Below are 68,471 nucleotides of genomic sequence, written 5' to 3' on the forward strand. Positions count from 1 at the left end.
TTTATTATTTTTGGTGGAGGCGGCTGAAACCCCCCCAGACCCAGGGAAGGTACAATGTGATCTTTGATTCGTGTTTCAGAGATCAAAGAGAGTAGTTTGGGTGTAAATGCAGATAACATTTCAGAGATTCTTTCATGAAAGGAGTCACTAGACCAAGGGCAGAAAGGGAGCTGGTGTGGTATGTGTGTTCGCCTCCAGAGACATTCTCCAGGGACTCCTGGCCTGTAGCCAGGTCCTTGGCCTGCGCACCATTAGGTCCTTGGACCGGGACGGGCTAGGGGGCGGAGGGGGCTGGCACCTCCCTGGAGGGCATGGGGAGGAGGCCTAGGGCAGTGCACCTGAAGAGCTCACAAGCTCATCCTCCACTCGCTTTTCCAGTCTTTGGGGGCTGACTGGGTACCCCACTCCCTGACGGCAACGCTGGGCTTAGCAGCCGGCCTTCCTTATCCTACGTCCAGTCTCGTTTGGAGGCAGGCAGCACAACCCACCCACGACGAGAAGGCCCCGAGCCCGCAGGTGGCGGGTTCGTGCCGCCAGCCCTGCCCTGCCCTCTCCGGGCTCCTGGGCTGGGGTACGTAGAAGCAGGCCCTGAGTCTGGGGCACGCGGCTCTGCGTGGGCAGTGGCACTTTTCGGGGGACGCTGCATCCCTCCACCCAGACATTCCCTGATGCCCTCCAGCCGCTCAGCGGCCTCCCAGTGCCGGGCCGACTCGCGGGCTGCGGCAGCATCGGGGCAAGGCCAGGTGCGCGTCACGGCCTCCCCGGCCAGGCCTTCATTCCTCGGCCCCCGCGCTTCCCCTGCCCGCGGCCGCGGCTCCGCACGCCTGCGCGCACTGTCAGGACCACTCTCCGGCGCAGCGCGGGGCCGGGCGCGCTCCCATCATCCCCCGCGCCCCGCTGCCTAGCTGGCAGGGCCCGGAGGCGCCTGCGCGGCCTCGGCTCCGCGGATCAAGGCGCAGGCGCAGCCCGGCTGGGAGGCCGTCGTGGGCGCGCAGGGAGTCGGCGCAGGGCGTACGGCGCGGCCGCGCGCTCGCAGGGAGCGTGACTGCGCGACACGGTCGCGCTGGGATCGCTTCTCTCCTCCGCGCGGGCTAGCCTGACTGGGGCTGAAGGGTCAGTGGGGCGGCGGGAACCCGGGCGCCGGCGGGGGCCCCGCCCCTCCGTCCCTTCCCAACCCCCCGTCTGCGGAGAGGCGCCCGCAGCTCCGGCCTGCGTCCTCTGCCCTTCCGGCCGCAGCGCCTCGGTTTCTCGGACCGCGCCGGCGGCTGGGGGCACCTGGAGTCGTTTTCGGGCGGTTCGTGCCGTCTCCGGGGGTCGCGTCGCGCCCACCCTCACGGCGGCCGTTCTCTCCACTTTCCAGGTGACACCTGGGACTCTCGCCCTGGGAGGGAGACGCGGCCGCACCGTCTCTGATCTCAGATTCGTGGGCGCCGCTCGCCGATCCTCGCGCAGCCGCAGGTAGGTCGGCCTCTGATGGCGGCAGGGCTTTGTGCGCACATCCCCGGGGTTTCCTGCATGGCGGTTGCGGGAGGGGGCTGCCGTGGTCTTCCTTCCACTTACTGTGACGCTTCGAGCAAGTTACTGCGCTCCCGGGGGCCCCCGGCTCTCCCACGTTCCGGCGGCTGCCTTTGACTTTGCGGAGGCAAACGCGCGTGCGCCACGATGTCCGCTCCTCGTGGAGAGCGCTGTCCAGCTCTGGAGAAGGGCCCAAATCCCCAGGGCCAGGCAGAATGGGGGGAGAGGCGAAGAGGGGTCAGCTGAGGGGCGGCGTGGGCGGGCCAAAGTTCTCAAAAGTGGTGAGAGACCCAGTTCAGGCCCAAGCAGGGCTGGCTGGGTGACGCAGGACAGCGGTCTCCCCGGGGCTGCAGGGGGCACACGGGCATTCTGATGGGCGGCGAGGAGACAGCTAGGGTCCTTGCTAGGGGTGGGAGGTTGGGACTGGGAGGAAGCAGGGGCTTCTGGGCACAGGATAGAGTCTCTCCGGGCAGCCTGGCACTTGACATCAGATTGGTGGTAGGAACTGGAGTGGAGTTCATAGTTATTGGTTTTTCAGAGCTGGGTGAGAGATTGGACTGGAGTCAGGAGTGCACTGCGTTCACGCACTGCCTCTTGGGCCACTGTGTCCAGCAGGTCCCAGAGAACTCTTTTCTTGCATTAGGATGGGAAGGGCTTTCAGGTGGAGGCCTCCCAGAGTAGGGGATGGGGGACGTACCTGAGAGGTTCCAGAATGCTTGGGTGGTGTGAGTAGGTGCTGGCGTCCTTGGCCTCTAGGGCTGCAGGCTATCCTGGAGGTGCTGGGAGGAAATACCAACAGAGCTGTGCCTTGCTGGAGGAACTCACCCTGATGGGCAGCAGATGACCCCAGGAAACTGCAGGAAGTGTGTGCAGGGGGTGGTGCCCCACGTGTGAGCCTGGGGGAGCACTGGGATGTGTGGAGGGAGCTGGGGAGGTGGCACAAGGAGGCTGAAGCAGAAAGTGTCCCACAGAGGCCACAAGTGGACCTCCCTTTGCAGGGAGACTGAGGAGGTGGCCACCTTTGGGCTGGGCAGTGTGAGAGCCCCAGGAAGGGTTCCTTGCCCTGGAAGGGAACTGTGCCTACTGGTGGGTGTAGCCTCCTTTCCCGCCTCAGGGCTTTCAGGGCTTTTGGGGCTGCTCAGGATTGGTGACTGCTGCTCTGGAGGTCTTGCAGGAGTGACTTTGGGGTTGTGAGAGAAGACACAGAACGTGTTAAATTTTGGGGCTGAGATGCTGGGCTCTTGACAGGGATGAGGATGCAGGGAGGCGGTGTTTGGGTGGGCATGGCAATGGCATGGCCTGCAGGCTGTGCTCTCAGTGGTGAGGTGAGTCTGTGAAGCATCTGGGGCAGGTTGGGGAGCACAGAATAGTGGGGCTCCAGGCTTCTGTTGGGTATGAAGGTAGCTTCTACCATGCTTCTAGAACTGTGATGTGAAAGGATCCTCCGACATGCTTTGCGTACCTAACGGTTGCAGTGCTCGGGGCGGCCAGGAACCCCTCATTGGGCTCTGAAGGGTAGTTTGGAGCCGGCATGGCGATCCGCGGTGGTTAAGCGTGTGGTCTCTGTTGCTGGGTTCGGCTGCCTCCGCCCCTTGCTGGTTGATGTGTGGCTGCAGACAAAGGCCTTCACTCACCGTCTGCCTCAGGGATGATAAGTACTACCCACATCAGGAGGTCAGTGTTTGGCGTGGATGGAACCCTCAGTGAAAGGTCACTGCCATCCTGGCAGGCAGCCAGGCTGTAGAGGGAAGCCTAGGGGGCTCCAGTCTGGCCCCTGCCCCTGTCCTTGTGGGGCTGACGGCGTCCACCGTCACACCCCGCCTTGGAGACATCCCAGGCGGCATCTGCCTTGCCCTCCTTCTCACCTCCCAGGCCCGACTCCTGGGTCCTCCGACTCAGAGCTCCTAGCAGGGCACTGGGGCTTGTCTGCTTGTTGCCTCCTGCTGCCCAGTGGCAATGGTCGAGCCTGGTTCCCGCTCTTCTCCGCCTTGTTTTTGGACAGATCGCCTCGGATGGTGGCCTGCGTCCAGCAGTCCCACAGCTCCTCCCAGCTCTCCTGAGGCCGCAGGTCAGCTCCCCTGACCGTCAGCACTTGCCTGGACCGCCTGGGTTTGCCGCGCCCCTCTGTGGCCCATCTCTGTCCTGCTGCGTCCTCTATGCTGCCTCGGTCCACCCTTGCCCCTGCACCGGCTCTTTCTCCCCTCTTGCTTGTAGTGGGTGTGGCAGCTCCGCTCCACTCCCAGCATGCCTCGTGGCCAACGCCTTCAGCAGGGCCCTCACAATCCCATCCAGGCAGCAGCAAGTTACGCCAACACACACACTTGGCACCAGATGGACTGGGCCTCTCCTGAGGTCACCTATACCCCCCGTAGCAGACCACTGGATTGAGCAGCCCTGCTGTGGCGACCCTGTGTGTATGCGTATGACTATGGAGCAGAAGAGCAGGGTGAACGGTGCTTCTGGCAGTAAGCCCACAGAAAGGGGGCCAATGGCTGTGTGCCTTTCTGGCCCACAGCCCCTCAGGGTGATAACCACTGGGCACCAGGCTTGGACCCAGGCACCTTCAGTGGCTCCCCATGGATGCTGGACTGCTTTTTGGTCCACTTACTACATGTACTTCCACTTTGAGCACTACCAGGACATCCTCGGCCACATCTGTGAGATCATTGGGTGCCAGGTGTGGGTGGCCCCCGACCTTGACAGGCACCTTGGAGCACTGTGTCTGACGATTATGAGCTCTTTTGCCAGGATCTTGAGGAAGTTAGTCAAGACTTGAGCGGTTATGCTGAGTACCATGCACAGTACCCCGCTTCTTTGCCCAGCTTCCAGCCAGCCACCAGTGGCCCTGCAGCTACCTGTGGCAAGACAGTACTTAGCTGGGTTCCTGGGGACCCCGGCACTCAACATGGGGACACCCCAGGCCTGCCCCAGCTGCTCTGGCCATTCCTGCTCTTCCTAGTCCCAGCTGCCTGAGCAGCAGCTGGCCACAGAGAGCATCCCTGGGCCCACGGAGCCCACAGCCTTGTCCACGGCTGCGTGTAGCACTGCTTCTGGTCTGGTGGGGCCTGCCTCCTCCAAGCAAGGAGAAGGGCCCCCAAATCTGTCTCTACTTTCACAGTCTGCTGGACCCCTGCCCAGAAAGATCCAGCTCGTCCAGGGGCATCCAGAGCCCCAGAAGACAAAGGAGGAAGGTTTTGAGACAGAGGGAGACAGGCGGCATCCCTAGGTAGTTTGCAGGGCAGCAGACGCCCTGGAAGCCCCAGGAGAGCCACCATCTCCCACTCCCCACCCCACAGCCCTGGATTCTGAACACAGCCCAGGCAGAGGCGGCAGTGTCTCGGCATGAAGGAGCCTGCCTAGCCAGGGAGCCCCACAGCCCCCTGCCAGGACCGAGTGGCATTGCTGCGTGACTGTGGGCAGAGCATGCCAAGTATTGCCCTGTGCACTTGCCCCATTGCTGGACAGGAGGGGTGCTTGTTTGAGCTCCACCCCATCTGTGCACAAGTAGCCCTCTTGCCCCACTCCCTGCCGCCACAGCAGGACATTGGCCTCTTCCCTGTGCCCCTCATCGTCCAATTGCCCCCGTGGCCAAGGGGCTATCTCCCACTGGCCTTCAGCTGTTTGGGCATCATGCTGTATATCAGTCCCCATCAGGTATTTGTATGTCTCTGTAAGCCCCGAAACCATGCCCCTTCATCACTGGCTGGACTGGACTTGATGTGCCACGTCAGCCCTGTTGGGCTCTGGTACCTGATGGTGTCCCTGCCTTGGCCCCCTTGTCCATCTTGTGCCCTGTGACCTTTGTCCTCTGGTCTGGAATTTAAGGAAGGCTACCAGAAGGAAACAGCCACTTTCATCATTCAGGACTACTGGGATGGTATCTCGAGAGAGAAGGGTCCTTCGCTGGGAGTTGGCCAGCAGCCTGGCCATCTGGGGAGTCGGGATGTAAGCTTAGCTAGTCCCGGCTGTGCTCCAGGCATTTTCCCATTCTGTATGTGTACATTCTAGTCACACCTGGTTTTCTTCAGAAGTTGGCATGAATTCCTGTGTCTCAGTGCCTTTGCCCGCCAGCTTTCTGCTCTTCTTCAGTCCCTGCCTCCCCGCCCACTTGTGCACATTGCTGATTCAGCACCTAAACCCCAGTACTGTAAATGACCCTGAGCCTCCGGGCAGGGCCTCCATTCCTGGTCCGCTTTAGGTCCATGGTACACAGTCGGTGCTCATTCAGTGTGTGTTAGATCCACAGCTGAGCCTGTAGTGTGGTGGCCACCAACAAGCAGAGTCCTTATTCATCGGCTGGAGCACTGCCTGCATCAGGAGCAAAGGCTGGTTCCCAGCCGAGCGCCCCACGCCATTCTGCAGGTGTGGTGGTTCCCAGTGGGGTCTTGAGGGTCTGGTAGAAGGGGTTTGCCCGAATGGGTGGGGACGGGAGGCTTGGGGGTGGAGTGTGACCTTGAGAACTGACTTCCAGGAGCCTCCAGAGGTGAAAGGCAGCCAGAGCAGAGCCACAAGGCCCCAGGGGCCAGAGGATTGGAATGAAGAAGGACCCGTTCTGCACGAGGATGGAGTTCCTAACAGTGCTGACCTCAGAAGTTCCCTCAATCCAGGGTTAACACAGGATGGGCACAGTCACCACTCCGAGGGGCAAGAATTTCAGGCCTCTACAGTTTTACAGTTGTGGAAACAAAACAGAAGAATACTTCCCTAGAAAGTAGGAAGAAAAAATAAGTAGAAATGTGAACTGCAACTAAAACTATTTTAGGAAAAAACAATTAAAAACAAACATCTGGTAAAAATTTTTAAGTAAAATAAATGGGATTGTTTTATCTAGTAACTCACTTAAAAAGGCTCTGGGTTCAGATGGTTTTATGTGTGAGTTGTTTTAAGGTACAGATACCTTGTAAGTAAAACAGCTGCCAATCTTGGAAATAGGTGGGAAGTGATGTAATTAAAGCAAGATGACAAATCGCTGCTATCTTGATTCTGACTGAATGTGGAAAATCCCTGCGTGTTCTGGCCCAGCCCCAGTCACAGTGCTGCTCCTTCATGCTATTGGTCAGGTCCCAGCACTCTTACAGACCCAGGTTGGGCTGCTCCCTGTCCCGACACTCCCCCTCAGCTATGCCTGGCCTGTCTGTGGATCTGGTACTGGTGATTGGAAGGGCACTTATCTCAGATGGCAGGATGGCTCGCAGTAGAACATGTTGCTGCTCTCCAGGACGGATGCCTGGTCACCTTTGACACCCCCACTGTGTTGTCGGCCTTCGCACAGGATGCCTTTCCTGTTTCGGGAGCCCTGTCCCATGGGGGCCTTTCTCCCCCCAGACGGCTCCTGCAGGCTCAGGTTGTGGTCTGGCCTACCTCTCCTGAGAGCAAGCTCTGCCAACACAGGCCCAGAGGGACAGGGGAGAGACCGGATGACCTTAATTTGGGAAATGCATCCTGTTGTGGTTGGCTTCTTGCCATGAAGCAGGGCCTCAGTGGTGATGGCAGGGCTGCTCGTTCCTGGGTGCCCACATGGGTGGAAACGGGGAGGGTGGGAGGGCTCTGGCCTGGCCTTCACACAGGCAGTGGGTATGGTGTTGCGAAGTGACAGCCTTCTCTCCAGCTAGCACTGTGCCCTGCCTTCGAGTAGATGAGGTGACCCAGCTGCTTCCCCCTCTGCTGGGGGAAAGGAGCGGAGGGCCAAGGGGAAGCCCTGCCCCGTGGTGGGACGAGGGCCCTCAGGTCATGCTCCACGGGCAGGCTGAGGTGCTGGGCCTGCCCCCAGGCCGTCGTGTCTGTCCTTCACTTCCCTTGGAAATTCCGGGAGATTTCATTTCCTGAAGACAGGACACAGTGGTCACTATGGGAAGGTTTTTAAAATACTTGTCTCCAAGGAAAATGCCAACACCGGAAGTACCGAGGGTGAGGTCCCATGACATACTGAACATCTTAAAAAGCTGCAGGAACAAAGGTGCTTGGACATCAGGCGGACGGATGAGCAAAGAATAGAGAACTTTGAAATAAAGCCAGATGAGTACAGGAATTTAGTTCATGCTAAAGGCATTGTTTCAAAATAATGGTGGAAAGTAGATTATTCAATTCAGTAAAAGGAGTTGGAACAACTGCTTAGCCATCTGGAAAATAGTAAAACCAGACATGCACCTCACTGTATACCAGTCTATACTCCAGATGGATTAGATTTCAGCATTTAAAAGAAAATCCTAGAAGTGCCACAGGGAAGTAGTGTGAATGTTTTTTTCTGTCCGTGGTCCCAGGACTTTAAAAGTCTCAGCTCTGCAGAATTGCCGAAGGTGTGGAGAACCAGGTTTTTGCACACTGTTGGTGAGGGTATCAAATATGACAGTTCACACACACAGCCTTTCTAGGTGCGCACATGCTGACCACTGGCCGACGTGCAGACGGCTGTTGCTTGTCTGCAGTGGGGGTTTTCAGAGCATAGATGGGCTTGGTTGCCCCTCGCCACCTCCACTTCAGGCTGAGGGTCCTCAGTGTCCCCTGACCTCTGTGGGTGGTTTGTCTGCAATGCTCCGTCCTCATGGCAGTGGGATGGTTGAATGAGATAACTGGGCCCTAGTGACTGCCTAGCGGGCGTCACTGCATTAATAGCAGAACTGCAAGCAGCCCATGGGCCCAGCAGGAAGAAGCGAGGAAACTAAAGCTGCCACCCCATCGAACCGGTCGGGGTGAGCCTGTGTGCCCGCCCAGAGCAGTTGCTCAGGGCCTGGCCGGAGGAACCCTGCTGGGCGCACCTCTCCAGAGCCATGAAGGCAGGGGAGGGCCTGGGGGGCCACGTGCGGTGCGTGCCACTCCCTCCTGTTTCTGCGGCCAGAGGAAGCTGAATTCTGAGGGACGGGAGTGTGTGATGCCCCCGTGGGGTGGGCACTCAGCATGGAGGGGAAGCATCCACTCGGGCCGACACCTGATGGCGCAGCCGTCAAGTGGGAGTGGCAGGCCTGGGTCCATACCCGTGGGACGAGGCCTGTGTGTGTGCTGGGGCTCTGCGGCTCAGACAGCAGACGTGTGTTGCCCCACAGTTTGGAGGCTGGAAGTCCAAGGGCGAGGCGTTGGTGGGTTCCTCATCACCCCATGTCCTCACAGTCATCCCTCTACACCTGTCTGTCCTAATCTCATGAGGACACCAGCCATTGGGTGCTGAGATGGGCCTTGTGTTTTCACAGCGTGACCTGTTCCTTCCTGACTGACTGAGGACCTGTCTCCCCTTTCCTAGGGGGCACGTGACTGCCAGTGTCAGGAGCTGGGTGCCCTGCTCTAGATGGGTGACATGGTCTCTGTTAGGGAGAAATGGTGGGCTTGGGAGGAGCCCCTGGCCTGCAGGTGCCCTGGGCAGCCATTTTTTCCCTCCTGGCCTCGGGGGCACACAGCTAGGGCTATGACCTGGGGTGGGTGGTGCCCCTCCCCTTGGCAGGTGCTTCTGTCTCCCCAATGGTGGAGAGGAGCGATGTGGGCTGCTCCCCACCCGAGCCCAGGCTGACGTGGGAGTGACCAGCGCTCAGCCACTCAGGTGCTGGCATCCAGATGCTGCTGGGTGGGCATGCTTGCTGCCTGTCTCTGGGAGCGCCATGTCTCCATCATGCCCTGTTTCCCTTGGTGTTTCTGCACTGCAGCCCAAGTTCTCTAAAAGTGGGCAGCCTGTGAGGCTGGCCAGGCGCCCAACCCAGTGTGCTGCCATCTGGGGCACAGTGGCCTCCCCCTGAGAGCCTGTGTTCCTCCCCTGAAAATCAGAGCAAATGGCCTTGGGTAGTGGTGGCTGGGAGGGGAACCCAAGCCAGAGCAGTTCTGCCCTGTGATTCCTCCCCACCCAGGGCCCTCCATGGCGTCCCCCGCAGCCTCCTGGTCCCTTCATCGTCCCCCCACCCCTGGTGGGTTGCTGAACTTGAGAGTTCACTGTCGCCATTCTGCCTTGAACGTTACTGGAAGGCAGCAGGCTCTTAGCTGTGATTGCTGTTCTGGCCCTGCCCTTCCCAGGCTTCTGCCAAGTGCTGCCGGCCGCTGTGTCCATACCCGTGGGACGAAGCCTGTGTGTGTTAGCGCAAGTGCGCACTTGTGGCTGTGTGCACCCAGATGCGTGTGTGCCCAGAACCCCCAGCCCTTTGTGAGTATGTGGTGCGTCTGTAGGGGCATTATCTGCATGTCTGTGAATGTGGACCAGACCTGGCAGAAGTGGGCCCCAGAGGCTGGCATTGGCACATGGGACTGGTCACACTTCCTGTGAAACTTAACAAGGTTTTCCGGGTGTCCACCAGGGACAGAAAAGGCCCACAGCCCTTTGCTGGCCAGGCTCCCACCCCTGCCTATTAAGTGCCAGGGGCAGGCAGACAGAAACTGCCCAGACTTGGGCTTCTTTCCTGCTATTTTGCTGGGCTCCTTGGACCTGCTTGTGGGGTGACAGTCATCTCAGCTGCAGCTTGAGATGCCCGTCCATGGAGAGACCCCTGAGCTCAGTGGCCCCTCCCCTGATGTTTCCTCTCGACCACTAGGGCGGCCTGTCCCACAGCCCAGAGGAGCCTGCGACCTGCGCCTCAGTTTCCACAGCTTGGAAGGCCCTGCTGGCTTTAGGCAGACTGGTGGTTCACACCTCACGTGCCCCAGCTGTGAGGTTACCAGACACCGCCTGACTTTTGTGTCCACCAGACTCACTCCTGCCGCCCCCGCCTGGCCCAGCCCTGCCTGGCCCAGCCCTGCCAGCTGCGGAGCATGTGCGGAGTACCCAGCAGGGGCTTAGCTGTGGTGCACCAGGGGCCTTGGGGTGCTGGCGGAAGGACGGTGCTTGCCTCTGCTGGGCACCCATCATACCACTGGGCCTTGACCCCAGCGGAGGATCTGGGTCCTGGGCGCGGCCTCTGCTGCCCCTTCTCCTAAACAGGTGGGGCCTGCCTGGAAGGGGAGCTAACAGACCTGGGGCGGCCGTGCAGGCACTGTGTGGGGCACTCACTGCAGCTGAGGGGCTTCACAGTGGGCCGCCCGGAAGTGCTGGCAGCCAGCCACCAGGTGCAGGGACTCTGCCCCAGGGAGGTGGTCAGTGCCCGTCCCTGCCCAAGGCAGTGAATCCTGCTCAGGGTGCAGATTCCATGGAGAAGCTGGGTGTGTGGCTGAGTGTCTGGGAGCAGAAGGGGTCTGCTTCACAAAGCAAGTGATGGCTTCTCTGGGCTGCAGGGAAGGCTTCAGGCCAAGGGCAGAGGTGGGCGGCCATCGTTCCCCAGGGCCTCGGGGCTGCAGCTCCAGTGCTGAAACCCGGGTCCACAGCCGCCCTGAGTTCTGCTTGGGGGACTCACTGGCTGTCTGGGAGAGGCCCTGCCCGAGGGCTGCCTCGGCTGTGCGAGAGGCTCAGAGGATTCCTGTCAGCCAGGCTCAGGCGGCCCCCGGGCACCCGCCAGACAGCCAGCACGGGGCCTTGTTGAGCTGTCAGTCAAGATGGAGGCCCGCCATGTGGCTCCTGTGACACCACTGGGCCTTTGGAGGTGGCCTTATTGCCCTCCCGACACACACAGTTCCGGCCGTCTGTGGGGAGGTGGGATGGCCATGTGCACTTGCTGCCCTGGGGAGGCAGGTGCAGGACGGCACCCACCTCCCCGCTGGGCTCCGAGGCCTGCAGCATGCGCCCCGTCCTCCCCCCTCCCAGGCAGGCTGGACGCACTGCATCCCTGGAGCTCCTCCCTGGGACCTGCATCTTTGAAGCCACGGATACTGACAGAGGATTCAATGAATCCAAGGTCACCAGCCGGGTGTTGACAGATGCCCGGCCACGATACTATTTCTGATTTAATAACCGAATGGGAGGCTGGCCCTTGGTAATAATTAGGGCTAATTACTGAGGAGGTGTTGACAGACGGGCTGAGAGGAAACAAACTACCTTTATCCCCGAGCTTAGAGTCAGATTACCAGCCCGGTACTATCTGCCCCTCAGAAAGTAGACGCTTCAATCACTCACCGAGGCCTCAAAGGGGAGAGGCCTGGACAATGCACAGGCTTACAGAGGAGCGATGAAGTGCGCCTTTGACTCCGAATCGCCCAGCGGAGCCCCCATGCCAGAAATGGTTTCTTTGTGAAGTTGAGTTCCCCAGGCAGGGCGGGGGCTGCTGTGGGTGCAGACCCAGCCGGCAGCGTGGCCTGTGCGCCCACCCAGTCCTTCCCAGGCTGGGCCCGACGGGGGCAGTGCAGTTTCCCTGGGCCTGCGCGGGTGGCTGTGGGGTTCTCGCCATCCCAGCAGACCTCTTCCCTGCCGTGTCTCATGGGGTTGCCGCCCCTCTGCAGCTGTCAGGGGCGGGTCTGGCCTCTGGGAGGGGCTGTGTTCTTGGCCTTAGGGCAGGAACTACCTAGGGGGCCTGGGTGACCCTCACTGGGCTGTGCCCGCCTTGTCTTGTCCAGGGAGCTGATGCCATTGACGGGGTGCTGACCCCCAGGGGCCCCAGTGACTGGGAGGTGATGACCTTTAGAGGGTGCCCCACATTGTAGGCTGTTTTCTGATGTGCTGTGTGTGCACCTGTTGACTCCCCTGGAGCTCCCTGCATTTCTGAGATAATGGGGGCAGCGCCAGACCTCCATTTCCTGGTGTGAAGCAGCAGCCCAGGGAGTTTCCTGGCCTAGACGGCCCAGGCCACTGTCTGTGATGTGGCGTGAGGGGCCAGTTCTGGATTACAAGCCTCGCTGTGGTCTGTCCTGATCAGGAAGGTGGGAGGGTGGTGAGGCCTTGCTCAGGACAGGCCTGTGCAGAGAGGTCCTCCCGGTTCCCGGTATAGAGGGAGAGCGCCGCTGCTCCTGGCAGCCTGGAGGGCCAGCCAAGTCAGACTCTTCCCTCTGCAAGGGCTGAGTTAACTTCAGAGGGAGCAGGTCGGTCGGGCTGGTGGAGAGCGGTGGCCTTCCTGTCCCTGGCCTGCTGGATGTAGCCATGGTGAGGAGGAGGACAATGATAAAAGTCATCAGCTCACTGTAATGGGGTAGTGGGGGGGCTTGGGAACGGGGGGAGTCTAGTAACCACAGTGTTGCTCATGTAATTGTATATTAATGGTACCAAAAATATAAAATAAAATAAGTCATCAGCTCATTTGCTTAACTGAATAGTGACTGTCTTGTGTTGGGGGATCTTGATGCATTTAAATCCATATTATGGCAAAAATAGGACGGTGAGTTATTTCAAGTGGGAGAAGCACTTGATAATTGGCATTGAATCTACTTCAAGTCAACTTATGTAGAATCAGAAATTGGCTCTAAGCCAGAGGAACATAAGCAGGGAACTGGGTTTTCATAACATGTTAGTGGTAAATCAAATGCCATTAATTGTAGCTTGAGAGAAATAGCACAAAAATACGGTGCAGTACACTTTATTTGAAAAATGGCCCCCCAGGAAATGGGGCCGGTGCCCCCACTGGTCTGCAGGAGTGTACCCGCGCTGGTTCCCGTTGCTGTGCCCGGCTCGTGTGGAGTCCTCAGGGCAGGGGGCTCGTGCTCATATGGCGTCACTGACGAGAGTCCAAACCTTACTCAGATTTCTTTTTACCTAACGTCCTTTTCCTCTCCCAGGACCTCATCCATCCAGGGAGGTGACCACATTACATTTAGACGTCCTGTCTCCTTGGGCTCCTCTGGGCTGTGACAGGTTCTTACACTCTTGTGTCTACAGTCTTGATAGTTTTGAGGACTCCCGGTCAGGTCTTCTTTGGAGTGTCCCTCAGCTGGGGTTTGTCACTTCTTTTTCTCATGACGACACTGGGGTTGTGGGTTCCTGGGAGCCAGACCTCAAGCATGAAGTGCCATCTCATCACATTATAACTGGCATGTGCTGTCAACACAACATCACTGTCGGCACTGACCTTGTCACCTGGCTGAGGTAGTGCTTGTCAGGTTTCTGCCCTGTACCGTCACTCGTTGCCCCGGCCAATCTGTCCCCGCATGAAGGAAGTCACAGCCCACACGTGCAGGGTAGGAGTTCTGCTCCACATTCTTGGGTGAGAGCAGCTGCATCCATTATTTGGAATTCTACGTGGGACATGAGTCTACTCTCCCCCACCTATTTATTTAGTCATTTCTCTACATCAGTGTGAAGTCATGAATATGTACTATTGATATGATCAAGATCATCACAAAATGGACTTACAGTGCCTTAGCACCGCTTGTGCACCACAGCACTGCCACAGTCCAGATGCGGACGCGGCTGCACTGCCCCGGAACCCTCCTCCTGCTGCCTGGCGGTAGTCTGCCCCCTGCCCACCCCCACTCCCCACCCCATCTGCGCGCTCTGCCTCCATCTGCCTTTTCCAGAATGCCATATAACTAGGCTCATTCCTCATGTAGCCTTTACTCACCACGATTCTCTGGCAAGCCCTCTGCGTTCCTTTTTCATTGCTCAGGAGTGTGCCAGTCACCCATGGACGGTCGTTTGGGTTATTTCCCAGTTGGGGCAGTATGAACAGAATTGCTGTAAGTATTCACGTGTAGGCCTTTGTTTGCACATGTTTTCATTCTTCTAGAATAAACACCCCAGGTAGGACTGCATGGCGATACGATTCGCGTATGTTTCTTAGGAAACTGCCCAGGGCCTGCCCCATTTTGTGTTCTCACCAACGGCGCACGAGCATTGCAGTTGCCGCAGACCCATCAGTACTCGTCTTTGTCGGCTTTTTTCCTCTGTTTTTTTGGTTCTTCTGATAATCTGGTCTTCAGTTCCATTTCATCGAAGTCGCCGAGTTCATGTGCACTGAATTGTTCACAGCATTTCCTCCATGGCCTCTTAGTGTTTGTGGCACTGTGGTGCTCACCCTTTTTTCTTTAATATAGTTTGTTTCTTATCTCTTTTTGGTGATCAGTCTGGCTAGAGATTTATCAATTTTATTACTCTTTTTTAGAAAAAGAATCAATCTCTGGTTTTTTGATTTTCTTTATTGTTTACTATTCTCTATTTCGTTTATTACTGCTCTAACCTTATTTATTTCCTTCATTTGTCTTGCTTTGGGCTTATTTTGCTCCACTTTTTCTAGTTTCTTAAGGTGGAAACCAGGTCATTGATTTGAGACCTTTCTTCTCTTCTAAGGTACACATTTAATGCTATAAATTTTACTCTGCATATTGCCTTAGCTGCATCCTGCAAATTTTGATATTTTGTTTTTTATTTTTATTCTGTTCAAAATATTTTCTAATTTCTCTTGGGAATTCCTCTTTCACCCATTTGTTTATACATAGGTTCTTTATTTTCCAAATATTTGGAGATTTTTGAGTTCTGTCTGTTACTTATTTCCAGGTTAATTCTATGAGGTTAGTGGACATGCTTTGTATGCTTTTGGTTCTTCTACATTTTGTAAGGTTTGTTTTATGACCCAGGACGTGGTCTCTCTTGAATATTCTATGTGCATGTGAGAAGAATGTGTTTTTCTGTTAGGTAGAGTATTCTCTTAATGTCAGCTAGGGAAACTTGGTAGATAATATTAATCAGGTCTTCTATATGACTTTCTGGCCACTTGTTTAATCAGTTACTAGGAGTTACTTAAGTCTCTAATTATAATCACATATTTGTTTTCTTCTGCTTTGATTTCCATCAGTTTTCCCTTCATGCATTTTGAAGTTTTGTTGTTAGCTGAATACACATTTAGGACTTTAATGTCTTCTTGATGATGCCTTTTATCATTTTTGTATCCTTTTAAATCCCTCAGATATTTCTTGTTCTGAAGTGTACTTTGATAGTAATATGTACACTCCAATTTCTTTTGTTATTTGTGCAATATATCTCTTTCATCTTTTTATTTTTAATCTACCCATGTTTTTATATTTAAAGTGGGCTTTTCTGGACAGCATGCAGTTGTGTCTATTTTTTTAAAAATGGTTTGTAATTGTTGAGTCTTACAGTTAACAAGTGGAGAGAGCATTTATGTTTATTGTAATCACTGATGTGGTTCTATTTCAGTCTACCATTTTGTTGTTTTCTCTTCCTCTCTGATTTTTTATTCCTCTCTCCCTTCTTTCCTGCCTTCTTTTGGACTATTTGACTATTTTCAAATATGCTGTTTAAATTTTTCTATTGGGTTTTTGGCTATCTCTCTTTGTATTAAATTTTTTAGTGGTTGCTCTAGGGATTACAGTATACATAGTTAACCTTTCATAGTCTTTTTAATTATTTTCATTTCAAGTAAAATATAGAAGCCTTACAACCATGTAGATCCCTTTACCATCCTACCTTCATGTTATAGCTGTCTTTTTGAAAAGCCCACTGGGCAGTGTTATAATTTTAACAATATACATGTTCACATACGAAGTGAGAGTTCTTCTGTTATATTTTCCCAGGTATTTACCATTTATCCTCCAGTTCATTAAGTTCCACACTTCTTTCAAGCTATAGAACCTCCTTTAGTATTTCTTTTAAAGTATATTTGCTGGCAATAAGTTCTCTTAGTTTTCCTTCATGTGAGAATGTCTTTATTTTGCCTCCATTTCCACAGGATAATTTGCTGGATGCAGAGTTCTTTTCTTTCAGTACTTGAAAGATTTTTCCACTGCCTTCTGGCTTCCATGGTTTCTAATGAGAAATCCATACTCATTCAAATGATTATTTCCCTGTATATAATGTGTCATTACTGTCAAGTTATTTTTCAGTGGTTTAGTTATGATGGGTTTGAGTGTGGTCTTGTCCTACTTGTGATTCATTGAGTTCTTGAATCTATATATTTTGTATTTTCCCAAATTTGTAAAATTTCAGGCATTATTTATTCAAGTAATTTTCCTATTCCATCTCTTTTTCTTCTCAGATTACAGTGACATGAATGTTATACCTTTTTCTGTTAATAACTCCCTGGTCTAATAATTTATTTCAGTCTTTTTTCTTTCTCTTCCTACATTGTAAAAATTATATTGATCAGTCTTTGTGTTCATTGACTGTTTCCTTTATCATCTCCCATCCATTATGTTTTTTTTGTTTCAAATATCGTATTATTAGTTTCAAAATTTCCTTTAAAAAATAATTTATATTTCTTTGCTGAGAACTTTCCTTCCATTCAAGTGTGTTAACTTTGCCTCATAATGCATAATCATAAAAGCTGTTTTAAAACTTTTAAAGAAATTTTAATATTGAGGTACATACAATAAAAGGCACAAATCTTAGTGTGCAGCTTGATAAATTTTGACACATGTATACACTCATGCAACCATCACTCAAATCAAGGTATCAAACATTTGCACTAATTTTTCCCTCTTCATCTGTTTCCCTCATCCTTTTACCTCCCTTGCCTATGACAACCACTAGTCTTTTCTGTGTTTATGAGTCTATTTCAGTTTTCATTTTTTCATTTGTTTTGTTTTTCAGATTCCATATATAAGTGAAATCATACGGTATTTGTCTTTCTCTTTCTGATTTATTTCACTGAGCATACTACCCTCTAGATCCCTCCATGTTGCTGCAAATGGCAGGATTTCTTTTTTACGACTGAATAATATTCCATTGTGTGTATGTACCACCTCTTCTTTGTCCAGTCATCTACTGATGAATAGTTCGGTTGCTTCCATATCTTGGCTATTGTAAATAATGTGGCAATAAATATAGGGTTGCATACATCTTTGTGAATCAGAGATTTTGTTTTCTTCAGATAAATTCTAGAAGTGGAATTACTGGGTTGTATAGTATTTCTATTTTTAGTTTTTGAGGAGCCTCCCTACTGCTTTTCACAGTGGCTGCACCAATTTACAATCTCACCAGCGGTGTACAAGGGTTCCCTTTTCTCCACATCCTTGTCAACACTTATTTTTTCTAGTCTTTTGGGTAGTGAGCATTCTGACTGGTGGGAACGGATACTTCACTGTGGCTTTGATTTGCATTTCCCTGATGATTAGTGATGTGGAACATCTTTTCATGTGTCTGTTGGCCATCTGTATGTCTTCATTGAAAAATGTCTATTTGGGTCCTCTGCCCACTTTTTAATTGGATTATTTGTGGTTTTGGTGTTGAGTTATGTGAATTTATGTATTTTGGATATTATCTCCTTTTTGGATATATCATTTTCAAAACTCTTCTCCCATTCAGTAGGTTGTCTTTTCATTTTGTTGATGGTTTCCTTTGCTGTGCAGAAGCTTTTTTAGTTTGATGTAGTTGCACTTGTTTAGTTTTGCTTTTGTTTCCCTTGCCTGGGGAGACATGTCTAGAAAAAGATTACTAATGAGTTTATTGTCTGTGTTTTCTACCAGAGTTTTATGGTTTTAGGTCTTATATTTAGATCTGTAACCCATTTTGAGTTTACTTTTGTGTATGATGTAAGACAATGATCCAGTTTTATTCATTTCCTTTTAGCTGTCCAGCTCTCACAGCAACATTTATTGAAGAAACAAGCTTTTCCTCATTGTATAATCTTGCCCCCTTTGTCATATGTTAATTGACCATACAGGTGTGGGTTTATTTCTGGGCTCTCTGTTCTGTTGATCTATGGGTCTCTTCTTGTGCCAGTTCCATACCGCTTTGATTACTGTAGCTTTGTGGTATAATTTGAAGTCAGGGAGTGTGATCCCCCAGCTTTGTTCTTCTCAGCATTGCTTGGGCTGTTCTGGTTGGGTTTTTTTTTTGTGGTGGTGGTGGTTTTTTGTGGTTCCATACAAATTTTAGGGTTATTTTCTCTAGCTCAGTAAAAAATGTCATTGGTATTTTGGTAGGAATTGCATTGAATGCTTTAAATTTCTTATCTGATATTTCCAGTCATCTCAAGGTTGGCATCTGTAAGGTAGCTTTTCCCTTGAGAATTGGTCTCATTTCTGGTTCTTGGTGTGTTGAATAATTTTATATTGTATCCTAGACATATCCTAGGTGGAGTTTTGCATTGGGTCCTCTGGAAAATGTTGAGTAGTTGTTAACAGGTAGTCAACCAGTTAGATCTGCATCACGAGTTCTGTGTCACAGTTTGTGGGCTGTGGTTTTAATCTCAATTTTCAAAGCTTTTGAGATTGTGTTTTGGGTCTGTGCTACACACCAGCCACTCCAGGGTCAGTCTAAAACTTGGGTGGTGGTTTAAATCTTGTCCCATTCTTAAAGTTGGTGCTATTTTGGGCCTGTTCCAGGCATATGCAGCTCGGCGGTAAACCTGCAACTTCCGTGGTTCATTCACAGAATTAAGGGACCTTTTTCTTGCGCTCTGTCCTCTGTAATCCTTGATCCCCCAACACACACACTCTGTCTCCTATGATCCACTTCGCTTGGTTCTTCTGGCCAGAAAGACAAGTGTTTCTCTGAGTCACTTCTCCCACACAGCTCTATGCCCATCCTTGGGGCAGCACCAAGAGAGAAGAGAAAAACAAACCATCAGGGATTTCCTCTCCTATTCTTTAGACTTTTTTCTCTGTACTGCTGTCCAGAAATTAAGGGTTTCTATCTTAAGTTTAGCCACTGCTGCCTTGCAGCCATACAGGTTGGGCCTACCCACGAGGCAATGCCCCAAGACTTAAAAATAAGAACAGGAAAAATTTTAAATACTAGAAGATTTTGGCACACAGTGCCCCTTACTTATTGATTTTGGCTCAGGAGTTCCTGGAGTAAGGGATTTATCTGCATTTTCAAAGATAGTATTTCAATGAAGATTATATTGTGCAGGGCATTACACAAAGTCTAAATAATATAAGAATGAATACAGGAAAGCAGAAGCTACGTGGCATATCTGTAGGACTATAGCAAGACATTTGAAGTCCTAAGAACTAAACGAATTAAATTGCCTCCCACTTATAATTAAAAATAAAATAAAATATTAATATTAAAATCTAAAAATTCTACAAATGTCTGATAGTATAAACCCAATGCCTTTTACAAATGTGTGATTATTATCTGCTATGCCAGAGTTGTAATAAATGCTTGGTTTGAATTAAAAAAATAAATAAATAGGAACAGGAAACTTGTCCACATACAGATCACTTCTTCAAGGTTTTGCTTGCCTCCCATATCTGCCTGCTATTGTTCATTCTTCAGAGTTTTCAGGTAATTGCTTTTTATACTTTCCCATAGTTTTTAATTTCACTCAGCTAGAGGAAAAGGTTGTCGTGAGCTTACTTCATCCTGGCCAGAACCAGAGGTCTCTCGATGTAGTTAGTGTGGTTTTCATTTACGGTGTTCTATGAATGAAGTTAAGCATCTTTTCGTATTTTTAATGGTCATTTTCATAACTTTATGAGTTGTCCATTCATGTCTTTTGCCCATTTTTCTATTTGTTCTTTAGTATTTCTTCCCTTATTTTTGAAGGGTTCTATGTATTTTGGAGATGCTACATGTCTTTTGACATGCAAAAGTTTGAACATTTATTGTTAAATATTTTATCTTTTTAGTTGGTATTATAAATAGGATTTTCTCTAACATGTTATTGTTTGTACATATAGAAGCAATTGTAGTTTTATTTCCTGCTACGATGCTGAAGGTTTTAAAAAAGTTTGAATCTGTTTTATCATTAACTATCTAGGGCTCTCATGTATATCATCATGTCATCTGGAAGATAGTTTAGCATCTTTTGCAATTCATTTCTCTAATTGATTTTTCTTATTTAATTGCATTGGCTTAAACTTCCAATGCAATGTTGAATAGTAGTGTAAACAATGGGTATTTTGACCTGACTGGAAATATGTCTAGTCTTTCTTCATAAAACAGTTGGTTGGCTTTAAAACTAAGAAGAGTATGTGTTTGTGTATTTTAATCATTTTTAAGAAACCCATTGGTTTCTGTTTGCATAAGTGTTTTAATTAAAAATGGGTATTGAATGTCAAAAGCTTTTTCAACATCTATGGAGATAGTTACATAACTTTTCTCCATTGATCTGTTAATATGGTGTATGGCATTAGTGGATTTCCTAGTTGAACCAAACCTTGCATTCCTGGGATACATTCCACTCGGTCATCATGTATTATTTTCTTAATTTGATGCTGTATTATTTTTGATAATGTTTCACTTACTGTTTTTGTATGATATTCATTTGTGATATTGGTCTCTGCTCTTCTTCTAATCAAAGCTCTAAATATATCTCATAAGTTCTAATATGTAATGTTTTTCATTGTTTTTTAAATTTGTGGGTTAAAAATTTTCCCCTCTCACTTAGAAGTTGTTTAATAAATGTTTTTAAAATTTTAATTGGGACTTTGTTAATTTCTGGCTTAATTTGCAGTGTCATCATAGAATCTTGTTTATAACATTTCTTCTTTATGGAACTTACTGGTGTTTTCTTTGTGACACAGTAGATGATAATTTTTACATGTTCCATGCGTACTTGAGAAGAAGGTGTAGCCTACATCATCAGAGGGTGATTCCATGTGCATCTGTAATAGTTACCCTGTTGAGTCTGCTGTCTCCCTACTTGCTGTTTTCCACTTGATCTGCGGATCAAGTGCTAAGAGTAGCCTAACACATTCTCCAGTTCTTAGTGAGGTTTTTGTTTTTTGTAACTCCTTGCACCTCCTGTAGTCTCAGCTTTATGCAGGTGGTGTTTCTGTTGTTTAGTACATACATATTATGCATTCATAGTATTCATTATGATTTCAGCTTTTAGTATTAGAAGGTGTCTGGCTTTGTCAAATCTAATGCTTTCTGGCCAGAATTCAGCTTTGTTGATATCAATATTTCAACCCTTGCTTTCTTATTATTTCTGTTTGCCTGATATATCTTTGTCCACTCCATTTTTACTTTGTTACTCTATTTTCACTTTGTTTTCTTATTGCCTTGTATAGTCTGAGTATAAGTAATGTTTTTCCCTGTCCATAGACTCATTTTATTGTTGCTTTGTAGCCTCATTTTTTACTTCCTTCATATCTTGTGATAAGAATTAGGATTTTGAGCTTCATCTGTGTGAGACTGGAGTTTATTCATTTTCAGTTTTGTGGACTGTTCTTCTGTGTGAGTGTACGAGATTTACCCCATTCTGCAGTTGATGGCCTTTGGGTTGTTTCTGGTTTTTATTATTATATACAAACTGCTATGAGCATTCTGGTACAAGCCTTTGTGTACACACCAGGCTTTCTTCAGGGTGTTTACCTGAGAGTGGCGTTGCTGGTCATAAGGTGTGCAAAATAGTCCCAGATTGTTTTCCAAAGTGATTGTGGCAATATACACTCCCTCTGGCATGGTGGGGGGTTCCAGTTGTCCCACATCTTGGCCAACATTTGACAGACTGTTTAATTTTTTACTAATCTGCTAGAAGTGTAATTTTATCACACTGGGGTTTTGACAGGCATTTCCTAGATTATTAATTAGGTTAAATATCTTTTCATGTTTATTGGCCTTTTGTGTTTCTTGTGAATATCGTTCAGGTCCTTTGCTCATTTTTCTCTCTGGTTTTTCCTTTCTTACGGTATTGCTCTGTGTTCCTTATTCTGGATACGAGTCCTCTGTGGGTTTGTCTTCCTCCCGGTCTCTGATTTGCTTTTATATTTCTAAACCTACAGCAAAGTTGCGAGTGTGGTATAATGAATGCTTGTGCACCCTTCTCCTGTGCTCACCAGTTATTAACATTTTGCCACATTTGTTTACCTCTCTGCCTACTGCTTGTATGTAGATAAATAGTTATTGAGATTTTTCTTCTAAAACATTTGAAAGCAAATTGCAGACATCATGACACTTGACCCCTAAGAAACTGTAAACTAAGAAAAAAGAACATTCTTCTACATACAATACTAGTATCCTTCCCAAGAAGATTAACAATAATTCTATATTATCTGTAGTCTGTATTCAGATTGCCCCAGTTGTCCCAAAAATGTCCTTCCCAGCCCCCTCTTTGTGATCCAGGATCTAATCAAGTGTCACACGTTGCATTGGTTGTGACAACCTCTTCAGTCTCTTAATCTGAGAGACTCACCCTGCTGTTTGCTCTTTGACCTTGACCTTTGTATACATCTGAGCTAGCTGCTCTGTCCATCATCCCCAGATCTGGACGCGTCTGATGGTTTCCTGTGTATCGTCACCCCGGATGTGCATGGGTGGCGCCGTGGCTTCTGGCATCTCCTCAGGAGATAAGTGGTGCCATGTGTGTCCTGTTGGCAGTGCCAGCTTGGACTGGATGGGGAAGGTGGTGATAGCCACATGTCTCCATTGTAAAGGAAATTTGCCTTTGTGGTTAGTAAATAATCTGTAGCATAATACCTTGGCACAGTGCAGATCTCCTGTTTCCCAATAACTTTTCACCTGGTTGGGCCCTTTTTCAAATCTGAGCAGTACCTTTTTAAGGTCTTTTGTGTTCTACTTCTTGCAGTTTCAGTTCCCTCTTCCTGAGACCTTAAAACCATCAAGCGTCCTTAATTTACGTGCCTGAGCACCGTGGGCTGTGTCCCACCCCCTCTGTTTCTGGCTGCTCTCGCCCGTGGTGCCAGGTTCCTCGTTTGTTGTCGTGAGTCTGACCACGAGACTGCGTTTTGTAGGGTGTATCTGTGAAGTGATGGAGGTGGGCTCCAGAGAGACCTTCACAGACGTATGAGTGGGGCTTGGGGGATGCCCCAGGGTGGTGTGACTCAGGGCTGAAACCTGAGGGCTGGCGTCACTGGGGCACCTCTGGGTGCGGGTTCTGTCCCGTTCAGTCTGATGATGGCCACATAGCCCTGTGGGGTCTCGCCTTTATGGGGATGCTTCTGTGAGATCACCCACCTTGGGAGGGCCCTGAGCTTTGTCTGTCTTCAACCCAGAGGCCCTGAGACTGGAATTCCAGGTCACAGTGTCTCAGATGCCCTCAGGGCCGGAGCCAGCTGGGCTCGGTAGACCTTACTGGGTTGGGCTTAGATTTGGCATTTTGCCTCTGAGGGTTCTAAACTTCCCTTTTTTGGGGACCAACTTCATGACGTATTGAAGATTTGGTTTTTTATTTTATCAACATTTTCAGTTGTTTTTTTGTTGGGAGGCAGTCAGGATATCCTGTGTGGAGGTGGAGCCCCGCCAGTCCGCGTGGCCATGGAACACCCAGGTACCTTAGGGGCTGCTGGAGCTCGTTGTTTCCTTTGTCTGGCACACGTGCAGGGCGCTGGGTGCGAGCGTGGCGCTCCCAGCTTCCCAAGCGGCTGCCCTTGTGTGCTTGGGCCCCCAGAGTGGGGCAGGGCCCCGGCGTCTCTGGGTGGTGGCTCCCTGCTTCAGCCTGCCTCTCAGCACTCACTGTGGATTTCCAAGTGTCTTTAAGGACCAGCGGTCCTGTTGTGGTAAAAGGACTCATCTGGGACCTGTTTGAGGGCCAGGCTGAGGGGTGCACAGAGGTGTGAGCCCCTGGCAACCCGGGAACCCTGGGTGGGCACCTGTGGTCACAGGCGCTGGCCCCTCCCTGGCCCCGCCTCACCTGCTTCTCCAGTTACATGGGTTTGTCTGCCGACACAGCCCCTGGGGCCCAGGGCAGGTGCCCACCAGCCCCTGCTCAGTGTGGACGCCTCTGCCTCCCCATGAGGGTCCTCCTTGGATCCCTGTGGCTGCTGCGCCCGGCGGGCAGAGGGCGTGGGGGGGCTCCGCACCGTGTGCCTTGCCACCGAGCCCAGCCCCCCTGCTGCTCCTGTGCCTGGGGGAGCTCAGGTGCGCCTCCCGGGGTGACCCCGAGGCCTGCCAGGCTGCTGCTCTCGAGCTGTGATGTGGGGACACTGTCACCCATGTGTGGACGAGGGCCTGACGGGCTCCCGGGGCCGTTTGTAGCATCATTTGGAAAGGCTGTCAGAATTGTGTACATTGTGTCAGATTGTCTTTCTTTTTAATGTTTAAAAGAATGTGTCTTGCCTTGACATCTCGAAGAGCAGGCAGAATCCGAAGTGGTGCTCAGTGGTTCAAGTTTCATGTTCCTTTGCCCTCTGGGAGAAAGAGACAAGTGACAGAACAGGGAGACGAGGCAGTGGCGGGGGTTGACGTCGCGCACTGGCCTTGCGCAAGGGGCTTCGGCCTCTGCTGCGGGTGGCCTGGTGCCAGGGGAGATAGGCTTATGTGCTTATTCTCAATTAGATTAATAAAAATAATTAGATGTCATAAATCAAGTAATCATAGGGTATTGTCATGGGAAAAATATGTAGCTAGAATTAATTAATTTTCAAATAAAGCATATATTTTAATTGCTTGAAATGATGGAGCCCTTAATTGCTGATGCATCATTTTGGCCTGAACATTTTGGTTGTGACAACATGATGGGTTTGTTCTCAGCAGTTCTGAGGAAACAAGAGGAGACCTTGATTTCATCACTTCAGAGTGAACCTTACACTGATGAGGTTCTCAGAATCCCAGCAGGCCACGGGCAGGTGGCATGTGTAGGCTGGGCTTTGGCTGGCACTGCCCCAGGCACCACACTGCTAGTGTGTGTGAGCACCTGTGCACAAGCATGTGCATGCCTGTGTGTGCCCATGCATGTGTGCAGGCATGTGCACTTTTGTGTGTGTGTACCTGCACATGAGTGCCCTCTGCATGCATGCACATATGTGCATGCATGCAGTGTGTGTGTGTCTGGGCTGTGCATGGGAGTCTGTGCAGAGGTGGTCTGCCAGAAGATTCTGTGACCTGAACTGAATGGTGGGACACCCCCCAGTCTTGGGCTGGCGCTTTTCCTCTAGGTTGAGGTGCCTCAGCGGGGTCTGCATTCTTAGGTTTCTCCTAGTCCAGGGTCCTGCAGCCCTGTGCCTGTCACTGACCAGCTGTTCTTATGGGGCAGGCACAGCACAGCTGGGCAGTGGCTTCCAGGGGCCCAAACAGCTGCTCCTCTGAACCTGCCCCATGCCTGCTGCCCAAGGGCAGCCTGGCAGCTTTGTGGCCCTGGCCCAGCAGCGTCTGGAGGCACTTACCTGCCTGAGCAGGGGCCATGCATCAGGGAGCGGGGTGGGGTCAAGGCCCTCTGCCCACTGCAGGAGGTCAGCCTGCATTTGGGAAGAGTCAGTTGGCTTTTAGCCAAAGGTGAGAGAGGATTTAGGGTAAAAACCCTAGAAGAGACAGAAACAAACAGGGACCTGGCCATTTGTACAGCACGTTCCCAGGACCTCCTCCTTCTCCATGAAACCCCCCGATGGAGGCAGGATCAAACCGTTGGGGAGCTGCCTGCAGCCTCTTGCCAGTTTGGGTTACCGTGTGTCCTGGAGGCGGAGACCAGGCCGCCCCCTCCTGGGCCTGCCCAGGGGCTGCTCTGGGGCCTCAGGGTCCAGGCCCTTCTTCCACAGCCCTCAGCTGGCCTGGGTGCTGGCCGCGGTCTCCCCCAAGTCTCTGCAGTCTGGCCCTCCCGTCCCCCCTGTGCAGGCCCCACTGGTCCCCAGGCTCTGGTCACTGCCTGACCTCTGCTGTTTCAGTGACCTGTGGCCCCCTTCTTGCTCAGCGGGCAGCTCCCCAGCATTTTGCGCACTTGGCCCAGCCTGGGCCCTGCAGGTGGAGGGATGTGCCACATGGCTGCTGGAGCAGGTCACTTCTGGCCCTGGGGCCTCCCCCTCCCCCCCCCCCGAGAGCGGCCATCTCGCACTCCTGCGCCTCTGGCTGCCTGAGGGACTGAGGCGGTGTGAGAGGAGGACATGGGCAGCCAGGGACTCGGCAGGGCTGGGGTGGGCTCAGCAGGGGCACTGGGAGGCTTCTCCTGTGGGGTGGGTGGCCCCCAGCAGGCCTAAACACAGGACCAGTGATCTGAGGAAGGGTCTGACCTGTGATAGCAGCCCCCCTGGGGTGTGGCAAGGGGACTCCCTGCCTCTTGTCCTTTGGTGGCTGCGTGCCACCTCTGGGGTACTTCAGGCCCGAGTCTGAGGGGCCTGGGAGAGCTCACCACACCATAGCTGCCTCGGTTTCCCCAGCAGTGAATGGGGTGCTGCCCTCTCAAAGGGTGGCTGTAGTGCTTCGCAGCTGTGGGCCTACAGGCTCAGGACCCACTGGGCAGGGGACAGCCCATGTGAGGAGGAGGCTCCTCAACACCTGCCCATGCTGCTCGCTCCCCCAGCACCAGGAGCTCCGCACACCTCGTCTGTCCCTTGGCTTATCCCTTAGCGTGCGCTTGCTGAGCAGGTGCTGGGCGCTGGGCCTGGGGTCTGGAGGGAGCAGGCCAGTGTGGCCCCGGCTCCCTGGTCCTGGTGAGGTGGCCAGCACGTTACTCCACCGCAAGGAGGAGAGAGGACGGGGCTCAAGTCAGGGGGACCAAGTCTGCCAGAGGGCTGGTGGCGGGGCTTTCCTGATGGAGGAACTACAGCAAGGCCTGGACGGAGGGCACCAGACATGCCCAGAGGCAGGACAGGCCCTCCAGGCATGCAGACAGCCTGGTGGGGCAGCGCCAGGGTGGCCAGTGGGACTCAGGGAACGGGAGGGCACAGCTAGGGGCAGCCAGGAAGCCCTGGAGGCCAGTGGCAGGCTCTGTGCAGGGCAGTGAGGGCAAGGGTGGTGGTGAGGGGGTGGGCGCTCAGGTCGGCACAGATGCCTGTGGGCAGGTGGAAGAGGGTGGTGGTGGTGGGGGTCCAGGGAAGCGGCCCCTGCCTTCTGAGTGGCAGGTTTGTCACTCAGTCCCCAGGTGACCACACCTGCCCAGCATGGCGGCCCCACCACTCCCACCACCGGACCCCCAGTTTGTCCTCCGAGGCACCCAGTCGGCAGTACATGCACTGCATTTCTGTGGAGGGGCCCAGGGGCAGGGGCACCCACTCCTCCTCTCAGGGTGAGTAGCTGCGATCCCCAGCCCAGCCCCAGGGGAGAGCCCCGGGTGGAGTCGTGGGGTGGTGGGCAGGCAGTGGGCCCGGCTGTGGCCATGGTCCCAGGGGGGAGCACAGGCTGCCTGTCGCCTGGGCACCTCACCCTCTCAGAGCCCACTTACATGCCGTCCCCTTGACCCGACCCATTGGAGGGGGCGAGGAACTCGATGTCTGGTGAGACGCACGCAGTTTGTGCTCTCAGTGGCGGCCCCCATTTCCTCCCTGCCCGGAGCAGGCTCTGTCGGAGGCCCCCGAGGCTCCCCAGCCCCCCGCACGCCCTCCCTGGGAGAGGAGCCCTGTATCTCTCTTGCCTGAGTTCACTTTAGAGCTGTCACCAAGGCTTGGAGCCACCAGGCAAACGCCTGGCCCGCCAGCTGTGTGGCTCCCGTGGCCCCAGAGCGTGCTGGTGGGTCTCCGCTGAGCCTTCCCTGGAGCCTGCACTCGCCCTCGGAACAGGTCCCTGAGCGGGCTGGTGCACATCTGGAGCCTGCAGACGTGGAGGACAGTCGCCACCCTGGATGGCCACGGGGGCCAGTGTGTGACCTGGCTGCAGACGCTGTCCCAGGGCCACCAGCTCCTCAGGTGGGTCTTGGTGGCAGCCAGCATGGTCCTGAAGGAGCCAGGTTGTGGCCTTCACGGGGGCCAGGACCTCTCCATTGGAGGCCCTTGCAGCCTCCCCCAGCTGCCAGGGCAGCCCCACTCCCAGAGGCAGAGCTGAGTGTGGCTCTGCCCTCGGCCTGCCCCAGGCAGCGTGTCCTCGGTGTGCTGGGTGACGGTCGCTGCAGCCTCCGTCTGGCCGGGTCCCCGCTGAGAAGAGGCTGGTGAGCGCACGAGATCCCCTGTGCCCTCAGCAGAGCCCACCCTGGCCTGGCGAGGGCCTCTCCTTGGAGGGGTGTCAGCCTCCCTCCGGAGTCTTGGTGTCAGCACAGCTGCCCTGCAGGGGGGCCTCCCTGGTGTGGAGCTGCCTTCCTGTGGGGCGGTGAGGACTGGTCACCAGGGTGGCGCAGAGTTTGAGCCTGAAGCTCTCTCAGGCTGACAGGGCTGCACACCACAGCCCCTGGTGCAGGCAGCCCACGGGCACAGGGAGCACCTGCAGAGCCAGGACTGCAGGGCCTGAGGCTGCCCGGCACGGGGTGAGCAGCAGGTGGCTGGAGTGAGGGGGTGCCTGGCCTGCGGGTGGGGGAGACCATGTGCACCGCGGCGGGCCCAGCCTGTGAGGTCTCCGGCTGTGAGGGGCTGGAGGCGGGGCAGCAGGGTAGGGAGTCGCTGTGCTCTGGCGCTTCCCCTGAGGCCTTGTAGGGGTGACAGCTGGGATGGGACTCCAGGTGGAGGTGGGCCAGGAGGCAGCAAGGAGGGGCTTCCCACTTCCCCCAGGGAGAGGGAGGGCAAGGCAGGGCATGCAGGGGGCCGGGCCGCCCCGCTGCTGGAGTGGACCACTGTCTTGGGTCCCTCCGACATCTGCCCCTGGACACAGCTCGCTGCCCCAGCCCAGACATCTACCAAGTCCAAGTGGTTCTTTCCTGAACAGCTTGTGCCCAGAGCGGGACAGCTCTGTTCTCCTGCTCTGGACTTGGAGCCTGGGCATCTGGGCACCATGGAGCCCCGCCCCCAGAGGATGAAGCCATACGGGGTCTTCAAGGCACCTTTGTGGTAGACTCACTCTGCTTCCGCCACCTGCTGCTAGCTTGCACGTTCCTGAGGGTGGAGGTGTCTGGGAGGGTGGTGGCCCGGGCCGTGTGTACTTACAGAGCCCTCACAGGGCCTCGCCTCCTTCCTGGCCAGGCTGGCCCAGGCCCTCTGTCCCCTCTTGGTGCACAGGGCTGTCCATGTGGTTTTGGTCTTTCCCTGATTGAGTAGATAGATGTGGTGTCTGAATACCCCACCAAGCCACCTGCATCAGGAAATGCCATTTTTAAATGTTCCTCCTGAATTTTTAGCTGAGGCAGAGACCCTTCAGGGCTTCCTGCCCTCTGGGGCCCAGGTGCCTGGGGGGCTGTCCTCTCAGGGAGCCGGCCAGATGGTGCACGGAGAGGCGAACTTCGGGGACAACCTATGAGCCAGTGTCTGAAGGTGCCTCGCTTTGGCCTGGGGTGGCACTGCGGGGGCCCCACTCCAGGCAGGAGCCTGGGGGTCAGGAGGTCTGTGTTGCAGGCTGTGCAGGTGCTTGGAATGCCCAGGTGCGTTTACGTTGCACTAGAGGCTGTGCGCCCAGCTGTGTTTGGAAGCCAGTTCTCTCTGAAGTGGCCCTTGAGCAGGAACATTTGCTTTCATGTCAAGGGGAGACCAGAGGACCTAGAGCAGGGCGCCAGGGGCCCTGCTCCTCTCCCAGCTGAGTGCAGGGTGCTGGGAAGCCTGGGGCCGCCCTGCCTGCACACCCATGTGCACCTGGGCAGGCTTGTGCCCACTGTTTTTATTGTGAGATGTGACACACAGAAAGGTGCACAGAGCATGTGTGCAGACCGCCATGCCACCACAGCATGGGCCCCCGCATAACCATTCCCCATCAGGAGCAGCGCACTGCCAGCCCTGTCCTCCCGCTTGGGGTCAGCCCCTTACACCTCATTCTTGCTTTACCATCTGAATGCACATCTCCAAAAGGCATAGACTCGTTTTGTCTGTTTTTTCTTAATTAAAAAGAGGGAGCCCTGCAGCATAGTTTCCTTTGTGTCTGACTTCCTTCCCTCCACCTTCTCTGAGATGCCCACGGTGTGTGGGGTGTTCTGTGTGTCTTCTACTGGATGTGATGTCTGTACCTGGCTTGCCACTCCGCCGGCAGGGATCCGGGTTGTCCCCCTGGAGCTATCAGGGGTGAAACTTAGATTCCTGTCTGGGTCTCCTGGTGCCGGTGCACACGTCTGCAGATCAGACCCTGTACCCAGAGGTGGCGCATCTGGACCGTGGGGTGCAGCCTCACTGGCATTGTCCTGACCGCTTAGTGAGCAGAGCCCTCGTCCGTGTGTGTCAGCCTCTCAGATAAACTCTCCCTTAAACGCCCATTTCTCTATTGGATTGACTGCCTTTTTCTTACTGAGCTGTGGGAGTTGTTTTGTATTCTAGATATGGGAGATATTTTTTTATCACCAACTATTTCTCCAGCTTGATGGCTTGCATTTTTCACTTTTTTAATGATGTCTTTAGTGAACAGAAGTTAGCTATTTTAATGGAGTGAAGTGTGCCATCTTTCCCCTTATAGCTGGTGCCTCTGTGTCTTGCAAAGGAGGCCTAGGACCAGGTCACGAAGATCTCTCCCTGACCTCCCAGGAGCCTCACTGATGCTGTCCCTGCACACTTCCTCTGGAATCCACTGTTGGTGTGGAGGAGGGCTCTGTGTCTCCCATGGATGCCCGATGGCCCTGTCTTCCCTGCCCTTGTTGCCGCTCTGAGCTGTGACATCAGCATCTGAGGGGGTGGATGGGGGTGGGGCTGCCAGGCAGAGGTACCGGAGGAGTGTGCCCGCGGGTCAGAGAGGCAGGGGGGTGGGGGCGAGGTCGCAGAGGTGGCCAGGGAGGTTGGCAGATGGGCTGTGTCCCACAAGCTAGTTGTCAGTTGAGCATGTCCGTAATATCTTGAGGAAAATGGCAGCCAGGTTTCCTCCCATTGGAGAAGGGAGTCACAAACCCGAGGAGGAGGAAGGGGAGAGGGCATAGGCCTGACACTGGGGGTATTGAAAATTCGTACAGACATACTTGTGCGTGTGTTTGGGTGGCGGTTGGTGTTTCCTAGCTCTGCGTGCTGAGGGCCTGGTGGCGGCACTCTAGCCTGAGCACACCCAGGTCTTGGTTTCTGAACCCCTTTCTGCACTGGAAGGAATGAGAATTCTTTGGAGGAAGAGCTGATCCCAGGTCTGGCCCATGTTGTTGATGGACACATGTCAGAAGGACCCTGAGCCAGCGTGAAGGGGCTCCTGTGGCCGATCTGGGATGGTTTAGGTAAAAAAATAGTGAAAATTGTGGGTGATGCCCATTGAGCAATACAGGAACACATCAGCTCTGGGAGGGAGTGTGGAGTGGTGAGGCACACACTGGGTCTTCTGGGTTGACGGGCGTCTGGGCAGAGAGAATGTCATCAGCAACGAGGGACCGGCCGGAGAGGGCAGGGAGGAACCACGCTGTGAGCTCAGCATAGGAAGTCACTAAGGGGCATCTCAGCCGTGAGTCAGGCGCCCTCCGCGGGTGAGCGTGCTGTCCAGCCGCCTCCTGCCTGCCTTAGGCCCTGCCCTGTCCTCGTGTCTGTCTCGCTCGCTGCTGCCGCTACAGGCCGTCCTGCTGTGTAGCGGAGCAGGGCGCCAGGCCCATTCCTCCTGCGTGCCGTGCGAGGCCTGGTCCTCCGAATGTCCGGGCGCACTTTAACATCAGCTTGGTGGGCTCTCCAAAAGGAGTTGGGGTTTGGACTGGGAGTGATGACCTGGGTCATCCTGGGGAGAGCGCCGTCTGCACGGCACCGAGTGGTTGGCGCGTCTCCCGTGACGGGGCAGGTCTGTCAGAACACCGGTGCGGCCCCAGGTCCTGGGCCTCAGGCGGCTGCCCTTCCGGCTCCAGGACCCACCGAGTCATCATACCTCCTTCCCTGCCTCTGGTCTGGGATCGCTTCTCTTTCCCTTGTTTCTCATGGCCTCGACTCAGGCAGGACTGCTCAGGAGTTTATAGAATGCTCCTCACCGTTTCTCAGGTTTAGATGGCATGATGGGCTTTCAGGAGGACCCCACAGACCAGGAGCTCTTCTTGTCCCATCATTCGGGGTCCAGGATGTCCACAAGGCTCACTCCTGGTGAGGGTCACCGTGGTCACCCGGAAGGGTCTGTCTCTGGGTTCTCCCCGGCAGGGACCGTTCCCTCTGCTTCCCAGGGCTTCTTGGAAATGAGTGCCCGGGTCCGCACGGGTCTTGCTCAAGGGATTTAGAAGTAGGAGTTAAGGAGGGCCGAGGAGTCTGCAGCCGTGCGCAAGAGCCGCTGCGGGGCACCTGGAGGGGTGCGTGGAGGCTGTGTGTGTCTCCCGTTCTCCCGAAGTGTTGCCTGTGGGTCTCAGCATCTGGTGGTGGGTTCTGCCCCCCAGTTATCACCGGGTGATCTCCTGGGACTTCTGTTTCCGCATGCCTCCCACCTGTGTTAGAATTCACCTTTATGAGGAACTCCGTGTGTGTTCCCTCAGGACTCAGGGCTCATAGAGACTGATTTATTCCTGGGCCGTCAGCGCACACTGTTATTTATTGTATTGCTTAGATCGTTCCAGCTTTGCCACCTGGTCCTTTGGACACAGCCCCATCCTTTATATTTTAAGTATTGCCTTGCTTTCTGTCACCGTGAGATGCTGGGACTCACCTTGGTTTTCCCCTGCTGCAGTCCTAGACTCGGCCATTCCTCCAGAAACCTGGGCCTGTGTCTAGAGAAAGGGTAAGGAACCCGGCTGGAGGGCGAGGCGTGCTCGTCACCCTGGGTCTTCTGGCAGTGCCTGTGTGCGTCTCCATGGGTGCATGGATAAACACACATTCATGCTGACGCCTCCGACTCCAGGCCAGCTCCTCGGGGTTGTTCGTGCTTCCCCGGCTTCTCTGTGATGCCTTCTGGGCCGGGTCCCGCCACCCACCACTTAGGTACTTCTCTGTTCCACCCTGCTGTATGTGTGGCTAGGTTTTGGGATTGCTAGGCCACACCCCCGTGGGAAGCAAATGGGCCCACTAGGGGCCTGTGTCCCTGTGCAGTCGCCTTGTCTTTAACCTGGCAGTTCCCAGTCGGCTTTCCCAAGTTCCCTCAGGGCGGCTCCCTGCCCGTGTCCAGCATGCCACACATTTGTGAGGGTCTGCAGACCCGCCTGGGGCCCTGGAACCCTGGAACCCTGATTATCTTTTTTTTTTTTTTTTTTTATTTTTTATTTTTTATTTTTTATTGAAGGGTAGTTGACACACAGTATTACATTACATTAGTTTCAGGTGTACAACACAGTGATTCAACATTTATATACATGGTAATTCTAAGTACCAGCTATCACCATACCAAGTTGTTACAATATTTTGACTATATTCCTTATGCTATACATTACATCCCGGTTGCTTATTTATTTTACAATTGGAAGTGTGTACTTTTTCTTGGTTGTTGTTGTTAGGGCATCTCTCATTTTTATTGATCAAATGGTTGTTAACAACAATAAAATTCTGTATAGGGGAGTCAATGCTCAATGCACAATCATTAATCCACCCCAAGCCTAATTTTCATCAGTCTCCAATCTTCTGAAGCATAACGAACAAGTTCTTACATGGAGAACAAATTCTTACATAGTGAATAAGTTACATGGTGAACAGTACAAGGGCAGTCATCACAGAAACTTTTGGTTTTGCTCATGCATTATGAACTATAAACAGTCAGTTCAAATATGAATACACATTTGATTTTTATACTTGATTTATATGTGGATACCACATTTCTCTCTTTATTATTTTTAATAAGATGCTGAAGTGGTAGGTAGATACAACATAAAGGTAGAAAACATAGTTTAGTGTTGTAAGAGAGCAAATGTATATGATCAGGTGTGTGCCTGTAGACTATGTGTTAATCCAAGCTAGACAAGGGCAATAAAACATCCACATATGCAGAAGATTTCTCTCAGAACAGGGGGGGTGAGGTTCTAAGCCTCACCTCTGTTGATCCCCAATTTCTCACCTGATGGCCCCCCTGCGACTGTGCCTGTCTTAGGTTGTTCCTCCCTTGAGGAATCTTACCCGTCTCTGGCTAACCAGTCATCTTCCGGGGCCCTGATTATCTTTTTAATGAACAATAAAGTACAGGTTTTTGTGTGAATGTAGGTTTTAATTCATTTGGGAAAATGCCGAAGGTGGGCCTGCTGGGGCCTCAGTGAGCTCACAAAGAGAGAGGCAGGGAGGCCAGGCGCGCACTTTGCCAGCTGGGGAGCAGCAGGAAGGTCTATGGGAGGCGGCCACAGCGTGTGCCTGGAGCACCGTGGGCCTGTCTGCGGTGCGCCCCCAGCGTGGCCGTGAGCAGGTTGGGCATCGGGTATCTTTGACACAAGACCCTTGCCTGGCCAAGGTGCCCCGTGTGTCCCAGCACAGATGCCATCCGCAGAACGTGCCTCCACCTCCCTCAGCCTGGCGCTGGTCTTTTGGGCAGGTGGGCTGTGCAGTCTGCTTACCTGCGAGGCTCATGCCTGTCTCTTGGCTTTGGCAGTCAGGGCCGGGACCTGAAACTGTGCCTGTGGGACCTGGCGGAGGGCAGGAATGCCGTCGTGGACTCCGTGTGCCTGGAGAGCGTGGGCTTTTGCAGGAGCTCTGTCCTGGCTGGGGGCCAGCAGCACTGGATGCTGGCCGTGCCCGGGAGAGGCAGCGACGAGGTGAGCCCCGCCTGAGCCGTCCCTTGCTCCCTAGGTAGCCAGCTCCATGGGCCTCAGGCTGGGCCTCGCTCAGGCCTCCTGGGCGGTACCCTGCTGGTGAGTCAGGAAGGGAGGCCTGGCATGGGGAGTCTATTGTCTGGGCCTGAGGCTACAGGAGCCCTGGGGGAGAGGCTGCCCAGGCAGGTCCTAGAGGACTGGGGCGCAGCACATGTGGAGGAAGTTCCTGGCAGGCCAGCAGGAGGTGGTGGGAGAGACACCGAGGTCCTGGTAGGCCTGGGAGCCAGAGCAGAGGGGAGGGCAGCCTTGTGGGGAGCAGAAGCAGGTCCCAAGTGAGAGGCGTCAGACAGGGCTGGGATGTGAGGTTCGCAATCACAGTACAGAGGGGCAGGGACGAGCGGGCAGCCAGAGGATGGGGCTCCAGGGGTGGAGGATGTAATGGAGTCGCAGGGCACCATCAGATGTAGCTTAGGCCAGAGCAGCCAGCGGTGGTGGGTGAGCAGCCTGGACAGTGGGGTCCATACCCCTGGGGCAGAAGAGGCCGAGTCACCAAGGGGAGCAGAGCCCAGGACTGGGGGCAGATGGGCAGGGGAGGGGTGCGGTAGAGAGGAGAGTGGGGCCACCAGCTCTTGGGGAGCTGAAGGGGAATGGAAGCAGTGGCCTGTGAGCAGGGACCGGGTGGGCCTGGCGATGTGGGGGTGCACCCGCAGGGGGAGACCCAAGGTGCCACCCACTCCCATGCCCTCCCCATGTCCCCTGCACTGGCTCCCAGAGCCTCTGCCGCGGGCGGCGCCTGGGCAGGGACCCGAGGCCCACGCACATGTGGGGTTTGGCCCCTGCCCAAGAAGACTCGTTTGTCTTAAAGCAGATTCAGTTCGTAAATAATGAGATAGGAACAGGCATTTATTTGTTCATGATTGCATTTAAATCAGCAATTAGGAGCTACATATACTTTTCTTGCCAATTTGCCAAAAACCTGTTAAAAGTTTTATTAATGTGAAAAGAGAAGGGTGTGCTTGCTCCTGGTCGGCAGGAGGCGGGCAGTGCCAAGCCTTCCTCCTGCGCCGCACACCACAGGCCGGCCTGGGCACGGCCGGTGCCGGCCTCCACTTCCTGCCCCCCGAGGCCTTCCCCGAGCACGGCCCTCCCTCACTCTGGGCCCCTTCCCTGGCCTGGCCCCTGAGACCACTCATCCCTTCTGCTCGAGGCTGTTCCTACCCGGGTTCCTGGCTGCCCACGTGTAGACCGCATCTGTGTTTTTCAGGAGCAGCGAGTGTGGGGGCCTTGCACATCCTGGGAAAATAGATGTTTTCCACATTCCCACCTGGAATCTGCCTGGACTGGGCCCTGGAAAAGCTTCACGGGCCTGTGCCCAGACAATACCAGGGAGGATGCGCTCCCGCCCTGCTCGGCCGTCTGGGTGGCCACACTTGCCCAAACCAAACATTTTTTCCTTCTGGAAACAAAGCCTGCAGTGGAGTGCCAGGTGGGAAGCAAGCGCACTGGTGCCTGGGGGAGGCTCCAGACATGGCGCCCAGACCCCTGCCAGGGCGCGAAGCCTCTCCTCTGGGCCATGGAGCCCTGGGCCCGCCCTTGCTCCCTGCACCTGGGTGCGGCTCTGGCTGCCCACTCTCCCACAGCACTTAGCTCAGGGCTGGGGGCCGCTGGTCTTCCCTCTCACTTCCTGTCTCCTCCAACCCCCGCCCCCAGAGCAGACTCTCTGGAGACCTGCCCCTGCCCGCTCCCTTGCCCTCACAGCCCTCCTCACTGCCACCAGAGGGGTCTTCCTGAGTCCGCAGATCAGGGCGAGCCATGCCTTATTTTCCCGTGGAGCGGTGTGCCAGGCTGTCCACAGCGCAGGCCGTGCAGACTTTGTGCCCAGGGACCTCTCCTCTGGTGCCCCCCACCTCCCAGCTGGCGCCTTAGAACCAGCCTGTCCTTGTGATGTGTTCGTGAAAGGAACAGATCTCATTTTAAGAAATCTGGCAACAAGCAGCAGCAGGGCAGGAGGAAGTCAGGTTGGTCCATGTCCTTCCACATGCAGACGTGGGCTGGCCACACAGACTCTGAAAAGCAGGGAAGGGGGGCGCCATGTGGCCCACAGATTTCCGCCTCGCGTTTGTGCAGGGTAGGGTTGAATCGGTGTCAGGACTGAGCAGAGAGTTTCTCCGTTCTGCAGGAGCAGCGGGCCAGTCCCTGGGCGAGCGTACCCCGGCCCCGGCCGGCTGCTCCCCGCTGCCCCCCTCCCTCCCACCACAGGCGTCCCCCGGCTTCTGCCAGTTCTCAAGCAGTTGACCGTGATGCCGTGGCATCACGTGCAGAGCAGCAGACCAGAGCCCCGTCCCCCTTCCCTTGAGGTTTCTTACCTGCAGGCTGTTCAGGCTGCCCCTGTGTCCTGTGTGTCATGTGTCCTACTTCTTGTATTTCTTTTCATTTTGCTAGAGCTTCTCCATGAGCATCTTTACTGCTCCAGGGACTCTTTCCTGTGGGTAATAACCATTCATGTCGTTTTGGTTCTTTTCTGTCTCCTCTGGGCATGCAGGCTGAGGCAGCTGGCGTAGATGCCAACCCTGCAGGCCTGGCGGCGGGGGAGCCTGGGTGCCTGTGTGCACTCGGCAGGGACCCCGCCGCCTGCCCCTGCCCGGCTGTGAGCTCTTCCCCTGGTGCTGGGATGCTCTGCGGCCTTCTGGCGAGAGCCCTGCCCGTTGAGGCGCTGTGAGCGCAGAGCAGGACCCCCGGGGCTGGGAGGGCCAGGCCATGCTGCCGGCTCCCTGCCCTGCCTGCAGGGGCCCTTGGACGTGGCTCCCAGCACCCACGTGGCAGACCCGGAACTCAGACGCTCAGGACGGGTCCCTCGTGTGGATCAGTGAGAGCAGCGTGGCTCACACCTGCATGCCTCAAGTTCACGTTGGCCTCTCGCCAGGGTTCTGTGCTGTGGGTGTCACACCAGAGGCCAGCTGTCCCCTCAGCATCCCCCACCCCCCGTGGTGGCCACACTGTTGTGGTGGTGTTAATGGGGAGCTGCTGCCTCGGTGCCTAGGGTGGCTAAGGGCCAGGTGAGCACCCCCTTCCCACTCCAACTGAGCAGGGGACCCACTTCGCACAGAATCCCCTCTCTCTCTGGCCCTGCAGGAGGGGACACGTTATCCCCACTTGGATAAGGGAGCTGAGGTGTTAGGGATGCAGATGGCTGGGGAGCTACTTCCAGACTGTGGTGCCCCAGGGCCGGAGCCTGCTTCTTGCACAGCCTCAGCTAGCTGTCCCCAGCAGAGCCTGGACCAGCTCGGGTAGACAGGGCTGAGTATGAGCCAGCCGTGAAGGGAAGCTAGGGGTATCTGCCAGTCCAGGTGCAGGCCGGCCCAGCACCTGTGCTCAGTGACACAAAATGTAACTGCTGTTTGGGTACAAAGGTACAGGGCACCCCGAACACCCAGGCTCCAAACAGATTGTTCCTTGGCCATGTCACGTTCGCTTCCCAGGCTCGGTGGGTCTCCAGGTGTCCCGCTATGTAAGCCTTTGTACCATTTGACACATCTGAGATAGCTCAGAACAGTTCACATGTAAAACCCACACCAGGAAAGAGCAGGCCAAGCTCAGGGGAATCAGCAAAGCCGAGGCAGTGCTGAATGGGCCTCTTGCTCAGCAAAGGGGTCGGTCTGGGGGAGGCCAGTGGTGGCTCTGGGTGGTAAGGCTGGTTAGAGGGCTGTGCCAGTCGCTCAGGAATGACGCATGCATTTCGCAAGGCCCAGCAGCACTGGGGCCCACGAGCTTGTGCGGCCTAATCAGAAGGCTCAGCTCCCAGGTTCCTTGGGGGAGCAGACAGAAACCCGCAGCAGCCTTGGCTAATCGCCTTAGAAGTCTCTTGTTTGTATAGCACAGATGCGACTTGGCGCCGGCCCAAATTAACTTGTTTTCTCACTGTCAGGTTCAGATTCTGGAGATGCCATCCAAGACGTCAGTATGCACCCTGAAGCCGGAGGCAGGTGCCAAGCCAGGCATGCCCATGTGCCTGGAGCTGTGGCAGGTAAGGCCCAGCACATGCCAACCACGCCCACCAGCCACGCCCGCCTGCCCGTGAATCATGCCCCATTCAGGGTCTGGGATGTCAAACCAATGGGCAATTAGCCTCTTGGGGAAACCTGTGCGCTCCGCCTTCCGCAGCCTGTGTGTCACGGTTCCTGCCGCCCTCCTGACATAGCTGCCACCCTGCAAACCATGCTGCCCTGTGCTGTCCTTGTCCCAGGCCACGAGCAGGGACAGCCAGCCAGGGGAGCTGCCCCTCCTGGGGCCGCACGGGCCCCTCGCCTCCCCATGCCCCAGCCCGCGGCCTGGCCTGGCCTGGCCCGGCCCGGCCCGGAGCACTGTGCTGACTAACCCTACAAGCCTGCGCGGCCCGGCCTTGTCAGGATTCATCTGTGTTCCTCCTTTGCCTCATAGAGGCAGAAGTGGGCTTTAACGTGCTGACTTTGCCTGCAGCCACACTTGGAACTTTTGATTCACAGCCATTTCCTGCTTTCTTGACTATTGTCTCTGATTAGAGAGGGTCAGAAGGCATCTCCTGGGGCCGGCAGCAGAAGCTGGGAGGGGGTCAGAAAGGGGTCCAGAGGTCTGAGTGCTGCCAGGATGCTTGTCCCTCTAAGGCCAAGCCTGAGGCTGGGGAGGGGTCCCTGTGGGCCCACCCACTTCACCAGAGGCCCCAGCCCCTCAAGGCATGGCCCCACCGCCCACTCCCCAGAGGTCAGCACGGACTGAGAGTGTTCATTTCCACCCGTCGGGGCTGCTGGTGTTTGGTGCAGCAGAGCTGGTGGTCTGGGGTATTCGCTTGGCAGACTCATGGCCATATCTTCACTGTTGGAGAAACCTTGGTGAACAGGTAACAAGCCAGTGCCCACCTCTGGAGCGTGGCCTGTAGGCAATTTTCACTAGCACCTTCCTAGGCTGCCCTGAGCCAGCCGGGATCAGGAGGGACTCCTGCCTCGTGCCCTGCTGCCTGTTTGATGTCCTTGTAAGAGTCAGACCAGGTGGGCTCAGGCAGTTTGGAGATGTCTGCGTGCCTGACGGGTCCATGGGGCAGGCACTCCATGACCCTGCCCCAGGCTTACTGTCCCTCCAGGGACCTGCCTATCCCCGCAGTTTCTTACCCAAGAACATTCCGGTGGGAATTTGGGGTCTCTGACAAGCTGAGCTTGTAGTGTCCTGCCGCCACCTCTCAGAAGTCCCCAGGCTTTGAGGGGGTGGGGGCCCTGAGACTGTCCTGAGGGGCGGAGCTCCTGGCGCCAGCAGGTTCAGCAGGGAGCAGCCCCAGGCTGGGCCGCCCAGCGCCCCACTCGCCGGACCCGGGGCAGGACATCACTGCTGTCCCCGGAAGCACTGTCATTGCATAACCATGTAAAAATACCAGCAGGAAAATGCCGTAGAAACAGGATGTACAAACTTGTTAAGGTAATTAATACAGTTGACAGGACAAATCGAGTCTCTCTTAGTTAGTAAGATGCAACGCAAAACATTCTGTTTAACAAAAGCCGATGTTCATTTGAAATGTCCCTTCTTCTCCTCTCCAAACCCGGAGGTCCAGGTCATTAGGTACTGATCTGAGTGTGGCAGGGCGGCCTGACATGGTGTCATTTTCTGAGACCTTCAGAGGTCTTCTTGTTTTGCTCCTCAAAGCAGCTGACCCGATTGTTAGGATGGCGATCACATAAAGTGTCAGAGGTCATTCACGCCAACCCTCAGAGCCGGCCACTGGGCCTCGGGGCCCCCCTAGTGAGCTGAGGGACCCCCACTGACTGGGGCGCTGCCTGCCGAGGGCCCCTCCAGCCGGCACGCCCAGAGACAGGGAGGCAGACTGGGTCTCCACAGCGACTTTGGGTCCTCGCCGTGTCAAGGAGCTTGGCACCAAGAGCGCGGCTGCCAAAGGCCCAAGGCCGCCAGAGCACCGACCTGCCGGGGTGTCAGCGGGCTGCAGGGCCCCGCACCCTAAGAGAGAAGCGGGAGGGCCTGCAGCTCAGGTGGGAGGGGCAGCCGTCGGGTCCAGAGCTCAGCGCCTGGGTCCCCTTGGCAGCTGTGGGGTGAGCCCCTGCAGCCTGTCTGGCTCCTGCTCTGGCCACCCTGTTGGCGCCCCAATAGCAGGGTTGGTAGTGCCGAGCTCCTGAATCAAGCAAGGCATTCGGAACCCAGAGACCACAGGCATCACGCAGGCCGAGGCTGCCCGGACCAGTGTGTCAGCAGCAGAAGGCCCTGGACGTGGGAGGAGCGAGCTCGGGAAGGAGAGGCGGCTGGGGTGGGGGGCAGGGGCCCCTGGGGGGCCCCAAGGAGCTCTTCACACCCGCCATGGGTGGGGTCCGGAGGTCTGGTCACGGGGCCTGGGCGGTGAGGGCAACCCGAGGCCTGGCAGGTGGGGACCCACAGCCCTGCTCTAGGAATACCGTGTATGGGCTGTTAATTATTATGAATAAATGTCCAACCCTCCTCCTATAAAAAGAAATGGATGAGGTGCCGAGCGCCAGGCTGTCCCCCTGGTGCTCACCTGTTGGGTCCGAACCAGGCTGCCCCTGAGAGGAGGCTCCCTCCAGAGAGGCAGCCGCCCGCAGGGAGCCGCACCAGAGGCCCGGCCGCTTCTTGAAGCATTCTGCATCTGTGGGGGAAAGTGGTGTAAATTTTTTCTGCACAAAAAATTTCCAATCAGGTAATCTGAGCAATGCCAAAACAGAGCTCTTCCGTCGTAAAACCACAGGGAGTGGGCAGCAGTGCTGCTGGGGCGGTGTCCCCGGCCGCCCCTGACCGCTCACCTGGTCAGCCTGCTGGGGGCCCCAGGAGGCACAGGATCCTGCCAGGGGCCTCACGCCCTCAGACAGCTCCTTTCTATTCTTCGTGTGAATACGTATTATCTTCAGAAAAATAGATCTCACAAGCCGTTTCTGGGCGCATACGGGAGGCGCCCTCCCAACCAGGTCTGACCTGAGGATTCCCAGTGGCCGTGCCCCCCACGCACTTGTCTCCTCCACGGCTCCCTGGCTCCCATCGCCATCAGGGCCCCTGTGACACTCACCGTGCCCTGCTGCCTCGGTTTCCCCTTCTGACAGAGCCCTGCCTCCTTGAGTTGAGGGTGTAGTATCCCCTTGTGTTAACGCCTGCCCTGCTGCCTTCTGGCCAACCCAGGTCACCTAGCTTAGCCAAGCAAGGGTTCTTTCTGGGCGTGTCGCAATGCCGTGGAGAGGCCGGCCACGCGGTACATGCAGCACCTGGGCCTGGAGCCCATCTCGGGCAGAAGCGCCCACACGCACACCGTCAGGAGCTCCAGTGAGTGGGCAGTGCTGTCAGCCCTCCCTGGGGAGACCATGCACCGCTCAGCACCAGCCCTGCCCTCCAGCAGCAGACCGTCCTGGGGACTGCAGCGCCCCGGGAGGCAGCCGTGCTCCCCAGCCCCCTAGGCCCCCGTTCTCGCTGCTGACCATCCAGAGGCTGAGGGCCAGGCCTGGTTGGATCTCACAGAGGCTCAGCTGAGCTCCTGGCTCAGGAAATTCCCTGGGGAGGGGATGTGCTCAGTTATTTCTGACACAAGTGACACCAACTGCAGCAGCTCAGCAGGGTCTGCACATGTGCGTAAAGAGCCGGTGGTATCCACAGTGCATGTGCTGTGCCCTGGAAGCGGCCTGGGGGCCTGTCCTGGAGGTTCACTCCCGGTGGTACCCTGGGATGGGCACCAGGCACAGGGCCACCACGCTTGGTGAGAGGGTGACGTGGAATCCTGCAGGGCCCTTTTTTGGAGTTGTGCAGAGGCTAGATAAACGAGGTGTGTGCCCAGGGTATGGGGCCCTCTGACCTGTGCCTTCATCCATCACAATAGCTCAGGGCCCACGAGAGCGCAGCCCGCACCAGTCAGCGCCGTGGCGACTCGCCGGGTTTGGGGGCTCGGGGGCTTCTTTCTCCACGGTGACATTGACAAAGCACAGAAGGTTCATTTTTCATTGAGACTGAGCTTGCAGTTTTCTTTGGCTGGCGGCTATAGACAGGTGACCAGCCCCACCAAGGTTTGGCTGAGAGTCCCAGGCCTGGAAGGGGAGCAGGAGGATGCGCACACCTGGCTTCCCCAGGCACGGCAGCGGGGAGCAGGCCACGCTGGACTCTGTGCCCTCCTGTCCCAGTCCCAGGGGTGCCCCAACACTGGCCCATGCTGCCCCGCGCCAGCCCCATGCCTGTGGCATCTGCCATCAAGCGGCGTGCAGAGTATGGGAAATATCTCCCTGCACAGGACACCCCCAGGGTCCAGTGGGAGAGGCAGCCCATCTCTCGAGCCCCTTTTCCCCCCAAACGCACCAGGACCCTTCAGGACTGATGGTTGTGCTGTCCCCCCAGGCTGACTCCAGCCCCCGGCCACTCCTCCTGGCTGGCTATGAGGATGGATCAGTGGCTCTGTGGGACATCTCCGAGCGGAAGGTGTGCAGCCGCATCGCCTGCCACACGGAGCCCATCATGGGCCTTGACTTTGACTCCCAGAAGGCCAGGGGCATCTCGGGCTCTGCGGAGAAGGCGCTGGCTGTCTGGAGCCTGGATGAGCAGCAGACCCTGCAGGTCAGTGAGCCAGACCCGAGGTGTCATTCATCCTGCTTTGCACTAACAGTCTGATAGGCTGAAACAATATTTAGGCATGAAGAGGAGTTGTTGCAGAGCCCTGGCTAATTAATCACTCTGAGGCAGGGTGCCTGCCGGCCTGTCCGCAGGGCCGGCGCAGGAAGAAGGGGGCGTGGGTGCTGCTGAGCCATTCACATGGTTTGGGTTTCTCTCAAGGGTTGGGTTAATAGCAGTCACGTCTTGTCCATCTAGAGAAAAGGGGCATGTAAAGTCCAGGAGTATGCAAGCCCATTTGCAAAAACTCAGAGGAATTTGGTCAGTAAGGAACTGATTAATCAAAAAAAAAAAAAAAATACACCAAAGCCCCGATGTGGAGAAATCCATGGAGTCAACGCCCTGTGTTGTCTGCAAGGCAGCCCCAGGGAGGCCATTCCTCATGGGCAGTGGGGAAGGGGTGTGAGGTCTCGGGGCAGAGTGGGGCATTGTGGAAACCTTCCCTAACATCTCAGGGGACAGTCCCAGCCCGCATGGCCCATGGAACACCTGGGGCCCATGCCTGGTGCTCAGCATGGGGAGGCCTAGCCTGCAGGCTCAGCCTGTCTGGGATGGAGGCTCGGAGCTGAGGGCCCAAAGCCCCCTGTCCAGGCCTCACCGTGGTACAGGTGTTGGGTCTGCCTTGTGCCTCTTTGTCCCCAGCGGGTGTCCTGGGAGCACACCGGCTTCTGGGACTGGCTGAAGAATCCCCATTAGCCAAGGATCCCTGACCAAGTAGAAGTTCCTGGGAGAGGCCGTTCTGTGAACTCAGGCCTGGTGTTGGAACAGGGCCCCAGGGAGCACCACAGGGCCCTCAGGGAGACAGCCTACAGAAGCAGAAGTAGGCCCAGCCCCGCCTTGCCTGGGCTGTCAGCCCCGGAGACTGGAAGGCAGGGCCTGGAGGCTGCCCTCCACTTGGCAGGGGCCGTGGTGGTCCAGGCTCCCCACCCCAGACAGGAGACCAAGGAAGAGGGCATCTCTTGGGTTCCCTGCCATGTGGGGAAGCCCTGCCCAGCAGCCTGGCCGGCTTGCCTCACCTCGCACTTGCTCTGCTGCAGTCCCCACAGCCAGGGGAAGAGCCCCTGGGAGCGTGTGAGGGCTGGGGCAGGGGGCCCGGCTGGAAGGTGGGACATGCTTCAGTGCCCGTCAGGCATCACCACACCCTGGGTGCACCCTGGGGGTGGCACACTTCCACCAGGTCACCCGCACAAGGGACGGAGTGAGGACAGTGGGGCAGGGGTCACAGGTTGCGCGCGGAGTCCTGGGCAAAAGAGAGTGTGCACCCAGAGGGCAGTGACAGGCGTGGAGGCCTGGGGACAGACACTGAGGTCAGGCAGAGTGAACCCGGGAGGTGCCCTTCCAGGTCGCAGTCAGGGGCCACTGGGCATCCTGAAAAGTACAGTCCCATGGGAGGCTAGAACCAGAGCAAGTGGCTGGCAGCCGCAGGGGTGAGGACGCCCAGGGGGGCCAGGCCCAGTTGTGGGAGCTGCAGGACTTCTCCATCCTGGAGGAAGGGGCTCTGAGGCCTCAGAACCCTGGGCCCAGGTCTGGGTGGGCGTGAAAGTCATAGTGATGCCACCCGGCCAGCTGGGCACCAGGGTTCTCCCTCACGCCCCTCCCTCCTGCCCCACGAGCCTGGTGGGGGACCGGGCAGCACCATGGGGTCCAGCGCTCATTCCTCTGCGGCTTGAACTTCAGCAGCCTGACTGCAAAGGGCTGAAGACCCACGTGGCTTCCTCGAGAGCCCCGCCTGGCTGCAGGGCCCCTGGACCCCAGGAAGGGGCCCTCCTGGGGTCTTGGCCTAGATCTGCCTGGCCTCCTGGTTGTTGGGGGAGCAGCTGCTAGAACCTAAAACTTAAATTTATGGGGCACGTTCCAGTCCAGAGACGCGCTTTTACTGTACCGATGAATCGCAAAGTTAAAGCAGAAGGGCAGCCAGGCATTTCAGTATGGACGGAGTTGGTGCCCCGGACCTGGGAGCACATCAAAGCCGGGAGCGCCCCCCCGCCCCCCACTGAGCACTGCTGCCTCGCAGAGACCACCAGACGTCACCGTTAGCCTGGCCGCAGAGGCCCTGGAGGCCCTCAGGTGGTGAAGCCCAGGCCCTGAGGGGGACTGTCCAGGGCTGCGAGGCCCTCAGCATCCTTGGCACCCCGCCCCAGGGGCCCCGGGAGTGCCGTGCCCGGCCCCGCAGGGCTGCGATGCAGCTGCCGGCCCCGGCGCGCGGCCGCGTGGGCACAGCTGTGCTCAGCCTCGCAGCCTGCCGCTGAGGCCTCTAACGAGCCCAAATCAATCTCTCCGGGCGGGCGCTGGGAGTGGAGACACAGATGAGGTTTCCCGCAGCCGAGCGTGCGTAATGGCAACCAGATGGTGGCTGCGCCGCGTGCGCATTCCTGGCACCTGAGGTCATGCGCAGTGAGAGCCCCCGGTGGCCAGGGATCCTTCCAGGAGGGTCCTGGTCCAGGACAGGCCCAGCCAGGGGCCGCGGCGGGGACTAGGAGCCATCGGTCACCTCGTCACCTGGGGGCACGTGGTGACGCCGGGCCACTCGCCTGCTCTTTCCCTTGAGCCTCTGGGGGGTTTGGGCCTGGCTGTCATCAGACACAGGTGGTGCACAGACCTGCTCCTTCCTCCCACACTTGGGCAGGGCCCGTGGCCTTGAAGCAGGGGCTGATTTATGGCCAGCAGTATTTTTAGGCCTTTAAGTAATATCGAGGCCCCCACCACAGCCTGCCTGGGCCAGGAATTGGACCAACCGCACTCTCCCTGCACCACGCCCGTGGCTGGTCGGCCAGGTGTCCCCTTGTCCCCAGCGCATGGCCCCTGCCTCCCTCTCCCACCCTGCCAGGGGCCTCCCTCTGGGGTGGCTGCAGCAAGATGTGTGGGACAGGTAGGAGGGAGACTGTGGCCCTGCGGGTGGGCAGACCATAGCACAGCCCAGCCCATCGCTATGTCTCGGGAACAACCAGAGGCGGTGGCTTTGGCCACTGGCACTGTCAACAGGCCCTACCGGGCCCTCCTCCTCCTCCTCAGGATACGGGCCCGCAGCGGGTGCAGGTCTCTTACCTTCTGAGCCCCTAGTGGAGCCGCTGCTTCTCATTTCCTGCCAGGGTAGCCGGGCGTTGTGCCGCTGCCTCAGCGCCCCCGAGTTTCCCAAGGGACTGAGGGTGGCAGTGTGTGTGTGGGGTCATCCCTGTCCCGGGGGCAGCACTGGGCATCACGGCCCCTCCCAGGTGGTGATGTGGGCGTGGAGGGCACTCTCTGCCCTGCACCCGACGTCAGCCGTGTGGGGACCACGGCTTGGGGCTCTCCCAGAGCACCCCTTCCCTTCCCTTGCGCTCTGAGTGTTCAGACTTGAAAGCAGGCCCTTTTCTCCCTGGGAAACATTCCCCATGTTTAACAAATCCACATGAAGACGGGTGCCAAGGAGGTGACCCTGAGGGCGCCCTGAGGGGCTCCAACAAGTCTGTGGCCCTAAGCTCAAGGGTCTCCTCACTGTCCCTGGGAAGCAAAGGTCACAGACAAGAGGCGGAAGGACAGTGATGTTCAGCCTCTTGTCCTGGCTCCCGGCTACGCTGTTCTGGCCCATGTGAGTCGGGGGCTCCGGAGGGGCTCAGGTGGCGACAACCCCACACACAGGTGCACGTGTGCAGTTTGCTGCCTGCCGCCTGCCCCCTTTGCCGGTCTCGGGGGCCTGTGTGTGGAGCCTGGGAGCCTACAGCCGAATGGCAAGGCAGAGAGGCGGGCAGTGAGGAGGCAGGGGCCCCATGCTGAGGGCCCCCAGGGTTCGTGACGAGAGTCGAGGGCCGTGTGCTGTTCAGCTGCTCAGGTGCCAGCACAGGTAGGATGCACACAGAGCCCCCACTGCACCAGGGTCCGCCAGGTGAAAGCGGTCGGTACAGGATATGCAGGTGCTTGTTGCAGAGGGCAGTGGAGGGGAGGCCATGGGGTTGCTGGCAGTGTCGCAGGCCTGTGAGTTAGAGCCGGGCACAGGACGGAGGCTTTTGGAAGAGCAGGAGGTCTTGACCATGAAAGAGGACAGGCCTGGAGGTGGCTGGATGGGTCGCCGCAGGGACACTGCCCAAGTGCGGCTGCATTGGCCAGGACCCCAGGACGTGCTGTGTGGAGGCAGGGCCTGCCGCGAGCATCCTTGCCGTGCCACAGGTCAGCCAGAGCTGCGTCTGCTGGCAGGTTTGGGCAGGTTCTCGTGACCAGGCTACGTTCTCTGGTGGGGAAGGAGTCTGGGTCATGAATGGCTGTTGGGCCACCAGACTCATGGCTTTTCTTACCAAATGTGTTAATTTAGTGGCTAGCATTGTTCAATTTCTGTGACATTTAAACAACCATATATAATCCTAAAATAACCTGTTAAATAGTGTGTCCCCTTCTGCGCTCTGTGGGGTTCGGTCAGAGTTGTTCAGGGCTGTCTGTCTGTCTGTCCCTCAGCAGCCCGAGCTGCACCCCCACCCCTGTTGCCTTGCACTGCTTCTGGTTTTGGGGTTTCAGGAACCCCAGAATCAGGAGGCAGGTGTCCCTCCTCTCCTGATCTCTGGATCGGTCAGCGGGGCGGGGAGGGGGTGTCTCCGGAGGACCATGTCTTTGCCTGGAGCACTAGGGCAGGCGTTTTTCTCTGTGGAAGGTCTGATTTTCCTCTTGGACTCAATCAAGGTTTCCTGAATTTTTGGTAAGTTGCATTTTACTGGGAATCAGTCTGAAGGCATAAAAATCTTCAAGGTATTTTCACACTGATGTTTTTTTCCAGTTGTTTGTAATGATTGTTTAAGTACCTGCTGTATTGGCAGGACCGTCCCTTTTTTATTTTCCTTTCAAGTGTCATTTTTGATTTTTTAAAATCTTTCTTCTTCCCTTTTACCATTTCTGCTCTGATCATCCTGTCCCTCCTGTGTTTTCTGAGCTCAGCCTGGGCTCCGACCTGAGCTGTGTGGGAAACCCATTCGTTCCCTGCCTGCCTTTCCCGTCTGTGCCATGGGCCCCATGGCCCGCGTCCTCGCTGTGAGATGTCACCATCTTCCTCATCACTCTCTAGGTGGACCTGATTGTTATTTGTTCTCTGACTGCTGAGCTGATTAGAGTGTTTTTATAACGTTTCCAAATGTTTGATTGTTTTGACCCAGTTATTTTTTATTTTTCAGTTTCTAACTTAATTCCACTGTGGTCTGAGAATAAGGTCTGAGTGATATCAGCTCTTTGCAATGTGGAGGCCAGGCCAGTTTTCATAAGTATTCCACATGTGCTTGAAAAGGAATGCCCTCGTTGCTGGATGCACAGCCGTACCTGTGCACCCCAGGTCAGGTATGCCGGCCATGTGGCCCTGATACTGTGCTTTGACCCAGGGGCCTCTGCATAGGGCAGGTGGACCCTCTTGCCCTGGACACCTTGCTGGCTTTTCTTGTATTCCAGGCAGTTTTGCACTCTGCATGTTGGGGCTGGCTTAGGAACATACAAGTTCAGAACAGTGATCTTCCTGGGGAATTGCTTTACCTTTACTTCAGTGACCCTCATTCTCTCTGGAAAAGATTTTTGCCCAAAAGCCTATTTGCCAACTATTAATACGGCTCAGGCCAGGTTTGTTCTTGGTACTGGCTTCCTTCTATAGCTTTTATTTGTTTAATCTTTGCCTTCAGCCTGCCTTTGAATGTAGACGTCTCTCTCACGGAGCCTGTCTTGCACACGGATTGCATCTCGTCATTACTGTTCTGTTCCATGAATGTTGCCTGGGCATTCTTACGTCTCAGGCCCTCCTTCCAGAAGCTGAGAAGGCCAACCGCTGGGAACCTGTTAGTGGGGCCCCTGCATGTGTGAGTCAGCGTGCTGATGGCACCTGGGGCTCTGGGTGCTTCTCTGGGTTCTGCTGAGCCTCCTCCAGGCTCCGGAGGTCAGCTCCCAGTCTGCTCACCAACCTCTGGGAGACAGATTTTGACCCACAAATTTTGACTTGTGTCTTCATTTTTATTCAGTCTAAAATACTTTGTTTTTCCTCGCAATTTCATTGATCAGGTGGTTCCTGATCTGATTACTCAATTTCCAAAGATTTTCTAGACTTCTTTAATCTAGTTTAATTCTGCTGTCAGTGCAGGCACCCTGTGCGGTGTCAGCATTCAGGTACTCACCATGGTCCCTGTTCCGGCCCTGCACTCAGTGGGTGCTGGTGAAAGCATGTGTCCTGCAGCTGTTGCATCGGTCCGCAGCATCCTTACCAACCCCTTTGTCTAATTTTCTACCAGTTACTGAGTTCTTGCAACCTCCAAGTGTGGTTGAGAACCTGCCTTTTTCTCCCTTTATACTGTCGGTTTTGCTTCATGAATGTTGAAGCTCTGCCTTCCGGAGCATGAGCCTGGTCTCGGCATCCCACTGAATGGCCACTGTGAAGTGTCCTCTGTATCTCGTCATGTCCTTTGTCTGATGCCCATGCCGTAGCTCCAGCTTTCTCTTGTTCCCTCTTTTCATGGCACGTGTCTCTCCTATTGTTAGCCTATCTCAATCTCATTACATTTAAAAAGCATCTTTTGCAAACCTGCTTTTTCATCTTTTCTGACAATCACTGCTTTTTAATTGGAGCACCTAGTCTGTTTGCCTTAATGTAATTTAGGGTGTATCTCCCCCTGCATCTGCCGCCTTGATACTTGTTTCTACTTGTCACTTCCGTCTTTGACCCTCCTTTCCCGTCTTCTTGTGTGTTAATCAAGTATCTATTTCTCAGTGTTCCACAGTATGTGTGCTCGTCTTCTTTGCTGGAGCGCGTGTCGTTCTTTTCTGCGTGGTGCTCTCAGGCTGAGTCTTACCCGAGATGCCTAGTGTGTCGCGCTGCCGGCCCCATGTGTCACAGCCTTGCACTAGTATGGTTCCATTCACCTCCCTTCAGCCCTTCTGCTGCTGTTAGCGGATTTTACCTCTACGTGAACCATAAACTCCACTTACAGGGTAACTGGCTTTGCATTAAATCATCAGTTGTTATTTCTTAAAACTTACAGGAATAAAAAACATAGTATTTTATATTTACCCACCCATTTTCATTTCTGGTTCTCTTCCTCTAGATCCAAGCTGCTGCCTGGTTTTATTTCCCCTTAGCTGGAAGAATATCCCTTAGTATTTCTTGTAGTGTGGTTCTACCAGTGAAAGAGTCTCTAGCTTTTGTTTATCTGAAAGATATATTTATTTAAACCTCCTTTTCAAAGAATTCTGCCTGTAGAATTAAAGGAGGATGGCTTTGACGACGCTGTTCCATCGTCTTCTGGCCTCCACACTTTCGGGAGAGAGAGAACTCGTCGTGTCTTACGTCCACATGCACGCCGTGTGTCTGACCCGTGGCTGCTTTCAGAGTTTTCTCCTCACCTGCGGCTTCCAGCCCTCCGACTGTCCTGGGGCTGCTGTGCGTTTGGACAGTGTGATGTCCTCCCATGGATCCCTGCGGCTCTGCTCAGTTTTTTCCAGTCTTTTTTTCTCTCTACTTTAGGTTGGGTAATGTCTACTGATGTCACTAGTTTCCTGACTTTTTGTTTTTTAAATAATTTCCAATCTGCTGGTAAGCCTATCCTACAAGTTTTTTTTCATTTCAGTTATTGAACTCTTCAGCTTTACATTTTCTAGTTTTTTTAAAAAATAAAAGACTTTTTTAGAGCAGTTTTAGGTTCAGTGAAATTGAGAGGAAGGAACAGACATTTCCCGTATACCCTCTGCTCCCTCACGTGCATACCCTCTCCCATTTTCAACTTCTCCACCAGAGTGGAACATTTATTACAATCTCTGGACCCACAATGACACATTATGACTCAGAGTCCATAGTTTACATTAGCTTCACTCTTGGTGTTATACATTCTATGGGTTTGAACAAATATGTAATGCCATGTGTCCACCGTTGTAATATCACATGGTACTTCCATTGCTCTAAAAATCCTCTGTGCTTTTTCTAATCATTCCTCCTATCCCTTTAGCCCCTGACCACCACTGATCTTTATTCTGTTTTCATAGTTTTGTTTTCCAGGATGTCATACAGTTGGAATCATGCAGTGTATAACCCTTTCAGATTGGCATCTTTCACTTAGTGATATGCATTTAAGTTTCCTCCATGTCTTTTCATAAACTCTTTTCTTTATAGTGCTGAATAATATTTCATTGTCTGGATGAACCAGTTTATTTATCCGTCACCTACTGAAAGACACCTTGGTTGCTTCCAAGTTTTGACAGTTGTGAATAAAGCTGGCTATAAACATCCATGTGCAGTTTTTTTGTGTGGAAATAAATTTTCAGCTCGTTCGAGTGAATACCAAAGAGTGCAACTGCTAGATCATATGGTAAGAGTATTTTACATTTTCTAGTTTTTTTAAAAAATAAGACTTTTTAGAGCAGTTTCAGGTTCACAGCAAAATTGAGAGGAAGGTACAGACATTTCCCATACGAACCCTCTGCTCCCTCACGTGCATGGTCCACCAGTGTGGGGGGCCACGGGAAGAACAGTGTAGCACAGAGAAGTCACACAGTGGATTTGTGGCAACTTGCTGCCCTGATGGACAGTGACTGCATTGGGGTGTGGGTGGGGACTTGATAATATGGGTAAATGTAGTAACCACATTGTTTTTTCATGTGAAACCTTCATAAGAGTGTATATCAATCATACCTTAATTAAAAATTAAAAAAAAAAAAAAGAAGAAGCCACCACAGTGTCTTCAAAAGTGGCTGTAGCATTTTGCATTCCTACCAGTGCTGGAAGAGTTCCTGCTGCTCCACATCCTCACCAGCGCTTGGTGGTGTCAGTGTTTTGAATTTGGGTCATTCTACTAGACAATGTAGTGCTATTTCTTTATTGTTTCAATTTGCAGTTCCCTGATGGCATACCATGGGAGCATCTTTCCATGTGCTTATTTTCTATCTAGTGTCTTCTTTAGTGAGGTGTCTGCTAGGTCTTTGGCCTATTTTTTAATTGTTTGTTTTCTCATTGCTGAGTTTTAAGCGTTTTATTATATAGTAAAATAGCAGTCCTTTGTCAAACGTGTCTTTTGCAAATATTTTCTGCCAGTCTGTGGCTTGTCTTTTTAATTCTCCTGACAGTGTCTTCCACAGAGCAGACATTTTTAAGTTTAATGAAGTTCAGCTTATCAATTCTTTCTTTCATGGCTTGTGCCTTTGGTGTTGTATCTAAAATGTCATTGTCAAACCCACAGTCATCTAGGTTTTCTTTTATGCTATCTTCTAGGAATTTTATAGTTTTGTATTTTACATTTAAATCTATGATCAATTTTCAGTTAATCTTTGTAAGGGTGGAAGGTCTGTGTCTAGATTCATTATTTTTCAGGGGGACGTCCAGTTGCAGTGCCATTTGTTGAAAAGACTGCCTTAAGTTTTGTAAGAAGCCACTGCAGTGTCTTTAAGTGGCTGCGGCATGTTGCCTTCCTACCAGCGCTGGAAGAGTTCCTGCTGCTCCACATCCTCACCAGCGTTTGGTGAAGTGCTGTGTCTTTGTGGGTCTGTTTATGGGCTTTCTGTTCTTTAATCAACACCACTTGCTCTGTTCTGCTTTGATTCTTTTTTATAATTTCCATTTCTCAGCTAGCAGTTCTTATCTGTTCACTCATCAAGACAATTTTTTGGTAATTATTTGAAAGCATTTCCTTTCAATTTTTCAACATATTTGAAGAGCTACTTTAAAATCTTTGTCTGGTATGTCCAACATCTGTGCCATTCTGGGCCAGTTTCTATTAGCTGATTATTGTTTTCTTTGTGGGTCACACATTCCTCTTCCTTGAATGTCTAATAATTTCTTGTTTGCGTGCTGGACATTGTAAATGATAGGTGATGGGGACTGAATTCTATCATTTTGCTCTGAAGAGTGTTTCCTTTTGTGCTCACAGGCAGTTTAGTTACTGGCTGTTCATCTCGAACTTTGCATAGGCTTGGCTTATCTCCCTCAGGGCAGGGTCATGGATAGCCCAGGGTCATTCTGATGCCGTGGGACTCAGCTTCCAGACTGCAGCCTCTTCCAACCTAGGGCTTGGTTTCTAGCTGGCACAGTAGGTCTGGAGTAGTCCCTGCTGAAGGGGTGCTTCCTGTCATGGAAATGAGGCCTTTGTTGCATCTCAGCTGGTCTAGGTTGTCAGTCTCTGCGCTCGGGCAGGCGGGACCCAAGATTTTGTTCCTCTCTTGTGTCTGCAGCAGCCACTGTCCAGTAAGCCCTGTGTGGTGCCTGAGCATGCTCGGCACAGCCCTCACACGGGACCCACGGGGACCCACGTGGTCCTCGGTCCCTCCGTGCTGCCGCCTCACCTCACAGATCACAGCCTCTCTAGCCACCCAACGCTCTGACTTTGCGTCCATGGCTTCACGTGGCTGCTGTGGCCTGCCTGGACTTTGTGGTTGGAATGTTTGCCCAGGCAGAGAGCTGCTGGGGTGTTTGGGAGGCTCACCTCGTCACCTGCCCTCCCCCGCCTGTTGTCCAGGACCTGGGCACAGCTGCTCAGTGTATTTGTCCAGTTTGGTGGTGGTTAGTGCATGATGACTACTCTGGTACCAGTTATGCCATCACAGCCACATTCCTCAAACAGATACTCATAGCTCTTCTTTGGGAATCATACCCCTTACCGTTGTGAAATATGGCAGATAGTTTGTCCTAATGCTTTGGCTCTGAATTCAGTCTTTATTACAAAGGTTGGGCCCCTGTTTCTCTCATGTGCTGTCCTCGTGTATCTTTGCCAATCATTCTTCCGGCATCTCTCCTGTACATAGCACAGATTTGCATTTAACTTTGGAATCCAATCATAAATCTTTTCAGTGTATTATTATTTCTTTATGAGAAATGTAAGAGCAAATACCAGGAAACTGCGGCTCCTCATGTTGGGGGCGGGGAGGAAGGCATGTTGCCTCTGTCGTCACTGACTGTGGAGCATCAGATAGTCTCTCAGGTATATGAGGTTGGCGGTTATACCTTTGGCCCCAAATGACAAAAGACGAGCAAATCGGTGAAGTTAAACATCTTATCTCTCTCACTGTCCTCACATATTTCTGTTAGTTATATAACCGGTTCTATAGCCGTAATCCCCATATTGTTTCAGACCTAATCCTACAGGTCGGTGGATTCGGTGCTCCCTGCCAGCTCTGCTGTAGTTCTCCAGTCATCCCTCGTGAGACCGGAGTTAATCTTCTAGTCCTTCAGGAAGAGCTTACGGGAGCACATTCTTTGGGTTCTTACATGTTCAAAAATGCTTGTCTATTGTTTCTATACTTGAACAACAGTTTGGCTGGATATAAAATTTTTGGGCCTTGCCTCCCTGCACAGGCCTGTGGGTATCACTGCTGTTTGCTGGCACAGATGCGGCCAGGGAACATTCTGAGGACAGCCTAAACCTTACCCTCACAATTGACAGTCTTTTTGCGTGACTACCAAAAGGACTTTTTAAAGTTATGAAATCCAGTGGTTTCACTAAAGTAAATCTTAATGTTGACCATTCTATAGCCTTTCTTTGGACTTGGGTCATAAGACTTCAGTTTTCTAGAAATTAAAAGTGATTTTCTAAACCAGTGAATGCTAGAGCATCGTTCCCCATCTTCCGCGTCTGCTGTTTTCTCTGCAGTCCGCTGCAGCTGCGCCCCTTTCATTCTGCTCTCTTTGGATTTACTGTCTTGTGGTGAGTTTCCTTCTGTTTCTGATCCCACTTCATCTCTGAGTTTTTCCTTCTACATCTTTCCTCTACTTTGACAGTTCAGATTTCCTTCTTGTGTTTTACTGCTTTAGGTTCTTGTTTTTTAGGGGTGATTGCTTCATAAAATTTTGTTTTGTTAATTTATGGAAAACATTCTTGGTGACAATTTCCACTTGTTTTCAAGGAATGTTGTCACTTGTTTTTCCATGCTTTTTTCCCTCCTTTTTCCTTGTGTTAACTTTGTAGAAATGAAAGATCTTCACTGAGGTCGCTACAGCCCCATTAGGAGAATTAGGAGTAATAGGGCTGCTGTTGAGGGGTGGCAAAACAACTTCTGTGCAACAAGAGCTCACGACGCACAGGACCAGGCCAGACACAGGATCGGTGGGAGGCAGTGGCCATCTGGGGTTGGCACAATGATGGCAAGGTGCCTCTGTCTCTTGGTGTGTAGGGACAGAGATGCCAGACTGCCTGGCAACACAGGAGATAGTCCTGTGTAACCAAGAGTGGCCGTGACTGTGAAGGCAGCTCTGGTTCCATGTTGTAGGAGGCACGTGTGGGGAAGAGGCACCAGCTGGTTGCACAGCCCCCAGAGAGGCACCCCTTGTTTTGTTTTCCTCCATCGCAGAACCAGGCCAGGACCAAGGTTTTGGTTGTACCCGGTGTGGCACACCCTGCAGCCGGTCAGGTGGGCTGCACCTTCGGTGTTGCCCTCTCACCCTGCCAACACCCTGCTGACCTGCCCTCTGGGCAGCCCTTCAGCCCATCTTACATGTCAAGGTCTCACTTACCGCTTAGTTTTGCTAAAGATGGAGTTTGCATTCCTTGTATTCTTTGTGTGTTGGAGTAGGTGTGAGGTTTCTCCAGGAGGTGCTGATTGTCACCCCATCAAGCTGGAAAAGTTACCTCTTGGACAGTAGGGTGCAGGGTCACCAGGATCCAGCCCACTGAAGCCTTCCCTGGGGGGCGTGGCCGGCCCTCGCACAGGGGCTCGGGCTTCTGAGAGAAGGGCGGAAGTCCTCTGTCATAACCCAGGGTTTCGCCAAGGCAGAGGTCAGGCTGCCCCCTCGGCCAGTCTGTGCCCCGCTCCTGGGAGGTAGGGCGTAAGTCTGCAGGACTATGTGGCTTCATGGCAGCCTGTTTCCCTGCTTGTTCCGGCTGCAGGCTGGGGGCACCACAGGTGGGGGCCTCCATGACAGGTCAAAGAAGCCATCTCACCGTTCTCCCTGCTGCTCTGGTCTCAGGTGTGCAGAACTCATGAGCTGACCAATCCTGGGATCGCCGATGTCAAGATCCGGCCAGATCGCAAGATCCTGGCCACCGCAGGCTGGGACCACCGCATCCGTGTGTTTCACTGGCGGACGATGAAGCCCCTGGCCGTGCTGGCCTTCCACAGCGCTACTGTCCACTGCGTGGCCTTTGCCACCGACGGCTTGCTGGCTGCAGGGTCCAGGGATCAGCGCATCAGTGTCTGGTCACTCTACCCGTGCACGTGACCCGACCCCCTTGTCGGCACACATGGGCGCGGGGAGGTGGGCACCCGTGCTCTGGCCTGACCCAGGCACATGGACGTGCGTGGGGCCTGCGGGTGGCAAGTCATGGGGCCTCCTTCTCCGGTTGCGGGAAGAGCCCTGCCTGTGGACCCCTCGCTTTCTGTACAAGGCTTGCGTCTCTTTTTGTGAAATATGGCATCTGTGCAACAGTGACACTGTCGTTTAAAGAGTGACTGGGCTGGATGCCTGGACATCTGCGGCCAGTGAGGGGCCAGCCTGGAGTGCCTCACGATGAACTTGTAGCTGCAGATCTGCAGGCCTGACAAACAGACTCTCCTAGGGGACCCCAGGCTCCCTGCAGGTTAGAGCCCAGAGCCACCTTCACACCCTCCCCTGGGCATGGCAGGCAGGCCCCGTCCCGCAGGGACCATCAGGTATAATCAGGGCCTGCTGCCTGCATGTGGCTCCTCGCCTGAGGCTGACCAGGAGCTCCTGACGCAGGGCTGAGACTGGGACCAGCAGAGGGAGGTCATGAGACCCCCAAAGGGGGCCGGGCAGAAGAGGGGCATGGGGTGGTGGCGAGGCCTCTGTGCGGACAGAGCTTGTGCTGAGTGTGGGCACGGGCCACACGCAGGATCTGCAGGCAGGAGTGTCCCCAGGGAAGCGAGACCGAGATGGCCCAAGGCCGCCTCCTGGGCAGCTGCTGGGCACAACACACAGCAGGAGTGGGCAAGGCAGGCTGGGCCTCAGGCTGGCACCACGCACACGGGGCAACAAGCAGCCAGTGCACCAGGCCTCCGTCCGGACATGGCCAAGCCCGGACGTCAGGGCGACTTCTCTTCACACGGGGCATTGACTGGGAAGGAGTAGGGCCCTGAAAGTTGAGTTGGGGGCTGTGTGCAGACCCTGAAGCTGGGGGCCTCCAGCCCTGCTGTCCTGCCGGCTGCTTTGGCAGAAAGCCCCTTTGGGCCTTGCCTGGAGAGGTCAGCCTTCCTGAAGGGTCCGGGGTGGCCCCCCTAAGGCCCCGGCTACGTGGGACACTCAGGACCCCTGCCCTCCCCCTACTCTGCTTAGAATTAGATTCAGGCCCCAGCAGGCCCCCAGGCTGAGGTACCAAGTGTGGCCCGTGATGAAGTGGCTCTGCTCCAGAGGAGCTGTGTGGCTTTCCCAGTTGATGCACAGAAATCTGGAGCACACGTGTGAGATCCAGGTGGCCAGGATACGAGATACATCAGATGAATCCACTGCCACAGGCCCTACCCACAGGGGGTCAGGCCTTGGTATCCCAGCTTGTGGGCTAGAAAGGGCTCAAGGTCAGCTGGTTGGAACATGGGCCGCAAGGCAGGTACGCCAGTGCACAGACGTGCCAGAATCCTGAGTGTACTGCAGAGGGAGGGACCCCAGGGCTTAGGGAGATGGGATGCCTGAGGGCACTCGTCCCAAGAGGCCTGCTCACCCTCCGCGGGAGGCCCCCGAGGACCCGCCTTCCCTCCCACTGAGGATGTATCTGCCAGGGGAGCCCAGCTCTGCTCTGCCGCCACCGAGCAGGGTCTCTTGTGCAGCCGGATCCTTGGAGCTGCAGTGGCGGGGCTTGGCTGGGATGCGGGATGCCGAAGACAGGGTGGGCGTGGCCACTGGGCAGTGGCTGTGGGGCCAGCGGGCAGCTGCTGAAGGCTGACCGTCCTCAGGAACAGACACCTTCTGGATCTACTGGACAGATGTCTGGCCAGGGCCACCTGGGTTGAGGGTGGGCATTCTGAAAGTGAACCTCTTGGTCCCACCCATGGCTGGGCTGTGCATCTCTCCCATGCCCCCTGCAGCCCTGCTGGGCCCAGAGCCGCTGCCGGAGCCCCTGCTGCGGTGCCGCCTGCCTGCCCCGGGTCTGAGCCGAGGTGCTGGGCACTGGGCGGGGGTATTCAAGGAAGGAGTGTCCCTGTTTACATCCCTGTCACCAGCCCACGAATCTTGGTGACTATCCTTTGGCAAAATCACTGTATTTACAAAAACAGCCGTGGGGACATGCGTTCTAGGTAAGGGACAGGTGCTGCATGTCAGCCCAGGGGGCACAACACCTTGAGATGCCTCCAGAATGTCTGCAGTGAGCTGTGCGTGTAGGCTGCCACGTCCCACCCCTAGAGATGGAAAAGGAGGCGCGGGCAGACGCAGACCAGGGTTCTGTACCTGGAGCTGCCGGGTCTGGTGAATAAGGCAGGCAGGTTCCAGGCCGCCAAGGCCTGATGGGTGTCGTGTGCAGAGACTCTGGCCAGAACTTGTTTCACTCGGCGAAGCCTCCGGGAACAGCCGTGGGGCTGACTACACTGGAAGTATCAGTGCCCAAACCAGTGGGGCCCACCAAGTCATCATCTGGCCCTCCTCTGTGCCCACTGGGGGGCTGTGGCCTCACACAGCACAGCCTCGGGGTCAGCCAACCCTGGGCACTAGCCAGGCACCCCAAACTTGAACACCCCCCCTCAGTGCAGAAAGAAGCGGCCCCACTCCAGATACCAGCCTGGGGTCTGTCTTTGCAAAGCCCCAGGTGGTCCTTGTCGCATCCCCAGGGCCGGGTCCTTCCTCAGACCCGACCTGGTGCCGGGGTCTGCAGCGCTCTGGGAACCCGCTGTGCAGGGGCTCTGCTGCCTTCCGATGCTCTGCGATCCCTGGCCTGCCCCAGGGTGGGCTGTCGTGCCGTAGGACAGGTGGGCCCTGCGGGGAGGAGCCTCTGTGCGGCCCCAAGACCGCGGGCCCCGGAGGCGCCTGCATCCTCAGTCCCCTTGGCAGTGACTTAGGGCCCTTCTGTCCCGGGGATGGCTTCTTCCTTCACGCGGGTACGCTCACTGATACTTCTGGACAATAGCCCCAAACCTGACACGACCCCGTGTCTTGATAGATGGAGAAGCAAACTGGTATGTCCATGCATGGAGTCCCCCAGCCACGGAGAGCAGCCCAGACAGACCCCAAGAAACTGGGCAAAGGCACAGCAGTGGGAAGTCCCTGGGGCCCCGGCAGGCCAGGAAGCTTGCATGGCCGCCCCAGGCTTGTAGGGTGTGTCTGCCCAGGCAGGGCGGTGTGAGGCGTCCCTGTGGGGTTCCGAGCAGCCTCACTGGGCAGAGGGCCTGGGGAGGCGCCACCCACCCCCGGCAGGGTTCCTCCCAGTTCCACTAAGCCCCAGTACAAAAGGCCCGCTTTCCCCCACATGCCGTGTCAGTGAAACCTGTCCTTGGAGGCCCGGTTGCCAGTGTTCCTCGACCTGTTAAACACCGAGAAGGGTGAGAGCAGGGGCTCAGGCCGTGCAGGGAGCCCCGCCGCCGGCCCACCTGGGGCCTGCAGCAGAGCTGCGTTTGCGAACAGCCGTTCCCTCGGCCAGGGCAGGCAGCCGAGGAGGGGACAGGCCTGGCATCGACCCGCACACCCAGCCGCATCTGTCCGCAGCAGCTGGTGGCTTTGTGCGGCCAGCCCCATGCTTTCTTCCAGGTCCCAGGTGCCTTTTCTGGTTACTTGGCTGTTACCTGAGAACCTTCACTGGCACCTAAATGTAGGTGCTGTTTCACTCGGGAGTCCCGTTGATGGCGTATGGTCCACAAGGCTGAACGGCAGTGATTCTGCGCCAGGAACACCGATGTCATCCTGCCGGCAGTCAGCCACTTCCTGGGAGTGGGCAGGGACGCGCAGAAGGCCACCTGCAGGGGAAACGCTTGGTGGCAGAGCCCCGAGGTCCCCAGGTGAGTGCCAGGAAATGTGCTGGACAGGCATCACGTGTTGCCCTCACACCCTCAGCAAGACATGTTCCAGGCCGCCCTGTCCTCCGAGACGCACGGTCTGTTCACCGGCTTCTCAGTGTCCCCCACGAGCATCCCTTCAGACGGTGGTGAGGCTGCTCGGAGCAGAGGAAGCCTGTGTCGGGGACAGCACTAAGACTTCTCGCGCATGGTTCCAGCCCCGAGCAGTGTGCTCTGCTGTCCTGTCCTCACTGAAAGAGCTTCTGCAGGTCAGCGGTGCAGGCCGCTGCAGCCAGGACCTCACAGACCGCAGCCAGCTGTCAGCAGGCAGGGGCCTGTGCTAGTCTACACGGCCGTCGGCAGACTTTGGAGCCTTGTGCTGCAGGATGGAGGCCCTTGGCTCCTGGGGCTGCCCAGCCTGCTTGCAGCCGACAAGACCCTCTTGCAGCCCCAAGACCACCCAACCCAGCAGATGGGCAGCACTCACCCAGCATCCCACTGCAGGTCAAGCCCCTATTGGACAAGCAGGTGGCCAATGGCAGACCCAGCAGGTGACCACGGATGCAGCCCATGGCCGTTGAGAAGTCACCGCCTTTGTGTGCCCTGAGTTCTGCAGATGTGGTAACATCAGACAGCCATGTGCCCTGGGAATACACAGCCTGGCCTTGGCATCCGTGGTGGGTGAGCCCCTGGGAGCTGGAGGCTGTGCTCGGCACTGAGGGTGACATGGGGACAGGCCGGCTGGGCACAGCTTGCAGGGAGACCTGGCAGCTCGCTCGCAGGCGGGCTCTGTGCTGACGTGCTGTGCGTGTCTTTCACTCCCCGTGAGTGATGTTCAGTCAGGTGTTTCCCACCTGTGTCTCTGCCAAGAAGCCACAGAGAACCCTCCTCACAAAAGGACTGTTTGCACACACAAAAAAAACATTCCTCCAGGGGTTCTTTAGAAACGCTTGCTACTCAACTCACTATAACTCCATGGGAAAGCCTGGTGTTAAAGACAAGCTGGCACAGACGGCAGCTGTAAAGCCGAGCGTGCCGTGCACCTGTGCCCTGGGAGAGGCAAGCCACGGCCCCCACCCCACAGCTCAGGGCACGCGGTCCCCCGCATCCAGCCCGCGCCGCCTCCCCTGCGGCCTTTTCCGCCCTCGCTCTGGTTTCCATGTGTGCTGGAGGCAGCGCTGCTCTGCCGTGGCTCAGCGTCCTTGGGCTGGCAAGCTCGGTGCTGGCCTCACCAGCCTGACCCAGAGGCCCCTTAGGAGATGAGCAGGAAGGAAGCGCCTGGGCCAGAGGGAGCTGAGCAACATGCCAGGAGCAAGGCGGCTGCCGCTGGGCGAAGCACCAGACAGGCGCCCACCGGGCACAGGGTGGGAGGTGGACGGTTCTTGATGAGCACCAGCGTCCTGGGCCTGTCAGCCCCGTCCATTTGCACAGATTATGGTGGCTGTCATCTTGATGCCTGACACGTGCCGGGCCCATGTGGGGAATTTCCAAAGACATTCCCAAAGCAGGCTGGGGCGTCCACATGGCAAGTCATGGGTGGGAGATGGGGCCAGGACAGCAGGGAGTAGGACATGCCCCACTGTGCCCAAGGGGGACACCGAGGTGCTCATGGCCTCAGGGGGAAGCACCTCTGCCTCCATGCCCACCGTGTGGGGCCCCAGGGCTGCCCCACGCCCACTCCCAGCACCCGGCCTGGGCGTTCAAGCCCTGGGAGCTGGGCCAGGAGCAGCGCCGAGGCCCCACATGGGCCCGGGACACATCGGGCGTGAAGATGACAGTCGCCGTCGTCTGTCCAGACAGGGCTGACAGGCCAAGGATGCTGACCCTCAAACAGGAAAGGCTAACCGGGCGGATGCGGCGGCTGGGACCTGCACCCCGCCAGGCTCATCTGCCCGCTCTTGGGCTCCCAGCCTCCAGAAGCGAGAAATGAATTTCTGCTTTTATCAGCCACCCAGTCTGTGGAGTCTTGCTTTAGCAGTCCAAGATCATGAGACCAAGATGCTTATGTTTCTGTTTTTTTTTTTTCAGACAAGCATTGTTAAGAAATTGAGTCAGTTTCTTCATGAGTCAGTTCAGTCATCCTTTTGCAGTTGTCCGTTGACGCATTAATAAAGCAGCCACGCTCAGCAGCTTATGACAGCACATGGAGTCTGCGAGTCAGGAGGTTGGGAGGGGCTGGGCTGGGCAATTTGTCTCTGCTCCACCTGGCGGTGGGTCCCTGGGCGGGCTAGGCACGGGGGGACCTGTCAGCATGGTGGTCTAGGGGAGTCGGGCGTCTTATGTGGGGGCTCCAAAGAGTTCTGCCAGTGAACCAGGCAGGAGTCCAGAACCATCTCTGCCCAGCCCTGGCAGCAGGGAGGGAACACAGACCCCACCTTGTGAGGGAGGAAGGTCAAAGTATTCGCAGCCTTTACAAAATAAGGCTCGTTACTCTTTGTGCAGCCAGAACAAGGGAGCAGAGGCAGCCCGGGCCAGGGGGAGGACCCGGGGCAGGGACTGTGCGCTGTGCACCTGTGTGGCAGCGGGGCACACCCAGGTGCCCACTCCCTCTCAGCACTGCTGGGAAGGGCACTCATCCCAGCACACCAGAGCAACTTCTCCAAATGAAAGGACAGTGGACCAGGACCTCCCAGGCACAGGGACCCCGAAGGACCCTTCATCTCAGGGAGAGCCACCGGGGATCAGGAACTGAAAGTAAACATGAAAGTCGGGCTGCAGTTAAGGGTTCCTCAACCTGGAGCAGGTTCGTTGACAAAGCCTCACTCACAGACAGCAGCAGGCCCTCCTGGGTGCCCGACCTGGAGAGAATCTCCCCGATGACCTCGGTGGGCTGAGCCCCGGGGTGCTGAGAACGCAAGTAAGAAAGAGCGAGAGGCCATGGAGAGAACCTGAAGCCTGTGTGGTGCCCTCGGACCCAGCTGTAGTGCGTCTCATCCACGTCTGTGGCTTTCCCGAGATGTCAAGGCATTCCGAGATCTGATGTTAGGCTTGTCGTTTTTGTTAAATATTCAGAAGTATGTTTGATGAACTTGCAACAAATGTTTAAATATTGGGAAAATTTTCCTTTGTTATATCCATATATTTTGATTTATCAAATGAGAGTGTGACTATGTAGAGATCATTTATTACACAACATACCATTTATTAATCATGAGAATTTGTTGTAATTGGTGTTCATTGACTTTGGGAATTTCAAACAGACCATAATGCAGGGAAAAACAACGCCCATGTCACCAGCAGCTGGCTGCAACATTAAACAGGCCTACCCAGCTGGCAGCCCCGCGCCTGCAGCACCTCGTCTCAATAGTGGGCACGCCAGGACCCGAGGGGTCTGCAGGACCCCTGGAGCTTGCTGTGCGCACCTGGAACATGGGGTGGCAACTCCATCTGATGAGAGTAGATGAAGTACTTTAGTCTCCTTTTCATCGAAGACAAGACAGAAGGCAGGTGTCTGAATGCACAGTGGGGTGGGAGAAGTGGGTCTCCCCGAGTCTGTGGCCGTGCTGGGCAGAGCCCACAGCTCACACCTTTCCTGTCCATAACCCTGGGCCCGCCATTCCTCTTCCCTGCTCGGAGGAGCAGAGAACGTGCTATGTTGCTAACCAGGAGTAATACGTCCTAAAGCCCCTCCCGGCACACCGTGCAGCTCAGCTATAGGGCAAAGAATGACGGGTGGAGAGAAGAGCCGGCATCGGAATGGGGTCAGACAAAAGGAAGGGGCCTGGTAAGCTCTGTGTGTGAGAGGAGAGCCCACATTCAGTGACACCTACCTCCTGAAGGATGGTGTGAATGGTGACGACGCTCCACCACCCAGTAACACCCTGCGGCCCGCTGCAGTCGCCCCCGCAGCCCTGGCACCGCTGGAACGTTCCCCAGCCCTGCTGCCGGGATCACAGAGCGTGGCACTTCCCGAGCCCGGCTCTTCCGCTCACGTGACACGCTCACCATCCGTCCAGAATGCGTCCCTTCCTCTGCACTGCTGGGTCCTGGGATGGAGGAACCAGGGACTCGCTGCCCACCTGCTGGGACACAGCTGGGCCGCGTCCTGGTTTTGGCCACACAGGCTGCTGTGGGCGTTCAGGGACGAGTCCCTGTGGTCTTTATGGGAGATGTGCTCACTTGAAGCTTCACCCAGCCACGCTGATAGTGGCAGAAGCTGCCCCTGGGAAACCAGCCCTCGCTCACGGCGGGCAGCTCGGCGTGGAGGCGCAGGGCACGGGCACGGCGGCCGGCCCCGCCCCACACTGGTCTGCCCCTGCAGAGCCTGTCTGGGCCCCTCGGGCCCTCCTGGAGCATGCACCAGCCCGGCTGGCACCTGCCCCTCCCCGCGGGAACAAGCATTCTTGTGAGCAGAACTGTGTCTCAACAGATACCAGGAGGTAGGCACTTCGTCGTGTACGATGCCCCGAAACTCACTCTGCACTCCCGCCTGACACCCGCCTTTGCCTCCTCTGCCGAGGAGGGCCGGCCAGGCCGGGATCTCCCAGAGCCAGGTGGCCCCATCGTCCCTCCTGAGGAGTCAGGAGGAGGGGCTGGGAGGAGCCCTGGCTCTTGGGGTTGGGTTGGGGCGAGGCAGGGGCTGGCCTGGGCCCTGGCACTGCCTCACTGGAAAAGCCTCAGACCTGAAGGTGGTTTCAGGGGTCAGCGGTGCCGCTGGCCTCAGTCCGTGAGAAGTCACTCCCTCCATGCCTTCCGACCTTCACCTGCTCAGGAGCCAGCGGGACTGGCCTGGGCACAGGCCCTCAGAGGGACCGTCTCCCAAGGGTCCTGACCCTGACACCCAGGGGTGTCACCAGCTCCCTGAGGGCGCAGGACCCACCGCTGGACTGCCTGCCTCACCGGCGAGTCTGGGTCGCTGGCACCAGGGAGACCTGTGGAGAGGACCCGGGCTGAACCCGGCCTGGTGGGAACAGAGCCAGGAGCAGCCAGGGCAGGGCCTCGGCTCAAAGCCCTGGGCGGCGGCTCTTAGCCAACCCAGACCCTGCGGCGCGGGCACCAGGTGACTGCCCTGTGCACTGTGGGGTGCTGAGTGGCATCCCCGGCCTCACATACCCAGTGTGACAACCAAAATCGTCTGCAGACATTGCCCAACTCCCTGAGGGACAAATCTGCCATTTTGCAGACTGGTGCTCTGGGGTTTTCACTGTTAAATACACACGTGTGCATAGGAAATCGGACTTGCCATTCTAACCGCTGCTAGTGTCTGGTTCCGTGGCATTAAGTACATCCACACTGTCGTCAGCCGTCACTGCCCTCCGTCCCTCAGACTCCCCTCTCCATGACACTGACTCCCTGCTCCCCCGGAACCTCTGTCCCACCATCTCCATGAAGCTCTCCACTCTCGGGGCCCATGTCCGTGGCTCAGACAGCATCTGTCCTTCTGTGTCCAGCGTGTCTCACCGAGCATGGTGGCCTCAAGGTTCCTCCACGTGGTAGCCTATGTACGCATCTCCTCCTCTTTATGACCCAGTAATAGTCCACTGTATTTTTATAGATGGTATTTTTAAATCCATTTATCAGCTGTTAAGTTTTATCCATTGACCAGTTGATGGGCACGGGTCGTCCCTTCCTCTTGGCCTGAATGCGGGCCACAGGCACCCGCCAGGGACCCTGCTCCGTGGTCCTCTGGTGCAAGCCGGGGAGCCATGTCACTGGATCACAGGCGAGTCTGTGTCTAACGCCTCGGAGGGTCTGCCAAACTGTTCTCACAGCAGCTCCACTGTGCTACATTCCTGCCAACACTTACCTCTATTTCTTCACTTTTTGGTTTTTTTTAGTAATAGCCATCCTGATGGGGATAAAATGGTCTCTTGTAGTTTAATCCATGTTTTTTATTCATCATGAATTATTTTCTGGGCGTATATGTGATAGGCTGTCTGTCTTTCGGAACTTAAATTCTCCCTGGGATGAGATGCATGGGAAGTCACTGAAAACCGGACAGGAGCCCAGCAGCAGTGTGAGGGGGGGAGGGCAGGCTTCGATGAGTGCAGCAGCCTTGCTGGCATGAGGGAGAAGGCTATGCAGCCCCTCAGGTGTCCTGGCACACCTGGTGGCGACCATGTCAGAGTGCCTAGATGCCCAGGGGTGCCCGCCTGCAGCCTACCTGCTAGAGGGGCAGGATTGGTGCACATAGCCTCCCACGCAGGAGAGCAGGTGGCGGCAGGAAATGACAGCAGCAAGTGAAAAGGCTGGAGCCACAGGGACAGCCCTGGGGCCAGCCCGGCAGTGCTTCGTATGCAGCACCTGGCTGCCCCGCTGTCCTGGAGGGAGCACCCCCAGCCGGCCACCCAAAGCGGGGCACAGGGGTTCTTGATCACTGGAGCCAAGGAGGTGAGACATGCCTGGAACCACCCAGCCCAGGGGCCTGCTGGACGGCGCCTCCGTGTGGTGCTGGTCAGTGCTGTCTGCAGACCCCACTGCCCCTCGCTGTGCATCCTGCTGCCTGTGGCCGCTCCTCAGCCACCCCGGTGGGGATGGGGGCTTCCCTCCGAGGAGGGCCTGCTTGCTCTCAGGACTGGGCCACTGGGCGGTGGGTGCATGGGGACTTGTGCGTGAGCATCTGCCTGCTCGCTCAGCGGGCAGTCTGGGGGCAGGGGTGTGGCTCCCCGCCTTGCTGAGAGGCCCTTGGGCCCCCACCCCCCGCAGGTAGTCCAAAGGGCTTCCCAGGGGCCAGCTGCATCGTGATGAAGCTGCTTGTCTTTCTATGTCCCTTGAAGAATTTACTTACTGTTACCAAGAGAGAGATTATTTGCACAGAGGTGGCTGTGTCCACATTTTTTTGCAGCCACAGCCACACTTAAAGGGCTTTCAATTCCCACCACCATGTTGGAAGAGAAGAGGCCACAGCCTTTCACCCATCCTGCTGCCCTTTGTGGACAGGGACACCACCCAGCTGCGAGCTGGCCATGGTGTGGGGCTTCCTGCAGCGCTGAGCCCCCCGTGGGCCTCGCAGGAGCTGGCTGGCCGGCAGCCCTCAGGGATGGGAACTCAAGCATGCTAAAGGCACCAGGCTCAGCGCCCGTTTCCCAGCTTGGGCCCTGAGGAGCTGGGTCCCCCACGGCGGCCCTTTGCTGGCCTCACCACAAGAGGCAGTGCCCAGCACCTGTGCTCCGGGCCTGGCCCCAGCAGGCACATGGCACATGGCTGAAAAAATGTCCATGTCCCTCAAGTCTGGTTCTCCATCAGCTGTAAGGCCGTCGCTCCTGCTCGTGACACCAGAGAGAAGTCGGACTGTGACCCCTCAGGCTGAGATGCGTCCTGGCTTCAGCGATGCTGAAATGTGAGGAGCACCCAGCATCTCGGAGTCCCGCCTTGGTGACACACTGTGCGCGCTGTGGACACGGGTGTGCACGCAGGAGCCGGGCCGGCTGCTCCAGGGCCGAGGGGATGACGCGGCTGGCGGTGACCGGGCAGAGGGGATCACCACATTTGCTCTGCAATTGGAAGCTGATAAAGGATGTGGACGGTGCCATGCCTCTTTATAATTAGGAAGATCATTTAATTACTGCTGTTAAAACCCGAGCTGCTCCCCAACATGGGCTGCTTCAACAAAATACCTTTGGCCCCACTATTCCCCACACACGGACCTGGCGGCACTTAGAAGTGCTGAGACTCCGAATTTCATCTTGTAAACCCATCTGGTTTGAAGTAGTGCAACAAGCAGGGAAGGAATTAAATCAAAGAAACCAATTTGTGATTTTTTTTTAAGATACAGAGAATTCATGAAGTAGGCGGGAAACGGGCCCTTCCTCCCCTCCCGGGGCTGGGCCGTGTCCCTGGCCAGGACACAGGTGGCTTTGAGGGGCGAGGGAGCCTGGCAGGGAGGGATGTGGGGACCAGGTTTGTGCCAAGGTGGCGGATGTGCCCACGTGCAGGCACCTGCGTCTACCCCCAGGACCCCGGGCGCTGCGCAGCATCCTCGGACCACGCCCCACACCAGTCCCGCTGGCCTCCGCCATTCACACCACAGCGCTGGGGGGGAACTGGGCGCCGGGGCCTGACTAGCTCAGGTTGGGCCCCGCCTCTGCACAGGGGAGTCCTCCGCTGGCCTGGGAGCTCCTGGCGCCGCCCCTTCCTCCAGCTGCAAGGCTCTGCTGGCTGTGCCCTGGGCAGCGTGGCCCTGGTGACCTCCCTCCCGGGCACCGGCGCTGTGATCTGCAACCCACCTGGGAGTGTGCTGCGTGCTCACCCCCTCGACTGAGGGGCCCCCTCACTCTGTGGCTTCCCCCCAGAGGGAAGGGAGGCTGGAGCCCTGCAACCACTAGGTCCCTCCCTCTCCGACTCCAGGCTGAGCCAACCTGGAGCAGACCCCCCTCACACAGTGGAGTCTCAGCGCACTGCCTCTGCACCCCAAATGCAGCCCCTCTAAGGTGTTTGCCCCGGAGACCTGGGCCCACGCCTGCCTGTGCCCTGAGCTCCCCCACATGCTCGTTTTGGCCACTTTCTCTTGGTCCCAGTGAGCGCATGCAGGGTTACCAGCTTTCCTTCAGCGGTGGTGCCACCGGAGGATCCCCACACCAGACCCTGTGTGCTGTGGCGTCATGACAGTCCCTATGT

At 55.4% G+C, this 68,471-nt stretch overlaps 2 protein-coding genes and 1 long non-coding RNA gene across 5 annotated transcripts; 2 read left to right on the top strand and 1 right to left on the bottom strand.

The window, feature by feature from the left end:
* The first annotated feature begins 260 nt into the window (after positions 1–260).
* RTL10 (retrotransposon Gag like 10) lies at positions 261–4,627 on the top strand. The gene is given in 8 exon segments (XM_057492550.1): positions 261–1,113; positions 1,361–1,458; positions 3,518–3,879; positions 3,881–4,037; positions 4,040–4,121; positions 4,123–4,225; positions 4,228–4,334; positions 4,336–4,627. Coding segments are annotated over 6 exon segments (708 nt in total). The 5' UTR covers positions 261–1,113; positions 1,361–1,458; positions 3,518–3,759; the 3' UTR covers positions 4,475–4,627.
* Positions 4,628–10,282: 5,655 nt separating this feature from the next.
* On the top strand, positions 10,283–56,408 carry GNB1L (G protein subunit beta 1 like). Of its 3 annotated transcripts, XM_057492547.1 has the most exons (8): positions 10,283–10,405; positions 26,933–27,083; positions 27,574–27,699; positions 31,786–31,884; positions 34,292–34,454; positions 38,377–38,475; positions 42,807–43,022; positions 55,951–56,408. In XM_057492547.1, exons 2-8 carry the CDS (start codon positions 26,959–26,961, stop codon positions 56,200–56,202), a joined length of 1,080 nt encoding a protein of 359 aa, XP_057348530.1. In that variant the 5' UTR covers positions 10,283–10,405; positions 26,933–26,958; the 3' UTR covers positions 56,203–56,408. The 3 variants fall into 3 exon arrangements, with proteins under 3 accessions (XP_057348530.1, XP_057348531.1, XP_057348532.1); XM_057492548.1 differs by lacking the exons at positions 10,283–10,405; positions 31,786–31,884; XM_057492549.1 differs by lacking the exons at positions 10,283–10,405; positions 27,574–27,699; positions 31,786–31,884.
* A 6,701-nt stretch (positions 56,409–63,109) lies between these two features.
* On the bottom strand, positions 63,110–63,839 carry LOC130680872 (uncharacterized). The gene is made up of 2 exons (XR_008993899.1): positions 63,686–63,839; positions 63,110–63,302 (listed from the first exon to the last, which is right to left on the bottom strand). It is a non-coding gene; the product is annotated as an uncharacterized LOC130680872 (long non-coding RNA).
* Positions 63,840–68,471: the final 4,632 nt, after the last annotated feature.

This window comes from Manis pentadactyla, chromosome 14 (assembly GCF_030020395.1).
Source record: "Manis pentadactyla isolate mManPen7 chromosome 14, mManPen7.hap1, whole genome shotgun sequence".
In the NCBI taxonomy this organism is placed as follows: Eukaryota; Metazoa; Chordata; class Mammalia; order Pholidota; family Manidae; genus Manis; species Manis pentadactyla.

Excerpts from the sequence above, each read along its gene's own strand:
- GNB1L (XM_057492547.1), top strand. The coding sequence starts at position 26,959 with ATGGCGGCCCCACCACTCCCACCACCGGACCCCCAGTTTGTCCTCCGA. Across the intron at positions 34,455-38,376 it reads CCGGGAGAGGCAGCGACGAG|GTTCAGATTCTGGAGATGCC; the intron begins GTGAGCCCCGCC and ends TCTCACTGTCAG. Across the intron at positions 43,023-55,950 it reads ATGAGCAGCAGACCCTGCAG|GTGTGCAGAACTCATGAGCT; the intron begins GTCAGTGAGCCA and ends CTCTGGTCTCAG.